The sequence below is a fragment of the Homo sapiens genome, chromosome 5 (genome assembly GCF_000001405.40).
Source record: "Homo sapiens chromosome 5, GRCh38.p14 Primary Assembly".
NCBI lineage: Eukaryota > Metazoa > Chordata > Mammalia > Primates > Hominidae > Homo > Homo sapiens.
Genome location: NC_000005.10, coordinates 148,882,160 through 148,954,248, shown reverse-complemented (window position 1 = coordinate 148,954,248; position 72,089 = coordinate 148,882,160). Strand labels below are relative to the sequence as shown.

The 72,089-nt window shown below is 41.9% G+C and overlaps 3 annotated features.

Annotated features, from left to right (window-relative positions):
* Positions 24,167 to 24,336: an enhancer, noted in NCBI's record as "experimental_82030 CRE fragment used in MPRA reporter constructs". NCBI's record gives its function as "activates a minimal promoter by MPRAs in K562 erythroleukemia cells, with activity observed for the non-introgressed 5:148309561 variant allele {active_cell/tissue: K562}" and the evidence as "EXISTENCE:reporter gene assay evidence [ECO:0000049][PMID:34662402]".
* Positions 42,912 to 44,111: an enhancer, noted in NCBI's record as "CDK7 strongly-dependent group 2 enhancer chr5:148289701-148290900 (GRCh37/hg19 assembly coordinates)". NCBI's record gives its function as "activates an origin of replication core promoter dependent on BRD2, BRD4, P300/CBP, MED14 and CDK7 cofactors, with strong dependence on CDK7, by STARR-seq in HCT116 cells {active_cell/tissue: HCT116}" and the evidence as "EXISTENCE:reporter gene assay evidence [ECO:0000049][PMID:35650434]".
* Positions 55,937 to 56,137: a silencer, noted in NCBI's record as "peak5531 fragment used in MPRA reporter construct". NCBI's record gives its function as "represses an SCP1 promoter by STARR-seq MPRAs in K562 erythroleukemia cells {active_cell/tissue: K562}" and the evidence as "EXISTENCE:reporter gene assay evidence [ECO:0000049][PMID:32103011]".

Genomic DNA, 72,089 nt, shown 5'->3' with positions numbered 1-72,089 from the left:
GTTACCGACCGTATAGTAAAGATGAAGCAGACTCCCTCTCTTGGCATGGCTCTTTCCTTGAAGCCCCACTGTGGAACTCCATTAAGAAGCCACCAAGTTGCTTTTGGCATAGGTCACCCAGAGTCACTGCCACTCCTTGGCAGGAGAAGGGGTACTGGCTTCCTGTGACAAAATGAAGAGTGTGGCCAGGGTACATTAATCTATTGATGCATTCATGAGGCATCAGAAGGAAAAGATAGGAGGGGAGAAGACTCAAAAGGAAGTTGACTGTTGCAAGAGAGCTAAGGCCTGTGCTGTGAATGTCTTATCAGGAATCTTATTCAGTTGGTCATAGGACAAGTGACAGAGCCTGTGGAGCAGACTGGGCAGCTAGCTCAGGACCTGCAGGAGTAGTGATCACAGAACCTGTTTCAGTAACCCCCTGCCATCGGGGATGAGAACATGGTTCCTGGAGTCATTTGAGTTCAAGTCCCTGCTCTGCCACTTTCTAGTTGTGTTCTTGGACAAGACACATCATCTCAATGGACTGTAACTTCCTCTTGTGTAAAGTGGGAATAATAATGACTGTGAGGACTAAATAAAATCAAGCTTAAAAAGCACTTCACACAATAGTAACCACTAACTAAGTATCAGCTGGAGTCATTATAATCATACTGAGTGCCATGAGTGGGGTGGCTTCTTTGCTTTTGCTTTTAAACATGCTCCTCTCCTCCAATTGGCAAATTCTTCTCTTGACTCCAACATTTCTGGGCCACCATTTTACATCTCTTCCGCCTTCCCCACCCAAGTGAATTCTGACATTTTTTTTGGTTTTGAGATTCCATTTACTGAAGAACAATTAACCTCATTTTTGTGGACAAAGGAACTGAGTCTTGGAGATGTGAAGTAACATTATTAAGTGGCTCACTGTGCCAGCACCGTTACTCAAACCCAGTGATGGGCAATACGCTCAGCCACTGCCTTTACCAGGGATGACAGACTTCACTAGGGTTACAGAAAAGCACAATAAATGCCTTGATAGGAACATGCAGAGGGAGCTAATCTCATGCACACTGTCAGAAAACTTCCCCAGGGGTTATCCAGGCTGCCAGGGATCTGGGATTTTCACAGTGGAATGCCAGGGCTGGAGGGCCTTCAGGGATCATCTAGGCCAAGAGTTTTCCAACGAGAGTCTGAGGGATGCTTGAAGGAGCCTGGCACGTGAGAGTTTTTTCAGTTGCAAGAACTATGTATTCATTATAATAAATTATGAACCCCAAAGGTTGTGCTTTTACATTTACGAGGTGATCATTTCCTTTTACAATAAATACCTGCAAAAAGCAATATTAGGTTAAAAATAGCAGCTGTGGTGCTTATGTATGGAAACTCATGATCCCAGAAATCTCATACCTGAAGTTTGGGAAACTCTGATTTTGTACAACTTTGTTATTTTGAGGAAGAGAAACAGATGCTCAGAGAGGCTCCATGACTTGCTCAATGTTATAGAGTCAGTTAGTGGCTGAATTTTGTCATATAAAAATGTATTTCATTTCCCCCAAATCCTAAGATAAGAGGAAAAGTGATACATTGAGTTTCAGGAGGCGTTTGATAAATGACTTGCAGTTCTGCCAGCAGCCTGATTCTCTGATTAGGATCTGGCTGATGCTTTCCTGTTCTTTCAAATTAATTTCTCCTTCCAGTCTTTATCTGTCTCCCAGTTCCCCTGCAGTGGTGAGACACTCAACTTTGGAGGGAGAGTTTGTGGCTGATGTCCTTTTGCTCTACTGGCCCCTCGGTCAAGAGGTTAAGTTCTGAACGTCAGTGCCCTTACCTTCTGCTGAGGAGGACAGATGCTGGGCTTTGAGTCTCATGGGCTCTGCTCTGCCTCCAACTTGTGGTGTAGACATGAGGATCCCCCCTTCCCTGGGCTGCCTCCCTTGGAGGGCTATTATGAAGGGAAAATGAGACTGGGTATTTCAGAACCTGAAAGCAGTGCCATCAAAGGGGTTGTGATCAGATCAATGTTCCCCTGTTTAGCAGCGCGAGGCACATGAGCCGTGGCTGTGAACCATCTGCACTGACCCCATAACACTGCCAGGGCTGACCCTGCTCCGACCCGAGCCCAGAAACAGCTTCTATTCACTCCTCAGCTTGGCCTGCTCTTTCTTTGAGGAAAACACTGCCATTCAGAAAATACTATCCCATGTGGGATTTTATTTTAATTTTTACAATAAGCCTCAGAATATTGACTATTATTGCTTGTTTAGTACATAAGAAACTAAAGTTTAGACCATGAAAGAGATCTGGCCCAGGTTACCCAGCTGGTGGGTGGCAATGCTGGGATCCTGGCTTTCAGACAGGTGCTCTTTTGCAGCTACCTGCAAGGTTGCCAGCCATCCTGCTCAGACTGAGAGTGCACCCCTCCTTCATTCCTGCATTTGTCATGCAAATGTCATGAGGTCTTCAATTTGTGCATGGGGAAATAAATGTGGAGGGAGAGGAGAAATGGTGATGCATGCCTGTAAGCCCAGCTACTTTGGAGGATGAGGCGAGAGGATCACTTGAACCCAGGAGTTTGAGGCTGCAGTGAGCTGTGTTTGCACTACTGCACTCTCGTCTGGGCAATAGCGAGACTGTCTGAGAAAAAAATATGGATCTTGTAACTATATTAGGAAAATCAGCTCTTTTCATACAAGGGGACCTGTTTGTGACAATTGTAGGCAATATCATAGGCAATATTTTTCATTAGAAGCTGGATTTCTAGAAGAATTCAGGCAGTATACATTCTTTGCATCTCATATAGACATTCCTTTTATCTGCTCATCCAATTACTGTTATTATTATGAATATATATTTGTAGTAGCGAAGCTTCTGATGATAGAACCAACAGGATGTATATCTACAGGCTACAGATATCTCTATCTCTGCCTCTATTTTTATCTGTACCTCTATACACAGAGACACAGAGAGAGATTTTAGGGAATTTGGTCACTTGGTTGTGGAGTTGGCAAACCCAAAACCTGCCAGGTTAACTGGCATGCTAGAGACCCAGGGAAGAGCTGATATTGCAGTTTGAATCTGAAGGTGGTCCACTGGCAGAATTCTCTCTTCCTTGGGAGACCTCATCCTTTTTCCTCTGAAGGCCCTTAGCTGATTAGATAAGGCCCTTCCACAAGACTGAAGGCAAATTGCTTCACTCAAAGTCTACAGATTGAAGTGTTGTTCTCATCTAAAGAATCCTTTCACTGCAACATCCAGATATGTTTGACCAAATAGCTGAGAACTGTGGCCTAGACGAGCTGGCACCTAGATTAACCATCACAATGTATAAATATATAATATGTAGAATAACACAAACTAATCTTTACTGAATATTTATTATCAGCAAGGAACCATTATTTCATTGAATAATTCCTAATTATGATTATTGTACAGTACCTGATACATAAATAGAAATAAATTCTGGTTTCAAGTTTAGAAGGTAATTCAGAGTAGAGGGAAGGAAGGGGGGTTGGCATCAGGTATATTTGAGTTCAAGTTCTAACTGCCAATGTCTAAGTTGGGCAAGTTACTTAATCCCTCTAAATCTCTTTTTCCTCATCTGTGAAACAGAGTTAAAAATAGTGCCCACTTCATCAACACAGCGTGTGCTTGATACCTATTTATTGAGCAAATGAATGCTGCGGGAATCTCTAGAGTTGTTAAAAGATTTAAAGGAGATAATTTATCTAAAGCTCCCATAAGGTGCCAGGCACAGGAGGAGAAGATAGTTAATTGAGCTGCCTTTATATTAGGGTTATTTTTCCTCCTGACATCTGCAAACAACAGAGTCATGGCTCGCCGCTGCTGGGATTCACCTAACAGGGACTCAGGGAAAGGTGTGGTTTTCCGGGAGGTCTTGCTTCTAAAGGCCAGGATTAAACAGAAATCTCCCTGGTCTGAGTCAAGGGCTGTTTTTTTCTTACTTCCTTGGCATCCCTCTCAGGGCAGCCAGTTCTCACTGCTCCAGAACTCCTTTCTTGGAGCTCTGGCTGTGACTGGGCTTGGCAGGGAGCCGTCTCTGAAGAACCAGGTAATGTGGTCTGGAGCCTGGTGAGTTTCCTACATCTCTGCCAGCACACTCTGCTCCTCTTTTGCAACTCTGCCATCAGCCCTGCTTCACAAAGCTCAATTTACTGCCTCACCATAGAAAATAGCTGCCTCCTTCTCCTAAGGGATATGACCTACCCTTAGAGACTCTATCAGTTAGGCTAATCACTCCCATTTATTCTGAAACAACTTGTACTATGTATGGGATTAATTAATTATGAGGACATCAAGAGTACTATAAAGTGCTTTGTATTCATAATTGATTCATCATTCAATAAGTATTATGGTGTACTAATGGCTGGAATCCAAGCTCTGACACTTACAGGCTGTGATCTTGATCAAATTTCTATCTTATTCATAAGTTTCTTTATCTGTAAAATAAGAATAATACTAATGCCATCTTAAAACGGTTATTAGGATGTTGGAGTGAATTAGTTTATATAAAGCACATAAAAACATATCTGCACACAGTAAGTGCTCCATAAATAGTAGCAATTCCTATTCTCCACAGACTTTATTACAGATTGGGACAAGTGTTCTATAAAAGCCAACAGGATGCTTTGACACAGACACACATAGTGGGCCAGGGAAACAACTTAGAAGTGCAGGTAAGGGAAAGGCTCACTGAGCTGGTAATATTAATTTGAACACTGAAGGATGAGAAAGAGAGGGAAAAAAGAAATAATAAGGAACAGTATGTATGAAAACTTTGAGGCCTCAAATAACTTGGCATATTCATGAGATTAAAAAAAGGCTCATGTGGCTGGAGCAAAGGGAAGGAAACAATAGCAGTAGTTAACACTTACAAAGTACTCACCATATGTCAAATGCTGTCTGGGTGGTTTATTTATGTTTACTTACGCGATCCTCAATGACAACCATAGGAGGAGGCACTATCATAGCCTAGACTGGGTCATGTCATGACCATTCACACTTCATACCTTCTTGCTGCTTATAGAATTAAGTGCAAACTCTTATCTTGGTACATCAGATGCCTCGAAATGTAGTTTCAACATAACTTTCCCATTCTATGTCTTTTTTTTTGTTTTGCTATCTACCTTGAAATTAATTTTTACTTACATAAGTAATACATAAATATACTTTTCTTGTAAAAACTTTAAACAATATAGTAAAGTTAGGGTTCTCCTACTCCACTTCTATCTTAGGTACCTGACAAAGGAAATAATGCAATTAGTTTGCCATAAATCCTTCCAGATATTTCTGTAAATGTATCAATTTATATATAAACCTAAAGATTATATAAAACTATAGAATACATATGCAATTGGTTTATTATTTTTAAAGAATAAACATTAATCAAACACTACAGGACATACTGGTCTGCAACTTTCTTTTTTCCATCAGTACATATTCCATGTTGCAGATTTATGTCAACTTAAAAAATTGCTGCAGAGTATTCTGTACTATTTCTCAAATAGTGAACATCTGAGATATTTCTTTTCTTTTTTTTTTTTTTACGAAAATAGAATCTTTATTAAAATAGCAAGGCATAACAATCACTGCTACTCAGGAAACACTGTGTTTATTCTTTTTAATCATCAAAATCAATGACTTTGGGCAAGACCTCTGAACTCTCAGAGCCTGTTTCTCCATCTGGAGAACAGGCAGGTAGGGCATTGCCAGCTCCCTGTGAGTGGGGGCCACTGGTGGGAGGAGATGGCCCTGGTCGCCCATGGGATGAGAAACTTACTCCTGCTTCTGTCCCTGGAGAAGGTCTGGGAGATGCCAGTGTGGACTTAAGGCAATGCTAACACTTGCTTATCTCCTTTTGTAACAGAGAAGGGAGAGCTCTCAGCCTTGGCCACACCAGCATGGAGCCCCCCTCCCCAGCGAATTTATTTTTCATGGTCACTTTCTTTTTTTTTTTCCTTTTTTTTTTATTATACTTTAAGTTTTAGGGTACATGTGCACATTGTGCAGGTTAGTTACATATGTATACATGTGCCATGCTGGTGCGCTGCACCCACTAACTCGTCATCTAGCATTAGGTATATCTCCCAATGCTATCCCTCCCCCCTCCCCCCACCCCACCACAGTCCCCAGAGTGTGATGTTCCCCTTCCTGTGTCCATGTGATCTCATTGTTCAATTCCCACCTATGAGTGAGAATATGCAGTGTTTGGTTTTTTGTTCTTGTGATAGTTTACTGAGGATGATGATTTCCAATTTCATCCATGTCCCTACAAAGGACATGAACTCATCATTTTTTATGGCTGCATAGTATTCCATGGTGTATATGGGCCACATTTTCTTAATCCAGTCTATCATTGTTGGACATTTGGGTTGGTTCCAAGTCTTTGCTATTGTGAATAATGCCGCAATAAACATACGTGTGCATTTGTCTTTATAGCAGCAAGATTTATAGTCCTTTGGGTATATACCCAGTAATGGGATGGCTGGGTCAAATGGTATTTCTAGTTCTAGATCCCTGAGGAATCGCCACACTGACTTCCACAATGGTTGAACTAGTTTACAGTCCCACCAACAGTGTAAAAGTGTTCCTATTTCTCCACATCCTCTCCAGCACCTGTTGTTTCCTGACTTTTTAATGATTGCCATTCTAACTGGTGTGAGATGGTATCTCACTGTGGTTTTGATTTGCATTTCTCTGATGGCCAGTGATGATGAGCATTTTTTTCATGTGTTTTTTGGCTGCATAAATGTCTTCTTTTGAGAAGTGTCTGTTCATGTCCTTCACCCACTTTTTGATGGGGTTGTTTGTTTTTTTCTTGTAAATTTGTTTGAGTTCATTGTAGATTCTGGATATTAGCCCTTTGTCAGATGAGTAGGTTGTGAAAATTTTCTCCCATTTTGTAGGTTTCCTGTTCACTCTGATGGTACTTTCTTTTGCTGTGCAGAAGCTCTTTAGTTTAATTAGATCCCATTTGTCAATTTTGGCTTTTGTTGCCATTGCTTTTGGTGTTTTGGACATGAAGTCCTTGCCCATGCCTATGTCCTGAATGGTAATGCCTAGGTTTTCTTCTAGAGTTTTTATGGTTTTAGGTCTAACGTTTAAGTCTTTAATCCATCTTGAATTGATTTTTGTATAAGGTGTAAGGAAGGGATCCAGTTTCAGCTTTCTACATATGGCTAGCCAGTTTTCCCAGCACCATTTATTAAATAGGGAATCCTTTCCCCATTGCTTGTTTTTCTCAGGTTTGTCAAAGATCAGATAGTTGTAGATATGCAGCGTTATTTCTGAGGGCTCTGTTCTGTTCCATTGATGTATATCTCTGTTTTGGTACCAGTACCATGCTGTTTTGGTTACTGTAGCCTTGTAGTATAATTTGAAGTCAGGTAGTGTGATGCCTCCAGCTTTGTTCTTTTGGCTTAGGATTGCCTTGGCGATGCGGGCTCTTTTTTGGTTCCATATGAACTTTAAAGTAGTTTTTCCCAATTCTGTGAAGAAAGTCATTGGTAGCTTGATGGGGATGGCATTGAATCTGTAAATTACCTTGGGCAGTATGGCCATTTTCACGATATTGATTCTTCCTCCCCATGAGCATGGAATGTTCTTCCATTTGTTTGTATCCTCTTTTATTTCCTTGAGCAGTGCTTTGTAGTTCTCCTTGAAGACGTCCTTCACATCCCTTGTAAGTTGGATTCCTAGGTATTTTATTCTTTTTGAAGCAATTGTGAATGGGAGTTCACTCATGATTTGGCTCTCTGTTTGTCTGTTGTTGGTGTATAAGAATGCTTGTGATTTTTGTACATTGATTTTGTATCCTGAGAGTTTGCTGAAGTTGCTTATCAGCTTAAGGAGATTTTGGGCTGAGACAATGGGGTTTTCTAGATATACAGTCATGTCATCTGCAAACAGGGACAATTTGACTTCCTCTTTTCCTAATTGAATACCCTTTATTTCCTTCTCCTGCCTAATTGCCCTGGCCAGAACTTCCAACACTATGTTGAATAGGAGTGGTGAGAGAGGGCATCCCTGTCTTGTGCCAGTTTTCAAAGGGAATGCTTCCAGTTTTTGCCCAGTCAGTATGATATTGGCTGTGGGTTTGTCACAGATAGCTCTTATTATTTTGAAATACATCCCATCAATACCTAATTTATTGAGAGTTTTTAGCATGAAGAGTTGTTGAATTTTGTCAAAGGCTTTTTCTGCATCTATTGAGATAATCATGTGGTTTTTGTCTTTGGCTCTGTTTATATGCTGGATTACATTTATTGATTTGCGTATGTTGAACCAGCCTTGCATCCCAGGGATGAAGCCCACTTGATCATGGTGGATAAGCTTTTTGATGTGCTGCTGGATTCGGTTTGCCAGTATTTTATTGAGGATTTTTGCATCAATGTTCATCAAGGATATTGGTCTAAAATTCTCTTTTTTGGTTGTGTCTCTGCCCGGCTTTGGTATCAGAATGATGCTGGCCTCATAAAATGAGTTAGGGAGGATTCCCTCTTTTTCTATTGATTGGAATAGTTTCAGAAGGAATGGTACCAGTTCCTCCTTGTACCTCTGGTAGAATTCGGCTGTGAATCCATGTGGTCCTGGACTCTTTTTGGTTGGTAAACTATTGATTATTGCCACAATTTCAGCTCCTGTTATTGGTCTATTCAGAGATTCGACTTCTTCCTGGTTTAGTCTTGGGAGAGTGTATGTGTCGAGGAATTTATCCATTTCTTCTAGATTTTCTAGTTTATTTGCATAGAGGTGTTTGTAGTATTCTCTGATGGTAGTTTGTATTTCTGTGGGATCGGTGGTGATATCCCCTTTATCATTTTTTATTGCAACTATTTGATTCTTCTCTCTTTTTTTCTTTATTAGTCTTGCTAGCAGTCTATCAATTTTGTTGATCCTTTCAAAAAACCAGCTCCTGGATTCATTAATTTTTTGAAGGGTTTTTTATGTCTCTATTTCCTTCAGTTCTGCTCTGATTTTAGTTATTTCTTGCCTTCTGCTAGCTTTTGAATGTGTTTGCTCTTGCTTTTCTAGTTCTTTTAATTGTGATGTTAGGGTGTCAATTTTGGATCTTTCCTGCTTTCTCTTGTGGGCATTTAGTGCTATAAATTTCCCTCTACACACTGCTTTGAATGTGTCCCAGAGATTCTGGTATGTTGTGTCTTTGTTCTCGTTGGTTTCAAAAAACATCTTTATTTCTGCCTTCATTTCGTTAAGTACCCAGTAGTCACTCAGGAGCAGGTTGTTCAGTTTCCATGTTGTTAAGCGGTTTTGAGTGAGATTCTTAATCCTGAGTTCTAGTTTGATTGCACTGTGGTCTGAGAGCTAGTTTGTTATAATCTCTGTTCTTTTACATTTGCTGAGGAGAGCTTTACTTCCAAGTATGTGGTCGATTTTGGAATAGGTGTGGTGTGGTGCTGAAAGAAATGTATATTCTGTTGATTTGGAGTGGAGAGTTCTGTAGATGTCTATTAGGTCCACTTGGTGCAGAGCTGAGTTGAATTCCTGGGTATCCTTGTTGACTTTCTGTCTCGTTGATCTGTCTAATGTTGACAGTGGGGTGTTAAAGTCTCCCATTATTAATGTGTGGGAGTCTAAGTCTCTTTGTAGGTCACTCAGGACTTGCTTTATCAATCTAGGTGCTCCTGTATTGGGTGCATATATATTTAGGATAGTTAGCTCTTCTTGTTGAATTGATCCCTTTACCATTATGTAATGGCCTTCTTTGTCTCTTTTGATCCTTGTTGGTTTAAAGTCTGTTTTATCAGAGACTAGGATTGCAACCCCTGCCTTTTTTTGTTTTCCATTTGCTTGGTAGATCTTCCTCCATCCTTTTATTTTGAGCCTATGTGTGTCTCTGCACGTGATATGGGTTTCCTGAATACAGCACACTGATGGGTCTTGACTCTTTATCCAATTTGCCAGTCTGTGTCTTTTAATTGGAGCATTTAGTCCATTTACATTTAAAGTTAATATTGTTATGTGTGAATTTGATCCTGTCATTATGATGTTAGCTGGTGATTTTGCTTGTTAGTTGATGCAGTTTCTTCCTAGTCTCGATGGTCTTTACATTTTGGCATGATTTTGCAGCGGCTGGTACCGGTTGTTCCTTTCCGTGTTTAGCGCTTCCTTCAGGAGCTCTTTTAGGGCAGGCCTGGTGGTGACAAAATCTCTCAGCATTTGCTTGTCTGTAAAGTATTTTATTTCTCCTTCACTTATGAAGCTTAGTTTGGCTGGATATGAAATTCTGGGTTGAAAATTCTTTTCTTTAAGAATGTTGAATATTGGCCCCCACTCTTTTCTGGCTTGTAGGGTTTCTGCCGAGAGATCCACTGTTAGTCTGATGGGCTTCCCTTTGAGGGTAACCCGACCTTTCTCTCTGGCTGCCCTTAACATTTTTTCCTTCATTTCAACTTTGGTGAATCTGACAATTATGTGTCTTGGAGTTGCTCTTCTCGAGGAGTATCTTTGTGGTATTCTCAGTATTTCCTGAATCTGAATGTTGGCCTGCCTTGCTAGATTGGGGAAGTTCTCCTGGATAATATCCTGCAGAGTGTTTTCCAACTTGGTTCCATTCTCCCCATCACTTTCAGGTACAGCAATCAGACGTAGATTTGGTCTTTTCACATAGTCCCATATTTCTTGGAGGCTTTGCTCATTTCTTTTTATTCTTTTTTCTCTAAACTTCCCTTCTCGCTTCATTTCATTCATTTCATCTTCCATCGCTGATACCCTTTCTTCCAGTTGATCTCATCGGCTCCTGAGGCTTCTGCATTCTTCACGTAGTTCTTGAGCCTTGGTTTTCAGCTCCATCAGCTCCTTTAAGCACTTCTCTGTATTGGTTATTCTAGTTATACAGTCTTCTAAATTTTTTTCAAAGTTTTCAACTTCTTTGCCTTTGGTTTGAATGTCCTCCCGTAGCTCAGAGTAATTTGATCGTCTGAAGCCTTCTTCTCTCAGCTCGTCAAAGTCATTCTCCATCCAGCTTTGTTCCGTTGCTGGTGAGGAACTGCGTTCCTTTGGAGGAAGAGAGGCGCTCTGCGTTTTAGAGTTTCCAGTTTTTCTGTTCTGTTTTTTCCCCATCTTTCTGGTTTTATCTACTTTTGGTCTTTGATGATGGTGATGTACAGATGGGTTTTTGGTGTGGATGTCCTTTCTGTTTGTTAGTTTTCCTTCTAACAGACAGGACCCTCAGCTGCAGGTCTGTTGGAATACCCTGCCATGTGAGGTGTCAGTGTGCCCCTGCTGGGGGGTGCCTCCCAGTTAGGCTGCTTGGGGGTCAGGGGTCAGGGACCCACTTGAGGAGGCAGTCTGCCCGTTTTCAGATCTCCAGCTGCGTGCTGGGAGAACCACTGCTCTCTTCAAAGCTGTCAGACAGCGACATTTAAGTCTGCAGAGGTTACTGCTGTCTTTTTGTTTGTCTGTGCCCTGCCCCCAGAGATGGAGCCTACAGAGGCAGGCAGGCCTCCTTGAGCTGTGGTGGGCTCCACCCAGTTCGAGCTTCCCAGCTGCTTTGTTTACCTAAGCAAGCCTGGGCAATGGGGGGCGCCCCTCCCCCAGCCTTGCTGCCGCCTTGCAGTTTGATCTCAGACTGCTGTGCTAGCAATCAGCGAGACTCCGTGGGCGTAGGACCCTCCGAGCCAGGTGCGGGATATAATCTCGTGGTGCGCCGTTTTTTACGCCGGTCCAAAAAGCACAATATTCGGGTGGGAGTGACCTGACTTTCCAGGTGCGTCCGTCACCCCTTTCTTTGATTCGGAAAGGGAACTCCCTGACCCCTTGTGCTTCCCAAGTGAGGCAATGCCTCGCCCTGCTTCGGCTCGCGCACGGTGCGTGCACCCACTGACCTGCGCCCACTGTCTGGCACTCCCTAGTGAGATGAACCCGGTACCTCAGATGGAAATGCAGAAATCACCGTCTTCTGCATCGCTCACGGTGGGAGCTGTAGACCGGAGCTGTTCCTATTCTGCCATCTTCCATCTGAGATATTTCTAACTTTTTGCTAATTTCAGCATTACCAATAATGCTGAAACAAACACTGTTATCAGTTAGCGTCTAGTCAGGAAAACAGAAAACCTTCTTAGGCACTTCAAACAGAGGGGATTTAATGCAGAGAATTGGTCACCAAGGGGATAAGAGACTTGAGAAGCCAAGTAGGAAGGTGAGGCTATTTAGAGACTAGGAACAACAGGAAGATGTGACCCCCCCCTACAGCTGGAGAGCACTCCTAGGAGGAAGTGGTGTTGGCAGAGCACAGAAGTCAGGGCAGGCCCTGTGTTGGGAGCTAGGACTGTGAAAGGTGCTCTGGGACAGAAGGGAAGAAACACCTTAGTTTCTCTTTTCCTCCCTCTAGCTTTTCACCAGTGCCTCCCATTGACCAAATCTGCCCAGAAGCCAGTGGGCAAGGAATCCTGGGAATATAGTTTCCAGCAATGAACAGAGCAGGGAGTGCATTTGACAGCAAAGTGGCAACAGATAGCTTTATGAATACCTCTTGGTACAATTGTTTGTGTTTTTCTAGCACAGGCAATGCCAGGAGTGGGGTTACTCAATCATAGGATCATATACCTTTTAATTTAGTACATGCTGCCAAATTGCTCTTCAAAGTGGTTGTACAAATGTACATTCCCACTAGCATTGTATGGGTGTACCCATTTTCCAACGTTTGCCAGCACTCAATATTAACAAATGTGTTCATTTTTCCTAATATGATTAGTATCTACACTTATTTCACCCTCCACACAGCCAATCGTCCAGGCAGGTCAAGGCCCTGGGGGTGCTTGCATTACTCTATTCCAGTCCTAGGAAAGAGTCAAGACAGGGCTTTAGAGCTTCTTTTCAAAAACCCAACTCTAGGGGCTCTGGAGCTTTCACCAGTTCCTTTTGTTTCAGCCTATTTTTGTCCCCAAAGGATTTATGAATTAGATCTCTGTTTATTTTCATGATGTCCCAGGGCCTTGGAGGAGGTGAGGACTAGGTGTCCTTGGCACACCTCAGGACTTAGGCAGGTTCTCTGAAGTCCTCATTGTGATGTGGCATCTCACCTCTCTGGGAGCTGGCCACAGTAGTTTTTCAGTGGCCACCAGAGAGTGGCCAGTATAAGGAGGAGAGGGTGGAGGCAGGTATAAGGAGTGGAGGAGGGTGGTCAGTGTATTGAGGAATTACTAGTCAAAAGATGTGGGCTCTGCTCTAGTTTCTGCCATTAAGTAATCCTTGAGAACCTCTTGCTTTGGGTTGCATGTGCCCTTTAGGGGCATAGAGGAGACCTCCTACTATCCAGGGAACTCCTACTGCCAAAGTTGGAAGAACCCTCTGGAATCATCTCATGCAGACCCTCTCATTTTACCAGAGGGAAACCTAGGCTCAGAGAGGGAAATGGACTTGCCTAAGAGGTCAGCTTGAGCTGGTGGTAGACCTTGAACTAGACTCTCCACGGTAGGTTGAAGAATGCACACATCCCCACCCCACCTACCAACCTAGCCATGTCCTAATCTCAGGAACCTGTAAATAATACCTTATCTGGAAAAATGGTCTTTGCTGATGTGATGAAATTCCCAAGAGTTTGAGAATTAAGAGATTATTTTAGATTATCCAGGCAGGCCTTATATGCTATCCCAGTATCCTTACAAAATAGAGGCAGTTAGAGATTACTGAAGCAGACAGTTGAGTGAAGCAGCCACAAGTCAAGGAATGCTCACAGCCACCAGAAGCTGGAAGAGGCAAAGAAGAGTTTCTCCCCTTGAGCTGGTCCACCTTTGGGCCCAGGGATAGTGATTTCAGATTTCTAAGACAGTGAGAGAATAAGCTACCAAGTTTGTGGGAATATGTTACAGCAGCCACAGGAAACGAATTCATTCTCCATCTCCTGGTTTCTCCTTCACTATACTAGCTGTTTCTTTATGTTTTCTTTAATTACCCACTTCCACAGTTCTCTGCACAAATGAGATCAGAGGGGGCTTTATATTTGCCTTTGAGTTTCCTGACCTCAGGATCCCTTCCCTGACCATTCCTTTCAGCAACCCCCTGCATGTCATGTTAGGGGCCTGGGTTTCTGCAGTAATACCATGAGCTGAATTGGGGATGTATGGCTGCTGAAAGACTGAAGGTTGTCGGGTGTTGGGAAAATAAGTGCCCATGATCAGGGCTTGTGGGAGACCTGGGTTCTTGTCTGAGTTCTGCCTCTAATTTGCTGTGTAACCATGGACAAGGACATTCACAGTTCTGGACCACAGCTTTCCACAAACACAAGACAAAGAGGTTGATCCAATCAATTTTCCGAAAGGGTAGTTCACATAATACTAGTGGTATCTGAGATGATTTCAGGCAGTAAAATGGTGAGTCATTGAATAGCACTGATTTGCAGAGTCAATATTCCCTTTCCAATTCTGAGTCAGTTCTTCCTCAAGGAAAAAGTCTTAGGTTAATGCTAACATCTCCTTAACCACATTTTAAAATGTGCTGATCTCCCTTTTTATTGAAATTTGAGTAGACTCCAGGCTGAAAGCCTTTAGCAGGTGATAACCATCAAATTTAATAGAACTATTTTTATGATGTTTGCACTTTACAGTTACCTTCTATTTTTGGCAAAGTATACTTGTTTTTCATTTCTAGTAGTGTATCAATCAGGATAAGCTAGGTTATATCCTGGTGACAAAACACTCCAGCTATCTCAATGGCTTAATACAACAAAGTTTTTTTCATGCTCATAGAAAGTCTGTTGTGGGGCCACATGACCCTATAGGCCTTAGAAAACCTAAGCCATTGCTTTCACCAGAATCCCCTGTCCAAACACAGATTGCTGCCCCCTCCCGCCCAGAGTTTCTGACTCAGTAGCTCTTAGGTTGGGCCAGAAAATCTGCATCTGTAACAAGTTCCCAGGTGATGCTGTTGCTGCTGATTTGGGAACCACACTTTGAAAAACTACAGCTCTACAACAACTACTCTCAGCTGGTGACTTAGCAATCCAGGTACAAGGTGAATCCTTGAGCATCTCCACCTGGAACATGCAGCCTCCTTGTCAGAAGCAGCAGCACTGGAAAGATTCCCAGTAGTAATTAATTGCTCTGGCTGGCTGGGAAGTGACACAAGTCTCTTCTTCCCAGCCAGAACCATCATGAGGTGCCACCTAACTCAAGGCAGAGTTCAAGGAGGAGGCGGGAGGTATAGGGAGTTATCATCCTCCCAGGAGCCTCGAGAGACAAGAGGACTGAAGAGGGTGAGCAACTGGGGAGAAATCTCATCTAAAACTAGGCATTTTAATAACAGACAATGATTAAAAATGTCCTTTAAAGAAAAGAGTTCTTAAAGCAAAATGTCACTTAAAGAAGAATTTAAGGTAAAGAATGGTAGAGAGGGTATGTGCTATGGCAAAAATAAAAAAGCGGGTATGAAAATGGGCAGTCGGAAAGGTCTGTCATCCTGTGCTCCTATTGCACTGTCATAGTCAGTGACAGAGACTGTAGAAATTACCCTGCAGAGATCTTCAGGCCACGCACTGCTGCCAGGAATCTCCACCTGAGGTTTCCAGGAGTTACAGCCTGGAGGGATGCTGACCTCATATCTCCTCCCTTTCTGTGCTCAGAACTTTCTATTCTCTCTTCCTCTTCTTATACCCCATCCTCTATTGTCTATCTCAACATGTTGGAAAAAACAAAAAACAAAAACAAAGACAAAGGATGATTGAATACTTTTGTCCCCTAGGTAACAGCCTTTTGTTAGTCACCACCAGCCTTCATACCTGGCTGACTCCTTTTCCCTCAGTCTCCCATGGCTCCTGAAAATATAAAATGAGACTATGCTTTGGACAGAAGAGGCTCAAGTGTTTTGGAATAAAGCCAGAATGTGGATCAGCTGGGGATAGAGTTGGGGGAAAGAGAGAGAAAGAGAGAGAGAGTGAGAGAGAGAGAGAGAGAGAGAGAGAGAGAACCCTGACTCTTGTTCTTGGTGCTCCATGTTTCTTTCCATTTCTCATATTTTAAAATAGGCACTTTGGACAGTGTCTGTCAAGCAGCATGAATAACGCAGCTTCACAACAGTAAATGGTGTTAGGCTCAAAGCCTGCCAGTCTGCGGCGGACTCCAGGCCTGGAGAGGGGTCTGGGGGAGATGACTGGTGCCTGGGGAGCTGAGAGTAGCAGAAGCAGTTTTGTTTGGGAGGAGGTAGGCATGTGTTGAGATTCTGGCTCTATGCCCTGTTATATTCCAGGAACAACTGCTTGTCATTTATATCTGTGCTCTTTCCCATGCTTTAGAAGGAACTGTTTATGAGTAAAGAGTAAAAAACTATTGGTAAAGATGTCATAGGTACAAAAGCCGTAGAAATCAACTTCAAGCCCAATTCCTTCATTTGACAAACAGGTGCATAGTGTATTGGCTTTCTATCACTGTTGTGACATATTACCATAAACTAATGGCTTGAAGCACACAAATTTATTATCTTGCACCTCGGTATGTCAGAAGTCCAATATGCATCGCATTGGACTAAAATCAAGATGCTAGCAGGGCTGCCTTTCTTTCTAGAGGCTGCCTGCATTCCTCGGCTCATGGCCTCTTTTTCCATTTTCAAAGTGAGCAATGCAGAGTGAGTCTGTCTCACATCACATCACTGTGACCTCCTCTTCTGCTGCCCTCTTCTGCTTTTAGGGACCCTTTTGATTCAGGTAGACCTACTTGGATAATCTAGGATACTCTGTCTTAAGGTCAGCTGCCTAACAACAGTAATCCATCTGCAACCTGAATTCTGCTTTGGCATGTGTCATACCATATTCTTAGGTTCCAGAGATTAGGGTGTGGATATCTTTGGAGGCCGTTATTATATCTTCCACACATGGGATCCTGGAGAGTGCCAATGACTCATTTGAGGCAGAGCTAGGAATACACCTAATACTCAGTATTCTTCCCACTCTACAACACTGTTTTTAATATATAAGGCATAGAGCAGAGTGGTTAAAAGTACAGGCCTTGGGGTCAGATAATCAGGGATCTGGGCTCAAGATTTAGCTCACCCTTGCTAGTTATGAGAACCTGGGATAATTACTTAAACTCTCAGCACCTCAGATTCCTCATCTGTTAAGCAGGGAAAATATCAGCTGCTTAAGGTGAAAGATCAAGTATGAAAGTCCATGAAAAATGCTTAGCAATGTTTTCAGGACACAGCACCAGTCAATGATATCACTTAGTATGATCTATAATGAAACATTATACTTGGTTCTCCTAACACCCCTTGTGAGAGCATATAAGTTATCATAGCCATTTGACAGATGTGGAAACTGAAGCTGCGATTGTTAAAATGACTGGAGAGAGGTCGTTTAGCCAGTTGGTGTTGGTGAATCAGGTCAGGAACAAGGTCTATGGCCCTTCAAACCATGACATCCTGCCACTGTTTAACTTCCGGTATGTGATCCAAGAAAGAGGCTTGTCTGATTTTTTTTCTAAACCTATACTAGAGGAAAAGACCCTTTAATCTTTTTAGAAATGTCTTATATAGTCCTCACACTCATAATATTCAGCTGCATTCCTAATGCAAAATACACCGACGTTAAGTTCATTAGCTTCTCCCTTGTATAAACATGCTCTGGATTGCTGTGAAGGCAATATTCTTTCATGCAGTTTAAAGCAGTTTTTAAGCCACTTTGTCCATGGCCTCATGCCCATAGCTCCTGCCCATTGTCCCTGGTGAGCTTGAGTGAAGCCCTCCATAGAATATATAAACCTAATCTTATTGGTGGGAGTCTATCTTTTAGATAGAACAATATGTATTTATTTGACCATTTATGTATGCAATAGCAGTTACTGATATTCTTGAGTACTGATAAATTGATACATTAAGACATTGTAAGCTTTTGGATTGTGAATGTTGGGTTATTTTAGAGGCCTTGAAAAATAACATCTCTCTTCCCTGCCCAAGTTCAGAACTGAGTGTCAGGTAGATAGTGGAGTTAGATTGGCAAAGATCAAAATGTCATCATTCTTGCTGATTCAAGCTAGATTGGGGAGTATTGCTTAGCTGTGGGGCTGAATGGGCTTGGAAATGCTCCCCACCCAGTCCTGGAAGGCATGTCCACCAACGTCTTCCTGGAGGGGACAGCATGGGCCCAACAAGCTTTCTGCATGGCTCTGAGCACAGACCAAATGGTGGTCTCATTTCCTTTGGGAGGCCATCCTGAGAGAAGAGAGGGTACCCAGAACCAGAACCTCAGATCTCTTCTCCTAAACTGATCAGTCAGATAACTCCCTTTTCCACCTATGAGGAGGGCTATTGGAAGAGATGTGACAAGTGTTTTCTAGATGAAGTTCTTCCACTTAGAGATATGGGTAATGAGGAAGACAAATTCTCACCTAAAAGTGGGAAAGGAGTAAAAGGATATTCTGTATAACTAACTGGTTACAGCCAGTTCTCTGGGAATTGTTCCCAGCCCATGGCCTAGGTAACCACTATATACTGAAGAATGTTCGAATCTGGGCAGACCACATGTGGAGTGTCTGTGTTGCAAAGGAACAATAACTGAATATTGATAGTGACAAAACGCATCCAAACCCCTGGTTTGGCATCCAAGGCTGGTGCAAGCTGGGTTCACAGAAGTGGATGTGAAGATGGGGCTTGTAGTGGAAAATGTTTATACGAATCAATACCTATGAAAGGACTGGGGAGGACACAGTACTAGGCAGATGAAGAAGTTGAAGCAGGCCCGACAAACCCTCAGACAACCCAGTAAGGAGTGAATATTGTCCTTCAGTGTCACCCACAGAGGGGCAAGATGGCCAGGCCCTCAGGGCACCACCTCCTTCAGTTGCTGGAGGGGACTCAGGCCAGGCCAGGGGCTCCCTGCAGCAGATACAGACCCTGAAGGAGAGGCAGCAGGGCAGCAGAATCCTGGCAGTTCCCTCCAGTGCCCAGCCCTGACTGTGTCTGCTTTCTAATCCTCTGCCTCTTCCTACCTTTTCCTTGACATTTTAGTCATTCCCAGTTGCCTGCAGTTCCCAGCAGATCATATGCCCTTTCATGTCTCTGGTTGTTTTCTAGGATATCTTTTATGCTAACTCATTCCCATTTTTCATGACTCAATTCAGGCATCATCTCTTCTAGGAAGGTTTCCCTAAGTCCAGGCTGGGCTGAGTATCACCCTGCTGCATACACATAGCATTCTCTCAGCACTTATCAAGTGATATTACATTTTTTTGTGAACGGACCTGTCTCCACCAGGTCTCAGTTTTTTTACAGGATTATATCTTGTTCACCTTTGTACCTAGATGCCTAATAAGGTCCTAGTACATGGCAGGTGTTCAACAGATGCTTGTCTTCTCATCTCTCCTTTTAGGGCCATGTCCTCATTCGACAAACATATATTGATCACTTTTGTGCAGGTGCTACAAGAACTCACAGATCAGTGGGCCTAGTATTTTTGTAGCCATTGCAGGGCCCAGAACAGAATCTCATACATTATCATTTCTCAGGAAATACTCTTTTTAAAATCAGAGCCAATCTTCTCCTGCCAAAATTGCGTCAACACAGGATCTAGAGGCAGTAGGGGACTTGAGTAGGTATTGCCAGGCACAGGGACAAGCAAGGTCTTGGAAAGTATTTGAAATAATTTTTTAGGAAAGGAAACTGCTAAGGCCAATGCCCTTCTGATTTGCTTTTGTCTCTCCCATGGAGGAATCTCTCAGGGCTCTATAAAGATAAATGAACCCTGGACTGTTAGATCTGTAAGGACTTTAAGGGTGATGAGGTGGGGAGAGATAGAAAGAAGGAATAACAAAGGGGCTGGAGGAAGCTGGACTTGGTCTCTCTGCTTAAACTCAGTTCTGTGGGGATAGGAACTATCCTAGTTCCACTGAGTGCCCAGAAAGAACCAGAGAGGCAACAAAGTGTCAACCTGGTCACCCTAGATCAGCAGGGAAATATGGAAATAAATGCCCTTTGGTCTACTGGCTGGGCCACAAAGGCTGAACAGAGGTGAAATCTGTTATGCAAAAGAGAATCAGGAGTTTCACATCAGCCAAATGGGAAGAGGAAAGGCCCCTGCAATTGTTCAGAGGAGAAGAGGAAGACCAATGGCAATATAATCTTTCATCAGCCACTCCCTGTCGGGGGAATAAGCTTTCATGCAACCTTCTCCCTTCTCTTAGCAGGGCAGCACAGAGACTGGAATTGCCTGGGGTCAAATCAAAGTCACAGTCATTTACTTGGCATTGGTTGCCTTCTCTGTCCATCCAGTCTGTGTGGGGACTTATTAGATTTCACTGCAGAGGTTTACCAGGTTTGTAAGGTGTCTTGGCTTCTGTGCTGTGAGCTGGGGGTATAAATCTGGTGTCTTAGTTGATTTGTGTTGCTATAAAAGAATACCTGAGGTTGAATAATTCATAAATAAAAGAGGTCTATTTGGCATACAATTCTATAGACTGTACAAGAAGCATGGCATCAGCATCTGCTCCTGGTGAGGCCTCAGGAAGCTTCCAATCACAGAAGAAGGTGAAGGGGAGGCAGCATGTCACATGGTAAGAGGTGAAAGAAGAGAGAGGGAGGGGAGAGGTGCCATGCCCTTTTAAACAACCAGCTCTCACCTGAACTGCAGAGTGAGAACTCATTCATTACCTCAGGAAGGCACAAAGTCATTCATGAGGAATCTGCTCCCATGACCCAGATACCTCTCACCCTCTCATGAGGCCCCGCCTCCAACTCTGGGGGTCAACATTCAAACTGAAGTTTGGAGGGGTCAAATATCCAAACTATAGCATGTGATTATGGGCCAGTTCCTGTCCCCAAGGGGCTAGTGGCCAGTTGGAGAGACATATGTGATGATAATAGTGTCGGCAATAATCACCATATTATTGAGAACTTACTATGGACTGGTTGCTATCTCATTTATTCCTCTAACGACATTACAAGATGATGTTGATAATATCCCCATTTCACCTGTGAGGAAACTGAGGCTTAGAGAGCTTAGTTTCCTATTCAAAGTCACCATGGCAAGTAAATAAATGAGGGGAGACTCAAACCCAAATCTGTGCAACAGCAAAGCCCATACTCTATGCCAGAGCTTCCCAACTGGAGATGATTGGCCCTCTCATGCTTTCCCAGGGACATTAACAATGTCTTGGAGACATTTTGGGTTGTGACAGTGTGGCTGGGGATGGCTACTGGCATTTGGTGGGCAGAGGTCAAGGATGCTGCTAAATGTCATTCAATGCACAAGACAGTCCCTCCATACTCCAACAAATAAGTATTAGGCCAAAATATGGATAGCACTGGGGCTATCTCTAAGCCAGTGCAGCTCTAAGCCATCTCTGTGCACCGTATTGAAATAGGTATCTCTACTTTCTCCCACCTTGTTATTGCTTAGCCTAGCTCCGGAATGTTTTATTCATAGTACTCATCACAACTTATTATTTTTGTTCATTTGCTTGTGATTTCAGTTGTTAGATATCTCCTCCACTCTCAGCTGCTTGTGGGCAAAGGCTATGCCTGCCGTGTTCACCACTTCATCTCTAATAACTAGCACAGCATCTGGAATGTTGTAGAGGCTCAATGAATATTTGTTGAGTGAGCAAATAGGCAAATGGACATAGTGCAATTAAATAATCTGTGCAAGGTCATAAGAACAAAGTGCCAAAGGCAGTATTTAAACCTAGGTCCTTTTGAATCCAAATTCTCTGAGTTAAGGCATCTCAGGGTAATTAAAGCATTGTAAACATGTCCCTGTTCATGTCCCTGAGAGTTCAGAGTTCAGCAGAGGAGCGAGAAAAGTCTGTGAGTGTCAGGGCGTGATGCCAGATTCAGGCTGGGAAAGAAACAAGGGACAGAAGAAGGATGAGAAGAACTTCAGGACTCAGCTGAGTCCTCATGCTAGTAGATTGGAGAGGACTTAGTGGAGAGTTGCCCAGATATTAAAAGAACTGTTTAAAATGACCAGAATCAATCTTGCTCACTTTTAAGCAAAGATGGGCAATACAACATTTATCTTCTCTCAGTCCTCAGGGACTTTGGGCCTCTTAGAATTCCCAAAAATAATGGCTAGTGGCTCCACAAATGTAATTTAAGTCCTAGAAATACCCTAAAGTCAAGTACTGGTTTGGCTGATAGATCCCAGCCCTGGGAGCAGCTAAGCCTGACTCTGTTCCTGCAGGAGAGCCACTGTGGGAGCCAACTCCATATGGGCTCAGGCCTGGGGAGGCTGTCAGGGTAAGGGGAGGTAGGGACTGAGGTACATGAAGGCAAGGGCAAGGGAGTGAGGGGAGACAGAAAGAAGAGAGAGTGAAAGGCAAGGAGGAAGTAAGGGTTAGTGGCAGAATAGGGAGGAAGGAAGCAAGGGAGGAAATGAGGGGAGGAGAAAGAGAGAGAGGAAAGGAAAGAAGGAAGGAAAAAGAGAAAGGAAGAGCAGCTGGGAAGGAGGGAGGGAGAAAGAGGAAAGGAGGGAGAGAGAAGGGAAAGAGGAGAGAGGGGGAAGGAAAGCAAGGGGGAAGGAAGGAGAAAGGGAGAGAAAGAGAGAGGGAGGGAGGGAAAGAGAATGAGAGGGAGGGAGGGAAGAAAGAAGAGAAAGAGAAGAGGAAGGAAATAGGTGGGAAAGAGGGAAGGAGGAAGAGAAGGAGGGAGGGAGGAAGGAAAAAAGAAGGGGAAGAGAGAAGAAGGGAAGAAGGAAAGAAGGAAGGGAGGAGGAAAGAAGGAAAAATTGGTAATAGGAAATACTTCCTGAATATTTATAATTGCCTCAAATTGTGTGAAGTCCTTAAAATGAATAACAACCTTTACTGCTGAAAACAATCCTATGGGGGTAACTTCTTTCATCATGTCCTTTTTATGGATTAAAATAATGCCAAGTACATATAGCAAGATAGAAGAAATAACTTCGAATGTTCAATAGCAGAGTAGGGTGACTATAGTTAGCAAACAATGTATTGCATATTTCAAAATAGCTAGAAGAGAGGATTTAAAATTTTCCTAACACATAGAAATGATAAATACTCAAAGTTATGGATATTCTAAATACCTTGACTTGATCATTCCCGTTCTATGCATGTATTAAAATATTATGTGTACCCCAAAATATTATAGGTACTGCAAATATTTTGTATCTATAGAAATTTTAAAAAACAAAGCACAGAGACCTTAACCAACATGACTGAGGACACACTGAGGCAATAAGTGGTGAATTCAGATGTGAAAAATGTGCGGTCTGGGGAAGAGCTGCTGTGGTGGGGATGGGAGAGAGGACAATGGGAAGGGCAGAACCAGGCTCTATCATGGGGTCTGTGGGAATAAACTGAAAGCTCCTAGGTGTCTAGGGGCAGATAGTAGGGGTCTGGAGGCTGGACTCTAGCTCAGAATGGCTGTCTTTGACAAGAGAGAGCCCAGCCTGCTCTTTTTGGATCTTAGGGCAGCCCAAAGAGGCTCTTTGTTTGAATGGGCTTTGCTGATAGATTGTATTGGACATTCCTTGGTGACACTATTGAGCCCCAAAAGAATTGTAATGCCATTGTTAGATATTTATCCTTTGTTCTTGAAAGGAAAGAAACAGGAGCGATGAAAATGATCCAGTTATTATCATTTCATTATGCATGGGGACAAGAAAAACAAAGGAACAGAGAAAGGAAGTTATTAAAATAAATACAAATGGCTTATGTATGCTGTAACATCTACAGGTTGTGTTCCCACCTGTTTTTTCATAGGATATTCCCGTTTTGTGGTGGGTGTTAGATCTGCCCTCCCCAGTTTTACCAAAGAAGAAACTGGTTCAGAGAGAGGAAGTTTCCAATTAGTAAGAAGCTGGCATGCAAACTCAGGTCTTCTTATTCAAATCGTTAGCTCTTTCCTGTGTACCATATTCAAGTCATGCTCAGTTTCCTTTAAATGAAATTGACTTTTTTTTTTTTTTTTCAAATTAACTTCCCAGAATGAAAGTTGTGTGAAACAAGATTCTGGTCTATTAATCATAGAGAAGATTAATTCTAGAATGAGTTTAAGATTTGCTTATGACAAATGTCCCTTCAATAATTGTTTATGTAAGAGGTTATTTTTTAAAAAGTTGGTGCCCAAAAAAGTAGAATATGTCCTCTTCGGAGCAAATTAATGGAAGCAAACAATAGTGTTCTTGGAAATCTCTTGGATAAATAACTTGTACATGCTGTTCTCTGTAGTCCCACCTCACCTGAGGTTACATCCTTATTCCTCTCTTGAATCCAGCTCTGCTGAAGTCTTGACTTTTCATCCCTATTCCACCTTCCTAATCCTTGGCACCTGTGGATCTTCCCTTCCCTGTCATTTCTAGGGCCCTTTCTACCTCTACCCCATAGAAAGCAAGCTCCGCAGGGCTGGGGCTTGGTGTCTCTTTTTTTTTGAGGAGGAGTCTTGCTCAGTCGCCAAGGCTGGAGTGCAGTGGAGCCATTTCGGCTCACTGCAAGCTCCCCCTCCCGGGTTCACGCCATTCTCCTGCCTCAGTCTCCCGAGTAGCTGGGACTACAGGCGTCTGCCACCACGCCCAGCTAATTTTTTGTATTTTTAGTAGAGACGGGATTTCACCGTGTTAGCCAGGATGGTCTCGATCTCCTGACCTCGTGATCCACCCGCCTTGGCCTCCCAAAGTGGTGTTTCTTGACTGTGGCTGCATCCTTAGCATACTGTGTGGCTCACAGTTAAGCACAATATTTGCAGGTTGAATGACTGCATGGGTCACCAGCCACAAAACATAGACTGGTATCATTATTGTGAGTTCTCTAGACTCAACTTATATTCCTAGCCTCAACCTTGGCACACAGAATGAGAGCTCTGTAAATGTTTGCCAAATAAATCAAGGAGTGACCAAAATATTGTTTTATAAAACACATGCTTTCAGTAGAAACAGAATTTGCCCGTCTTGTGAAATAACATGATATTTCGAACTGTGTCCATGAAGACAATGGAGTGGGGTGGTGAGTGGTGGGGGCAATTAACAATCTCCGTACATTTGCGTGTTTTCATGGTGCCTCTAAAGGTCACAGGTGCCTAATGCTTCTGGCTGGCAGACACCTTAATCAAGTGGCAGCAGTAATAACAGTGACACCCAACAGTTACTGAGCACTTATATTAGGCCAGGCACTGTGCCAAGGGCTTTATCTATATTAACTCATTTTATTTTTCTTTGAATTAGAATTAGTTATTATCCTCTTTCAACAGGTAAGGAATAAGGCACAAAGAGGTCACATAAATGGAACTCTATGAAGCCTTATGGATATGCATGGGAGCTTCCAGGCTGCCCTGGGGATGAGGGGAAGGGGCAAGACCAGGAGAAGATGAGAAAAGGCATCAGGCACGAGTCTGTCCTCCCCTCCTACAGTTGTAGCAGATTGTATTTGGTTAAATATTTTATATATTGGGCTTCTGCAAAAGATTTATTAGAGGGAAAGAGTTTCGTCTAGCTAGAATAAAAGGTTTATACATTTTTAAAATTGATGTTTTAGTTCTACAGCTAGGAAGCCTAAAGGCTGGAGAATGTTAAATATCTTGGCAATTGTCATAGTGGCACAGCCAGATCTAAAAAATTTCAGCCTCCAATGGTCCGGGCATCTATTTCTTCAGCATCTATTGCTTAGATGCCCAGGTGTCTCTGTAATGGCACTTGAATTTAGTATACTTGTTGACCAAGAAACTTCCTTTTCCAGAACTTTTGCTTGCAGAGGTATGTCCTGAGCAATATTAAGTAAAATAAGGTAAATGTGGAAGTATCTGTCTTGTAGAATTGTTGGAGAGAGGAAAACAAGATGAGCAAGGCCAGGGTTAGACAAGGCAGGAAGTGGAAAGAATACTCAGGGAATTTGGACAAGGCTAGGGTGGGTGGGGGGTATGGCTTCTGGCTCTGGAATACAAAGGGCAATAACAATAACATGACTTTTTGAATGACTAACCAGTTGCATGCATACTAAGCTACATGCTTCACATGCATTGGCACTTTCCATAATGAGAGCAGTGAATTCTATTTCTTTGAAGAGAAAACAGAAACTCACACAGCTGGCAAGTGGCAGAGAGAAACTCAACCAAGGCCTGTCTGGCATCAAAGTACATTCTCTGAACCCCTCAGCTACACTGCTACTTTAAACCTTTTCAGGCCACAGGGCCTAAAAGACTTTCTTGAACCTGGTAGCAAATTTTGGGACTAAAGCTGGTTTAAAGTTATGGTTCCTGACCCAAACTCAGGCACATACTGAAGCCTTGAATTAGATCTGCCTTTAGGGCCAGTCCAGGGCAATTCAACCACCTGCTACCCAGATGCCTGAGACTTTTTGACCTGAGGACCAAACTTTTCGTTCTCCAATTAGAGATAAAATAGAAACTCCAGGTGGCCTCTTGAGTACCTTTTAGTTAGTGAACAAGTCAGAAATAATGGCCAAAAGCAATCCATGCATTTGTATGGCCCTTTAAGGTTTAAAAAATATTTCCCCCATGTGTTTTTTCAATGTCATTAGAGGCCAGCTATAACCCCTATGCAACAGAGCTGAGACTATGGATCACAAGGAAGGAATTATTTATGGAGAGTTACACACATCTCAGCAGTGGCTGACCTAGAACTCAGTCCCTGGTCTTCTCAGGACATTTTCTCTTTGTAAGGCACTAGAAAACAGAAAGGCACTAGAAGAGAATCGAAGTTCAAAGGGTAGGAGAGAAGGGCGCATTGAGGGGCCCTGTACAGAAAGAAAATTCTGACCACTGATTTTTCAGAAGGCACAGTGCTGGCTGGCCCTGTTTCTCTTAAGCTGGGTGGGGGCCCAGAGGAACAGAGCCCAGAGGTATTTTTGTCTTGTTGCTTCAACCCAGGGAGCTCCACTTGGAATGATTTATGATGATTTCTTGGGTTTATTATGTAAACACGGCCTACACCAAGGAGGGGACTTACATTCCCAGGGTCTTCCTTCCTGAGTGGCATTGCTCTAAAATTATTTTGCTTTAGGCTGAAGCTATAGCATAAGGGTCCTCAAGTTGTCAAACCTGGAACATTAGAATCATGAGAGAACTCAGAGGTTACTCAGCCCAGCTGTCTTATTTTGCAGTTGGGGAAACTGAGGCCGAGAGGTCAGAAGGGAGTTGCTTGAGGCACATAACTGACTAGAGTAAGTGGCTGGGCTAGAACACCCACATAACCCTCAACTATATCCTCCATGATTACTACAGCTCTTGGGAGAGAATGGTAAGCACATCAGATATACCTGTGTGGAGCTTAGATTCTATCAGGGAAGATAAACTTTAAACAAATAATTGGAAGTGGGTAGTGAAGGAATAGAGGTGCTTTATGGTACTATAACCAGGGACCACAACCTGGCCTGGGGCTAAGGGATAGCTTCACTGAGGTAATGAGGTTTAGATAGAGACTCAAAGGAGGGGCAAGAGTTTGTCCCCATGGAGCATAGGAAAGAATACATTCTGGATAGAGGGACTAGCATGCACCTGAGGCAGGGAGGAGGGAGGCAATGAAAATTGGCCAGTGCAGGAATTGAGGGGGCATGAAATGAGGCTGGGAAGGTGGTGGTCGGGGGAGGTCTGGTGGACCTCACAGGAGTTTAGATTATATTTTATATGCAAGGGAGAGCCATGAGAGTTTCAAGCAGAACAGAAAGTGGTGAGATTTGATTTGCTTTTTAAGTAAGATCTCTCTGGCTGCTTTGAAAATAATGGCTGGTGAGCACAGGTCTGATGTAAACATTGGCTCATTACCCAGTCCACCATGGCCTCTGTGGCTCAGTGTCCCCGTTAGCGTACACACACCTGGGATATTGGAATCCGGCTGTGATTTCTTTTAGTGTAGGTGTTACTCATGAAGCTGGGCACAGGACATGTGCCCTGTAAAGCCCTTGTGGCCTGCCTTGGGATAAAACCAGACAGCGGTGTTCTTGCTAGTGTTCAAAGGGCACAGTGGAAGTGGGAAGGGCCTAGAAGAAATGCCAGGGATGGAGGAAGCGAATGCCAAGAAGCCAGGGTGCCCAATGGGACTGGTCTAGAGGGTCCTCCTTCCACACAGACAGGCCTCAATGCTTCCTGTAACAGAAAATTTCACAGTTCACAAAACTACCTTATAATACATGCATTTTCTTTTTCCAGTCACTTTGTCTTTCCATCTGCATCCTGTCTGTTTTTCCTTGTTTCCTTCAGGAGATATTGTGATGCTTTTAAAAGCATGGGCTTTAGAGAAAGGCAAGTCTGGGTTTGAATCATGGCTTTTCCACTTACTAACTGAGTCACTTTGGGCAAGTTTCTTAACCTCTCAGATTCTCAGTTACCTCATCTGTAAAATGGGTATGTTCATATTTTAATTATGAAGTTGTAAGGTTTGAATAAGGTAGTATGTACCTTAAGTACTTAATATGTACCATAAGCAGAACATACTTAAGTACTTGGAACTTAGTAGGTGCACCGTAAGTTTCTCTTGCTCATTCATTTGTTCAGTGTTTATTGGGTAGCTATTGTAGGCCAGGCCCTGGCTAGGTACTGATGTCATAATGGTGATCCCCAAAACTCCTCTTTCAAGTCTGGGGCAGCGATCAATGTTCCCCAACTTCAGCATGTGGGGAAAATATCTCTTGCCATGGAGGATCTGGAAAAGGGGCCCAGATCAAGAGATAGAACTAGATGCTGTCTAAGCAATGCTGTCAAGGGCCCAGGTTACCATTTTTCCCATATTTTCCTCTTGCAGTTTCTTAGTTCAGTTCAAATAATCACACTGTGTCTGTAACTGTGTGGCAGGCCCCTGGCTAGGTCCCATAAACGACACCATGGTCAGTGAGTTGTAGGCCTTGGCCAATATGATAATGCCAACAGGATGGTGACTGAGATGGTGAAGGGACAAAACTTGTCACAAGGAAGTTTAAGTTGGTCATAAAAGACTCAATTAGTCTTCTAATTTCTGATTCCTGTCATAGGAAAGGGGGTCAAATGGCATTTTCAGGTTTTTTGGAGGCAGATCGAGGACCTTTGGTAAAAATCACCATAAGGCATATTTTGTCTCATTAAAAGAAACATAGCTTTCTAATATCTTTAGGTGTCCAGCAATAAAACAGGCTGTCTAATATGTAGAGCAAACTGTATCTCTGGGAATCCATAGGACAAGGCTGGATAAACGCCCACAGGGTGTTATAAAGGGAGTGCCTTGTTTGGGTGAAAGGTTTGATGGAATGACCTCTAGGTTTCCTAGTAGTTCAGAGACACAGGATTCTAAGTTTCCATTGTCGGGCTCACACCACCTTCCCTTGGATGCCTGCCAGTTTCCTCCCTCTGGGACTCACCCTGAAGCTTACCTCACTGCTTCCTGAACCCAACTCGGGAAACTTGCTGTGCCAACTTAGCAACCCTGGGATCCACATGTCAGGCTCCGGGGGCACACATGAAATAGATTCCCGTCTGTGTTCTGGCTGAACAATTTGATTTTGCTATTATAACCTGACCCTTTAGAAATCTTGCCCCTTTAGGTGTTTATATTTCCTTTCTTAGATTTGTATTTCACACACATTTCATATCATAAAAAGATATGCACACCAGCATCTGTTATAAAATTTTTAAGCTTAGTATTTTGGAAAATCAACAGTGTAGTGGCTCTAGAGTCAGACAGCTGGATTAAAATCCCAGCTCCATTACTTACTAACAGTGTTGTGTTGGCTAAGCCACTTAATCTTTCTAAACCTCAGCGTCCTTATCTATAAAACAAGGTAATAATAACACCTAGCTTATAGGAATGCTGTAAGACTAAATAGATAATAAATACAAAGTGCTTGGAAAAATGTCTGGTACATTGTAACATTTCCAATAAATGTTAATGGTAAATAAATAATTATTAAATATTGATTTTGTTAATAATCCTTCACTTTCTCTTTTACGTATTAGTTTTAAAATTATTTCTTGCCTCTTTTAGAAGTCAGAATAATATTGGCATTGAAAGGATTCTAAAGGGTACTGAATCTAACCCATTTTTTACTGCTAAGGAAATTGAGCCTCAGGGCTCATTGAACAGTAGAGCCAGTAATAGGATCCATCGGCCTTTGCTTTTGTCTGATGCCCTTTTATTTATCATAATTTTCCTAATGAGTATTAATTAAGAGTTATCTTATTTTTCTGATAGATGGCTTCAAAAAAATAACAAATGCCTTGGCAATGATTTCTTGGACATGATACCAGAAGCACAGGCAACAAAAGCAAAAACAGATGAGTAACACTACATCAAACTAAAAACTTCTGCACAGCAAAGGAAACAACCAACAAAATGAGAAGGCAACTTACAGAATGGAAGAAAATATTTGAGAACCATATATCTGGTAAAGGGTGAATATCCAAAATATACAAGAAATCTCTAGAACTCAATAGCAAAAAAGTAAATAATGTGATTAAAAAATGGTCAAAGGAACTTGCTATAGTTTGAATATTTGTCCCCTCTAAAACTCATGTTGAGCTGATGTAACTTAATGTCTAATATAACAGTATTGAGAGGATGGATTAATGGAGTATTACAAGAGTGGGTTTGTTATAAAAGCCATTTTGGCTCTCAGTGTGCCTCTCTCACCCAGTGATGCCTTTTGCTATGTTATCACACAGCAAAAGACTCCCACCGGAAGCCAACCAGATGTGGCTGCCTAATCTTGGACTTCCCAGTCTCCAGAACTGTAAGAAATAAATTTCTTTTCTTTATAAACTACCCAGTCTGAGAGATGCTGTTACAGCAATGCAGAACGGACTAAGATAGAAAATTGGTACTGAGAGGTGACGTTGTTGCTAGTAACAAATACCTGAAAATGTGGAAGAAACTTTGGAACTGGTAGGGGTAGAGACTGAAACAGTTTTGAAGTTAATCCTGGAAAAAGTCTATATTGATATGAATGGAATGTTAAAGGTGATTCTGGTGAGGGCTCAGAAGAAGAGAAGACTAGAGAAAGATATGCACATTGTACATATCACTGGTTTCAAGTATGCTGCCCCAACTTCCAGGATTTATGTACTGTGAGCAAAAAAATCTGAGAGCTATTGTCCTAAGTGTGACATGGAACAAGTGTTCCCTAGGGACATAATTTTGTGCAATACTGGGTTGAACAAAGTTCAACTGGTTTTCTCACTGCAGGATTTCTCAGTGCCTTTAGTGTGCTAATGCACATGGCGAGTCCCCTAAAGGAAGTTTAGAATGTAGCATTCATCCATCTTTCTTGGCCACAGAGCCATGTTTTTCTTTCCAAGAACATATGTGGGCACTAGTGTTCTGAGAAAACATTTTGGCAAATACTGTTGCAGAAGGAGTTCACCTTCTCTGTTTTCATCTGAGGAAAGCCAGAGACTGTTATACAAAGGGTTAACCTAAAGATTCATCCTTTTTAGTTCCTGATACACAACTCAGCCTCTCACCTCGGCACTGGCACCAAGCCTTACTCAAGGTACTTTCTGAACACATCTGAGAAGACTCAAAGGGCTCATTACTCCCTTTAGAGAGGAGATGGGGGCTTTTCTTCATGCAAAACTGAAAAATGGTGATTCATACACTCTACCATGGGGTTAGAGTCAGAAACTGGTAAATTTTTTCTGCTTACAACATTCAGCAAAAGCTTACATTCCAAAACCTAGCTCCCAAGTTGCCTCTACACAGGACATGCTGTGTTGGAACTGATTTCTCTCCATCTCCCTGGACACTGTGGAAAACCTTCATGTTTTCACCTGAACACAACAGGCTGAGCTAAGCCTTTGGTCAGTGTATTGTTAGCCTGAGGAAGTTAGTAGCTTGGAATGTCTCTTTAGGTTTTCGGACTATTTTTTACTCATCAGTAAAATGAGAGGGTAAGATAGGAGGTAACAAACACAGACATCCACTAAACCTGTTCTGTGCTAGATGCCATGCTTTGACAATGCAGCAGTGGAGAAAATATGGTTTTTTGATAGAGGCATGGCAATAAATTACAATACATCATGCTATCTGCAAAAAGTGCTACAGAGACAGAGGAGGAAAGGATGAATTGTGTTTCGATGATCTTTAAGATTCCTTTCGCCGGGCGCTGTGGCTTACATCTATATTCCCAGCACTTTGGGAGGCTAAGGCAAGAGGATCGCTTGAGGTCAGGAGTATGAGACCAGCCTGTCCAACATGGTGAAACTCCGTCTGTACTAAAAATACAAAAATTAGCTGGGTGTGGTGGCAGGAACCTGTAATCCCAGCTAATTGGGAGGCCAAGGCAGGAGAATTGCTTGAATTAGGGAGGCGGAGGTTGCAGTGAGCTGAGATCGCGCCACTGGACTCCAGACTGGGTGACAGAGTGAGGAAGTCTCCATCTCAAAAAAAATAAATTCCTTTCAGCTCTGGTATTCTTAGATACCAAGCCTTCTTTTCTTAGTATCTTAGATCTTTTCTTCTTGTTGCAGCTGGCCCAGAGCCTTCTGAATCTCAACACAGCAGTAGAGAAGGTTTAACCTTGCCATCACCAGGTACTGGTCTGCTTCTGACTGAATTTCATCTGGTGTAGATGTCATTTTAGTCTAGTTCAGCAGAGTTATCCTGACTCACGTTTTTAAATTCGGATGGATGCTCCTCCTAAACATAAGTCTACCTTAGAAGCCTGGGCTAGGGCAGAGGAGGAACTGGGTGCAGGTCAGTCATTCTCCTGAGCCAGCCTCCAAGTATGACAGGAAGAAGATGGGTCCTTAGTAGCAAAAATCATAGGCTCCTACCACTTCTTATTGCTTAAAGTAAATAACTAAAGTGCTTCACCCTGTACTCTAAACCCTCTGGCTCCAGGGCACACATTCAGTTTTATCATCTCTCCCTCTTTACTTCCTTCTGAGATTTGTGCTCGCAGTACTGGATACTGCTAATCTCTGTCTCCCCCATTTTTTGATACTTCTCACCTCCTCCTTTTTTCTTCTCATTTCTTACCCATCCTCCTTTTCCTCCTTCTCTCCTTCCACATTCCAAATGCCATTTCCTGAGGACAATTTCAGCAGTAATAAAATCATCATACTAGTGAGTTACTGGTTAGTTTCAGACAGAAAACCCAGATGCATGGTCTGATAATCTCCAGCTGACCCAGGGTGTGAGGAAAGATGGGCTCTGAGGACTTTCAGGCACTTCTAGCACACTCTACTGAGCCTCACCCAGTCTCCCTCCCTTAACAAAAAGTCCCATTCCACTAGGGACAAAATACTCGGAAGCAGCATTGTTAGCAGTAGCAGCCACAGGCCACCCACCCTCTTGCCCCTCCTTACCTTCACATCCCCAGGGATGCTATAGAAAACAAAGAGCCGTGGCTGGAGGGTGCCAAAGGTGGCTGGCACAACAAGGTCTGGAAACCTGGACTGTGGAGTCCAGGAATGGGAGGATCACCCAGTTCTGCTAGTGGGAAGAGCCTTGGCTGGGGGCTAATGAGGAGGAGAAACTCCCTCCCACACTTTCTGAGCACAGTCAGAAGTCAAACACTCTAATCTCCTCCAGCCTCCAGCCCAAGCCCACCACTACCCCACTCTACATCACCTAATCTCAGGAAATAACCTCCTCACCACTTTACTGATAAGTCTGAGGCCACCTATGAATCTCTCAGAACTCTCAAGACTGTCATCCACCATCTCCCTGCCTTCCTTCCTTCACTACTAAATGTGCCCTTCCACTGGATTGATTTTATCTTTCCCTTCCTCCTCCCTGGACCTCCCTTCAAGGGCTTTTGCAGTACCCCTCAATCTCTTCTCTTCCCTGGCTCCCTCTCTTCCATCTGACATACAAGCACAGAGGAGCCACCATTTGCTAACTCCACTGTCTCCTCCCTCCTGTGTTCCTCTTCTCCGAGCTGCCACTTTGCCACTGACCCTGCTTTTTGATAAGTAGCCAAAGACCTCCCAATCGCCTCCTTTTTAAAATATCCCATTCCACATCTGTGGGGCATTAACATTTAATAAAAATTTTATTATAAACATAATATAAAAATAACTCTTGTTATACATAATTCAAACGTTGGAGATGTGATGTATCTCAAAATAATAAGAGCTATTTATGACAAACCCACAGCCAATATCATACTGAAGGGGCAAAAACTGGAAGCATTCCCTTTGAAAACTGGCACAAGACAGGGATGCCTTCTCTCACCACTCCTATTCAACATAGGGTTGGAAGTTCTGGCCAGGGCAATCAGGCAGGAGAAAGAAATAAAGGGTATTCAATTAGGAAAAGAGGAAGTCAAATTGCCCCTGTTTGCAGATGACACGATTGTATATTTAGAAAACCCCGTCGTCTCAGCCCAAAATCTCCTTAAGCTGATAAGCAACTTCAGCAAAGTCTCAGGATACAAAATCAATGTGCAAAAATCACAAGCATTCTTATACACCAATAACAGACAAACAGAGAGCCAAATCATGAGTGAACTCCCATTCACAATTGCTTCAAAGAGAATAAAATACCTAGGAATCCAACTTACAAGGGATGTGAAGGACCTCTTCAAGGAGAACTACAAACCACTGCTCAATGAAATAAAAGAGGACACAAACAAATGGAAGAACATTCCATGCTCATGGATAGGAGGAATTGATATCGTGAAAATGGCCATACTGCCCAAGGGAATTTACAGATTCAATGCCATCCCCATCAAGCTACCAATGACTTTCTTCACAGAGTTGGAAAAAACTACTTTAAAGTTCATGTGGAACCAAAAAAGAGCCTGCATTGCCAAGACAATCATAAGCCAAAAGAACAAAGCTGGAGGCATCACGCTACCTGACTTCAAACTATACTACAAGGCTACAGTAACCACAACAGCATGATACTGGTACCAAAACAGAGATATAGACCAATGGAACAGAACAGAGCCTCAGAAATAATACCACACATCTACAACCATCTGATCTTTGACAAACCTGACAAAAAGAAGAAATGGGGAAAGGATTCCCTATTTAATAAATGGTGCTGGGAAAACTGGCTAGCCATATGTAGAAAGCTGAAACTGGATCCCTTCCTTACACCTTATACAAAAATTAATTCAAGATGGAGTAAAGACTTAAATGTTAGACATAAAACCATAAAACCCCTAGAAGAAAACCTAGGCAATACCATTCAGGACATAGGCATGGGCAAGGACTTCATGACTAACACACCAAAAGCAATGGAAACAAAAGCCAAAATTGACAAATGGGATCTAACTAAACTAAAGAGCTTCTGCACAGCAAAAGAAAGTACCATCAGAGTGAACAGGCAACCTACAGAATGGGAGAAAATTTTTACAATCTACCCATCTGACAAAGAGCTAATATCCAGAATCTACAAGGAACTTAAACAAATTTACAAGAAAAAAGTCAAACAACCCCATCGAAAAGTGGGCGAAGGATATGAACAGAAACTTCACAAAAGAAGACATTTATGCAGCCAACAAACACATGAAAAAATGCTCATCATCACTGGCCATCAGAGAAATGCAAATCAAAATGACAATGAGACACTATCTCACACCAGTTAGAATGGCGATCATTAAAAAGTCAGGAAACAACAGGTGCTGCAGAGGATGTGGAGAAATAGGAACGTTTTACACTGTTGGTGGGACTGTAAACTAGTTCAACCATTGTGGAAGACAGTGTGGCGATTCCTCAAGGATCTAGAACTAGAAATACCATTTGACCCAGCCATCCTATTACTGGGTATATACCCAAAGGATTATAAATCATGCTGCTATAAAGACACATGCACACTTATGTTTATTGTGGCACTATTCACAATAGCAAAGACTTGGAACCAACCCAAATGTCCATCAATGATAGACTGGATTAAGAAAATGTGGCCCATATACACCATGGAATACCATGCAGCCGTAAAAAAGGATGAGGTCACATCCTTTGTAGGGACACGGATGAAGCTGGAAGCCATCATTCTCAGCAAACTATCACAAGGACAGAAAACCAAACACCACGTGTTCTCACTCATAGGTGGGAATTGAACAATGAGAACACTTGGTCACAGGGTGGGGAATATCACACACCGGGGCCTGTCATGGGGTGGGAGGACTGGGGAGGGATAGCATTAGAAGATATACCTAATGTAGATGACGAGTTAATGGGTGCAGCACACCAACATGGCATATGTATACATATGTAACAAACCTGCACTTTGTGCACATGTACCCTGGAACTTAAAGTATAATTAAAAAAAAAAAAAGAAAGTGAAATATCACCAATACCCTTTTGCCTCAATGCCAATCCCTAGAGGTAACCACTATAAAGAGTTTGGTAAAAATTTTTCTACACCATTGCTTATGTATTTAAAAATTTGAGGTCATTTTAATATGCCCTTTTGCAACTGGCGTTTTTACTTAACACTATGCTGCACATGTCTTTCCATGTAAGTCTATACAGACATATCTCATTTTTCAAATATCCAAATAGTTTTATTCCATGATGATGTGGCTATATCATAATTTATTTAGCCAATCTCCTTTAGATGTTGAGGTTGTTTCTACTTATGTATTCAATCATGTATTCATTCATTTCTGTTACAAACAACACTGCAATCAATTCCCTGCACATATATCTTTGCATACCTGTGCTCGGAGTACTGGATACCACTAATCTCTCTCTCCTCCATTTCTTTTCTTTTGCAACATTTCTTGCATCTCCAGCTTCTGTCTTGGCTCTTTTCTGAAATAGCAAACCACTTTCTTCCCTGAGCACACAGATACAGATGCACATTCACCCCTTCTTGCTTCTGTCCAAAGTTTTTCCTCCTGAAACGATCACTTCCTACTTACGTTTCTGCCTAAGTTTTGTGTAGACCCATCTCTGGTTTCCCAGACTAGTCTTCCTTGATGGCTTCTTATAACAGCAGGGCGAGGTATAGACCATATTGCTGTCAGCGTTTAAAAAGTGATAAAAACTGAAGCTTAGAAGATTAAGGAACTTGTTCGGCTTGCCTAGCTAGTTAAATGACGGAGCCGGGATTTGCTCTCAGGCCTGATTTTCTGTAGAATCTATGAACTTAAATAACCACCATGTTACATTGTTCCTTTGGCCCTGGTCCTCAAAGGACCTTGCACACAAACCTACAACCACAGCTACCCAATGGAATGGTGGTAACTGATTAACAAGTCAGTTCCCTCTACTAGACTGGGAAATCCCTGAGGGTAGCCCCTTTGTCTTTTCTTTCCACATACCCTATATTTAGTACAAATCCTATTCTGGGTGCTGATATGGATTTGAATGAATGAACCTATGTTTGTGGAATGAAGAATGCCAGCACTCCCCGAACCAGATTCAGAGACAAATTTCATCACTCAGCAACACACGATGAGCTTAAAGTGTAGTCCCTGCTAGTTTGTGAAAATAAAAAAAACCCTCTCTTCCAGTGCCCTAATTCACTCAATTATAAGAGACTTTTAAAATTGGCAGGGAGTAGAACATAATGGTTTAAAAAACACAGGCTGTGAAGTTGGAAGGCATAGGTTCTGATCCCAGAGTAGCAGCTCTGCTACTTACTAGGCAAGTTATTCAAGTTCCATAATCCTTAATTCCCTCTCCAGTAATTTGGAGCTAATAACAATTACCTGCTCACAGAGTTATCCTGAGGATTTAATAAGGTAGCCAAGATGAAGCACTTAGCCCAGTGCCTGGCATACAGGAGGCACTCAATAAATGTTAGTTGCGTTATGGTGCTTAGGATCAGTAACAGCCACTTTCAGTCTTGGTTGAAAGTCAATTTAGATCAGACATTCATTTCTCCTACACCTCTCCAAGCTTTGAACAGGATGACTTTTTAGTTTAAATTGCATAAAAAGCTCACTTTCTTGACCTTATTTGTAACACAAACATTTACTGAGTGATTTCTGTGTATCTAACTCTTTCCTGGTAGTACCTCGTTGGTCCTTTACCATCGCGGAGAGTCTACAGTAGGAAGAATAAGCATGCTCAGGTTAGAGTTTGGGGAGGACAAAATTTTCCTGCTGTTTGTAGTTTAGAACATTGCATAATCTTCTGAAAAGCACACCTTTCTTTTTCTTTTTAAACTTCAAGGATTTGTTTTAAAACATTTTCTCACAAAAGTCTGAAGTTTTCGTACCTTGATTCATGAAGGGGGACGGGTAGTAGCTTCTGGAGCCTGATTCATGGAGGTGCCTGTGCTATTCTTTGTCTTTGAGACAAAAAGTTTTCCTATACCAGCAGCTCCTGAAGGTGACTTTAGGAAACAGCACGTGTTTTGTTATTCTGTGCTCAGTTTTGACCCACATCCAAGTATTAATTTTTTGGATGGGAGGGGTGGTGGCTGTTGTTTGTGTCTAAGTGGGTCTTTCCAAGGACTATATATTAGGGTAAGACTCCACTCCTGGCAACCAAAACAAAAAACTTCTCTGACTCCAATTCAAATCTCAACAGAAGCAAATGACTCAGTTCAAGCAAACTTTATAGATTATTCAATTCTGGAACTATATGTTCTCGGATAACCATACCCAACATTGAAATTAAACTACTCTCTAAAGAAGGAAATTCCTTAGTAACGTCACTCAGCTCCAAAACTTGGGACTGTCTTTCCTTGCATCTAACTTACATGTCTCCAATCACAAATTAAGCTGTTCATTCTCCAGCTGACATATCTGGGCAGGAGATCCAGCTTCAGATGCTGGGAGGCGTGAAGAGGAGAAAAGGTCACTTCTGGTTTTGGTGTGTGTGTGTTTGATGTAGGTGTGGTTTCGTGTTATGTAAGCATCTGGCTCTAGGCACTAGGATACCTGCACTGTCAGGGGACAGGGACTTCTGGGTGCCAGGTGCTCCTAGAAGCTCAGTCACTAAGGGGCTGCTTGGTGCCTCTTCTCTCTCCTCACTGTCCTGGAGCTCTGGCTTCTTTGTCACATGTTCTGTTATCTGAACTTCTCAGGCTACCACTTTAGGATCAAAGGAGATTGTGGGCCAAAGGAACAAAACTCTCACTTTTCGAGCCCACAGTGTGACCTCGGACAAGTCCCTTCCTCTTCCTGGGCCTTAGTTCCTGCAGCTGAGAGGTATGGAGTTTCGTCAAAACATGTCTGAGCCTCTGCCCAGCACTGACAATCTGGGGCTCCAGAATCTGTCGTCCAGCCAGGCCAGTGACCTAGGTGGGAAGGGCAGTGAGAACGTAGCCACTGTTTGGAATTCACAGGCTTGTTTGGTGGGACAACTCCTAATAGATTTGATTGGGGATCAGAGCAACCTATTTCTCCGAACCTCTGGTGAGAACTGATTCAGGCCTGCCACTCCTCGGTCAGGGCTGCAGAGGCATGTAAAATGCACTTGTCAGAGAGCATTGGCTCAGAAGCCTGACACTTCCACCATCTGAATACCAAACAAGACAAAAATTGCACAAGAGATGGGGCCCAGATGATCCGCTGATCAAATCAGTATTTCAACTCTGGTGTCCTCAGGATTTCTTATGTGAGGGAACACCCTCCTCTGCCATTTCAAAAGACTTAATACATTTTTATCCCTGAGTGATTTTGTCCTCAAGAGGACCTATGGGAGGGACCATGTGGATTTTGAAAGCTTAGTGCTGAACTAATTCTGTGCCCTAATGATTATGAAAGCCTGTGTAAATAGGGAGGCAGTGGCAGGGAGCCTGGGGCTGGAAGTCAGGAGGCTTGAATTCCAGTTCTGGCTTTGCCACTCTCTGGCTGTGCAGCTTTAAGAAAATTGCTTCACCTCTCTGGGCCTCAGTGTTCTCATACAGCAGCATCTCTCTACGGTCTCTAAGACAGAAACCTCTCATCTTGGTGGTAGAATGGGGCCAGATATACCTCTGTGTGTGTGTGTGTGTGTGTGTGTGTGTGTGTGTGTGTGTGTGTTAGCCCAATTCTCCCCTTGTGTGGAGACATAGCTCTTATGGAGGTTACATTCCTTCCCCAAGTTCCTCTTCTTTGAAGGCCTTTGGGACGCATCCAAGAGAGTAGGTGAACTCATGGATGCTTAAGGATTGGAAGGGGCTTTGAGGATAATTACCCAGCTATTGCAAGAATGCCTCTCACCCCAATTATCTGGTGGGAGGTGCTTGGCATGTTTGAGAACCAGCATTCCATGAAAGTTAAGAGCCCCAGCTCTGGAGTTATTCAGTCTTTGTTTTATATCCCAGCCTTGCCAGTCATTTCAGTTCGTCATTCAGCAAGTATTTATCAAGTGCCTATTTCCTGCCAAGCACTTAGATAAGCTATTTTGCATATATTATCACACTTAGTCCTCACAACCCTATGAAACAGGTAGAGGTTTTATCTCCATGTCACAGATGAGGAAACTGAAACTCAGAGAGGTGATGTGACTTATTGCTAGCAAGAGGCAAACCTGAGGTTTGAATCCAGGTCTATTGACACCAGCGCTATAGCTCTCAGCCACTATGCTGTACTGTCTCCAAGACCTTATCTTCTTAATGTAAACATCTATGATGTAGACATTATTGTATCTATTTTAAAACTAGATACTGACGGTCAGAATTTAAGTAGCATCATTTGGTCAAAGTCAATGAAAGCAGGGCCAGGACTCAGCTGGGGGCTACTCAACCCCCACGTCGGTGTCTCTGACTGCTGTGTGCAATGCCTCTACCTCAGCCTTTTGGAAAAACCTCCGTGCATTTGCCAGTCTACGTTACAGACTAAGCAGCATGCCTGCTTCTGAAGGAAGGACATGGACCATGCAATGGGAAGAGCCCTGAAGTCTGCATGATGCCAACATCTCAGCTGCTGGTCCTGTCTGCTCCTTACCAGGCACAAGGCCTGAGGCATTTCCAGCCTCTGCGCTTTACCAGCCTTGCTTTCCTCACAAGGATATTTATTGTACCAGTCAATTGAGGGCCTAGCTATGAAAGGACTTTATAAATTAGAAGGTGATGAAAGTGAAATTATTATTGTTGTAGTCCCACTTCTCTGTTTTTCTCCATCAAACTGGACAATAAATTGCATGTTGCCTTCGGGAATCTTGAAATGCATCATCTAGTAGCCTGAGCCCCATGATCCCAGGATGAAGCAGCATGAGGCAGGCTATCCTCTCTCACAGCCGGCACTCCTGCCTGACTCATTCAGGGATGCCACATTCCGGGATGTGAGGCATTACAATGGCTGCCACTGTGACGTGTAGTCATCCCAGAAAGGCTGGGATGTAACATTCCTGAACAGATTCAGGCATGAGAAGAGAGAGGAGAGAAAATTTGTAAACAGGCAGCCTGGGGCTTAGGAGAGGCAGGAGAAGTTGCTCATTTTCTGTGCTCTTGTTTTGAAAGTCTTTGGAGGTGTAGCTGTCCGTCCATCAGGCTGATCTTATCATCCTTCGGGAAGCATGCATCTCCAGATGCGTGGGACTCCTCACACCAGGGCCTTGCACTCTCGGACCACCGGTTCCAGGAGGGCTGGGTCAGAAATCATTTGCTCACTTCACTACTCACTCCTCTAAGGAGTGAGAGGATAGGAAAACCAGAGGTGCCATCTGCAGGTGGATGGAGGAGCTCCAGGTGATTTGTCCCTGAGTTTTTCCAGTTAAGCATTTGCTCTCTCCCCTCTCACCCTGTTGTGCTAAGGGTGGCACAGAAAAAGAATTTTATTTATTTTGGGTCTTTGTTTGTACCTGTTTGCAGCCCAAGGAAAAGAGAGAGGCAAACTCTCTGGTTCAGGCTTCGGTGAGAGCCTTCTTTTACTCAAAGAGACTGTGGAGGCTGCCAGAGAGCAAGTCAAGGAGTTGGGAGGTGCAGCCTGCCTTGAGCAGGGCAGCAGGGACTTGTGGGATGAGCTATGGCTCCGTTAGGACCCTCCTCACCTGGAAACAGGACTGTGGGAGACATTGCCATCCCTCCTATCTAACAATTCGATGTTAGAAAACTCCCTGCTTTGGGTAGTACCAAGAAATTAGTTGTAATTATGGAAATGAAGAAGGTGGCACTGAAAGAAAGCACCACCAGGGGAAAGGGCCCTGCAGGTGGAGGTGGAGACCTGGGCTCCAGGTGTAGCCTTGCCACAGGCTCTGTGTGAATGTGAGCCCTCTCTGGGGCTGTATTTATGAAAAAGGGGGTTGGGCAATGATCTCTAAGGTCCCTTCCAACTAGGCCAGTTTATGCAAGACTTTCCTTGATTTCAGTACTGAAAGTTTTGTGTCCAGAAATCCTTGCTTCCAATAGAAAGCTTCCCTTTCTGGTTGTTCTAGTAACTTCCCTCTGGGATCTCAATCCCTTTTCTCTCTGTATTGCAGAAGCCTTTTCTCTGGATTAGGAAATCATTGTGATAACTCCTGCTAAATGGTGGTGGGTAGGGGTGATACTCAAAACATGAACATCCTCTACGGTAAGGGCACAAACCCATCAGAATGAACCAGGCCATAAACCCCAGACCATTCTTGGAGTGCTGTCCACTCCCCGTCCCCGGGGTGGGCAACCCCACATTGAAACTGGGCTTCTATCTCCAGGTCTATGACAATTCCACCTGTTTCTATTCCACCTCTTCAGTCAGTGATGTGAAGTCATGTCAATCACTTCAGCGCCAGTGGAACTGAAGGATTTTCCAGCTTCTCTTTTACTGCTTGCTCTCAGATTAAAGGTGGTGACTTCCCCTTCACTGGTCAGTTCCAGCCTCAGTCCAGTTTCCTAAGGTTTTTTAGGGTGAGACTGCTCTGAGTGATGCTGTCCAAATCCAGACAATAGTGTCTTTGCGGATGGGCTTCACGTCTCTGGGATTCAAGTCTGTTTGTGCCCCACCATCCTTGGTGTGCTGCCAGATGAGTCTTTCCAAAACAGTGTTTTGTCAGCCTCCTGTACCTGTTCTGAAATCTTTCTAAGCACATTTCCTCAGCCCTCTCACCCACTGTGGACAAACAGGACCACATATTCATAATCATGACCCACTTGTCTTTGGCTTCTGCCTCTGTTTGCTTACATGGGATCTTGGTCTCTTCCAATTGTGTTTTTATTCAGAGAGCAGCTGCTAAACTGTCTGGAATGACAGAAGTTCAGTTTCAAATAATAGTTAACATACGTGTATCACAGGGTGGAGAAAAGCAGAGTCCGTGTGACCTCTGGCTCCCATTCACCTCCACACCAGCTGAGCCCATTTCACATGACCTTTCTGCCTGTGTTTGTCTGTCCTTCAATGTGCTCCATCCTCACTTGTTTATGTTGCTTCCTGAGCACAGTGACTTGCATCAGGCACTGTGCTAAAGGTTGGTGAAATGCAAGCTGGATCCAACCCCTATGGTGAACCTGCATTGTGGGAGGGCAGATGGACATATAAGCAGCTGCTTCGTGATGGGACATGTGTGCTGTAATACATTTGAGTGTCATGGCCACATACAGCGGGGCCTGGCTCCTTCTGCAGTGATATCAAGGCTGGGCCTGGGTGAGGAGGAGTCATAGTTAGAGAATGGGTGGGAGGAAGCTCGCATGCCAGGCACGGGGAAATGGCATGCACAAAGGCACCCCTCTGTTTGTCTCCCTTTGTCTTCCACTGTGGGTGGTGCTGTGGGCGGCAGTGGGTCAGGGATTGCTGGGCAGGAGGCCAAGGCAGGCAGAGTCAGCCCTCAGGAACCACCAGGTCAGGGAGCACTGGCACGCCCAAGAACCCACTTCCTATTTCCCAGAGCAGATGGAGGCCATAGACTCAAGTTTTTCTCCCCATTTTCCCCCTCATTCCTCAGAATACCTGCTCCTTCCTGTGTCACAGGCCAGCTCTGACTTGGTCTCCATCCCCCAGGCCCCTGACAAGTCACCAGTCATTGTTGACCCTTCCTTTCCTCATCTTCTGCCTTCCATTTCCTCCTTTCCACAGCTTCTACTATGGTTCAAATCCCGGTCACCCATCTCCCACCTGGTTGGTTGCATCAACCTCCTCATCAGTCTCCAGGATTCAAGTCTGTTTGTGCCCCACCAGCCTTGGTGTGTGCTGCCAGATGAGTCTTTCCAAAACAGCGTTTTGTCAGCCTCCTGTACCTGTTCTGAAATATTTGTAAGCACATTTCCTCAGCCCTCACCACGCACTGTGGACAAACAGGACCGCATATTCATAATCATGACCCACTTGTCTCTGACTTCTGCCTCTGTTTGCTTACATGGGACCTTGGTCTCTTCCAGAGTGCACCCCAAGTAGTTCCAGGAACCCCCAGGGCAGTGTTGCTGAAAGTGGCTCTGTGCACCAGCGCCAATCTGTGCACGTTGCTATGATCTGCGATGACATTAGCACATACATGGAGAATAAGTTGAACTTTCATTTCTGTGACCTCTAGCAGATGGGATTTTTTTTTTTTTTTTTTTTAGTTTTACAAAACAAATAAACAAACAAGCAACAGAAACAAAAGACACCTGGCCCTTCACAGATCATTTGAGCCCTGCCCTAGGGTGTGTCATACCCAATCAAGTCTGGCTCCTCCATGCACTCCTGCCTCACCTCCCTGCTATCCACTGGCAGCTCCTGGAGCTGTTTTTTCAGGAAATCAGTCCCTACTGCCTCTCTTCCTGGAGCACAGCTATCCAGAGTGTTCATGTGAGAAACAGTTTGCTTTAAAAATACTGCTGCAATTCAGAATATCCACTTTTGACATTAAATTAGGACTCATATTTAAAATCACTATTTACCTTCTTTCTTTAAAGCATTTTTTTCTTGGTTTAGTTTGGTAATTTTTCAAAATAACTTTAAAAGTCAACTTTATTAAAATGTAAATTACATACAAGAAAATGCACTTATTTTCACCGTACAGTGAAGAGTTTTGACCAAGGTATACATTTGTTAGATCACCACCCCAATTAAGATATAGAACAATTCTATCATTCTAGAAAGTTCCCTTGTGCCCCTCTGCAGTCAGTCCCACTCCTCCTGCAGCCACAGGCAACCACTGACCTGCTTTCTGTTTCTACAGATGGGTTTGGCTGTTTCTAGGATCTATAAATGGGATCATCCAGGATGTACTCTGACATCCATAAAATTTTTGAGATTCATCTACAATGCTATATGTATTAGTAGTTCAATCCTTTTAATTGCTGAGAAGCATTCCATTGCGTGTACCATATGACAATTTGTTTATGCATTCTCTTGCTGATAGACATCTGGGTTGTTTCCAGTTTTTGGCTACTTGAATAAAGTTCTCTGAACATTCATGTACAACTCTTTGTTTGGACAAATGTTTTCATTTCCTTTGGGCAAATACCTAGTAGTAGAATTGCTGGGTCATGTGGTGGAGATTATGTTTAACTTTGTAAGATGCCAAAGTTAGTCCACAGGCTACGTCGCTTTTGATGAGAATCGCATGATTTACTTATTCATTTATTTTTAGAGACAGGGTCTCGCTCTGTCGCCCAGGCTGGAGTGCAGTGACACGATCATAGCTTACTGCAGCCTTGACCTCCTGGGCTCAAGGGATCAGCCTCCGGAATAGCTAGGATTATAGTAGCACACCACTATGCCTGGCTAATTTTAAAAGTTTTTGTAGAGGTCTCGCTATGTTGCCCAGGTCTGTCTTGAGCTCCTGATCTCAAGTGATCCTCCTGCCTATGCCTCCCAAAGTGCTGGCGTTACAGGTATGAGCCACTGTGCCCGGCTAAGGAATCACGTGATTTCTAATTGGAGCCCAGTTCCAGCTGCTCTGGAGAGGCAGCTGTCCTCAGCTTCATGGAGTTACCAATTTGTGTTATACACAGCATTGTCTACCTTAGTGTCATGACACAAATGATGCTATGATTTTTTGTCAGTTGTGTTGTAAGTGAATGTGAAAATATTTGAAAGTACAGATATTTGTGAAAATTTTACCTTAAAAATGTATATGTAAAATGGGTTCAAGGCTATCTTTTTAATACATACCTTCTAATTCATTTACATTATAATAGGCTTATTTTATTTATTGCTACAACTTGTAAGAAGTGACTATATTAGTTAGCATCCAGCTTTAGATGCGTTTAACAAAGACCTAGAAGAACAGTGGCTTAAACAGAGAGAAGTCTACCTCTCTGCCATGTGAAACTCTTCATGTAGACAGTTCACGGCTGGTATGGAGCCTCCACAGGCATCCAGGATCCAGGTTTCTTCCAATTCTCTATCATCCTCAGGTGTGTCCCCTCATGTCACCATCCTGAGTGGAAACCCAACCATCAGATCCATAATCCAGATAGCAGGGAGAAGATGGAGGGGAATAAAGGATACGCCCCCTCCCTTAAGGACACAATCCAGAACCTGACTTTTCTACTTCTGCTTACAACATCCCATTGGGCAGAACTTAGTCACATGGCTGAGCCTAGCTACAGGGAATCCTGGGAAATGTAGCCGTGTTTCAACTTGAAATTTGGCAGCCATATTACAGGGGAAGAATGAAAGAGTAGATATTGGGGGACAGGAAGCAATTTCTGCCATATTTGCCATTTTTAAAGTGTTATAAATAGTTATTCATAAACTATTGCGGTTTCTTACACCCCCTACCCCACAGCATTTTGGTGGGTAATAATAAAAAGTGTAATTGTAATAATAAAAGTAGTAAAACTTGTGGATAAGCCAGTAGGAGTGTGCTGTGCCTGGGAACAATGTCTTGTACGTGACATTAGAAAACATGTAGAGAACTTGTCTCATCTCTTTACCCTGACATTCAAGTTTTCTACAATGGGGCCACAGCCTACTTTTCCAAATATTTAATTCTTCACTTCTGTGCTTGAGAGCTCTATTTTAGCAAAGGATAGTTAAAGAAAACGTAACTTTCTTCCCTCCCTGTCATTTGTCATGTTGTTCCTGTCACTTAGAAGCTTTCCTTGGATTCCTAGAACATGAACTTATGCTCCACCTCAGGTCTTGCCTCTTCCTTTCTCTGGGATGTGTTTTTCCCAGACAGCTTTTTATATAGCCCTCTCCTTTTTGTCATTCAGATCTCAGTTCAAGTACCAAATGGAGAGAGAGGCCATCTCTGATAAACTTTTTAAGTACTGTCTCTTCCCCGCACCCCCACCCCACTCTCTATCACATTACTCTGCTTCATTTTCTTCATAGCATTGTTCAATATCTGAAGTTACCTTGTTTTGTTACATGCTTATGCTGCTTCTGCATCTTTTCCCATAGAACGTTCTAGAAAAGCCAAGGCCTGTCAGTTTGCTCACTGTTGCACATTTGGCTTGATGGCTCATGTTAGAGACTCGATAGCACATTGCTTAAATCAAGAAATGACTGCATACCCGTTTCTCCCTCTCTAACCTACTTAGGCTCTGAGCCAAGCCCACAGCCTCAACTTGCTCTATGAAGTATGTTTTGATCCTTTTGCCCCATTTGCATCATGCCTGGCTTCTTTTCATCTTTCAAACTGAAACTTAAATGTCACTTCCTTGGAAAGCCCATCACTGTTGACCCCAGAGCAGGCAGGTGTCCCCCTTACTTCATCAGAGAACCCTGCTCCTCATTTCCTTCAGGGTTCTTTTCACAACATGTAATTCTATATTTACTTACATCTACACTTACTTTTTTTTTCTCTCTCTCTCCCCACTAGAGGTTAAGCCATAGAGGTGGAGAGGTCAGTCTTCCTTGCCCTCACGGTGAATCCCAGGGCACAGTATGGTGTCTGTATGTAGTAGGTGGTCCAGAAACTTGTGAATAAACCAATGAAAGCACAACATGTGCTGCCTATACCGCTTACCTGGATAATAACGATCCCCTCTCTATCTTTAACTTTAATACCCGTAAGATTCTTCATCTAGGCAATTCTCATCTCTCTTTTGTAAGCTCCTTACAGACAGGGACCAGTTTCCTCTTTATACCTCTTCACTCCAGCATACTGGGTTTCCTTAGATCAGTTTTTCTGACACTGTATTCCAGGATTGTTGATAAGCATTGCAAGAAAACTGGATTCCATGATCAAAAAGTTTGCTTGTACTAGGTTAAGCTTAAATGGTTGTTTGTTTTGTTTTGTTTTGTTTTTTTAAATCACAGAACTTTACAAGGATTTTGATGTGCTATTACAGGATATAAATTTCCAAGAGGTGAGATAAAGTAGTCAGTATTGTCCAAACTTTTTGGAAACTTTATTTTCTTTTTTCGGAGACTAATTTGAGGTATTCTAAGTGTTTCATGGTACATACTCTCATTCCCTCTAGCTTTTTTTGAATTTCTCTTCTACCTTCTTATTTGTTTCCCTACTTTTTCTCCAATGAGCCTCTCCTCTTTTTAAAACTCCCTTGTAAATGATCTTAACACTGACTGTCATTTGTAGGGTGCAGAGCACAGGTGCAACTACTCAACCTCACTCGAGAAGAGCCTGCATCCAAGGTCTGTAAACCTCAGAATCTGGTGTGCCCAATCTCACAGAAGCCCTCATGCCCCTGAGTCTTAATTTTTCCACTGGTATGATTTAGGAAGTAATGAGCTAAATAATAACTTTGCTGGTAAGTACTTGGGGGGACACCAACTAGATTTCAAACTACTGTGGGTTTCATTTCCAATCTGGAAGATGGGATTGGCCATTGATCAGGAGATGTACACAGGATGTTGAATCTACTACACTCCAACCTCATGGTAGAGCAACTGACTCAGACCACTCTGTGAGCCTTCCCCAGCATCGGTCTCCTGATCTAATAAACTTGAGCACCAGATCCACCTAATGGGATGTGCTGACCTGACAGGGAGAAATGTTTCCTGGCTTACTGTCTGCTTGTAGTGTTGACTTCACTGGCAGTAGCAGGGTAAGCAAACAATAAAACAAAACAGAACAAAACTTCCCTCAAATCTACCAGGAAAAGCCCCACACAGCTTGGGAAGACTTATTCTACATAAGATAATTCCAGAATAGCAGAGCCAAGAAGAACTTATAGATACCATTGTAAAAAGGGCAAAACTGAGGTCAAGTTGAGGAGGTGCCTGCCCAGGGCCACATGATTGAGGCTGGGCCTGAGCAGAGAACAGCATCTGGCTTCCTGATCTTTAAGCTGGTGCTCTTTTAATTTCACCAATCTGTCTCAGTAAAGGATATTTTTAGTACATTGTACTTATTAAATAGTTTTATGGTCTATGATTCTGTCTTAAAAGCTTGCAAGCCAAATGTTTAATATTCCTCTAAGAAACAGAAATTAAATGGTTTATTCTGTGTCTCCTAATTTGTCTCACAGATCTGTTTGGGAGCCCAACTCAGACAGTGGTGAAAGAGCAATATAAAATAACTATAATGAAAGGTGAAGACAGAGGCATTCCCATTGTCATGATTCCTTTGGGTGTCAGGGACAAACTTCATAGTTGTCAAAGAATCTGAGTATTGCGGCCCAGGGGCTATGGGAGAACACTCCCATTTCACAGGTGTGGAAACTGAGACACAGAAAGGGGCAGGGCCATTTTTAGAGTCACATTAGGAGTGAGTTATTTGCCAAGGCAGGTAGGACTTGGGCCTTGGTCCTCCCAGAGTGAAGCATTTCCGTCTATCACACCATTCGGCCTTTTTAAAGTTCCAGACCTGGAGGCAGATAGCTTGTTCTAAACCTGTTTAAGCCATTATGGGTTAAGCACAGATAAAATAGAGTCCCACAGGGGTTAGGAAATGCTGTGCCTGGAGCCAGTGGCTGTGTATTTAAGACATTAGGCCTCTCCTTGAGAAGAACAGGCTCCATGGGCCCAGAGAACTGAAGCTGTATTTATCTGGGACTTGGCTTCAGGCATATATCCCCAGGCAACACCCCAGGCCTCCTTTCACACAGGCTCCCTATTGCTGATGAGTGAAGTTTGCATTTCCTCAGAATGTTCCTGTAAGTTCCCAGCAGGTCTCCCAGCCAAGCTGGCAGTGGACTCAAAGTGAGAGGCTGGCAGCCAGAAGTTGGATCTGTCAGTGCTGCCAACACAGTGCTGTGGCTCAGGGCTCTGGGTCTCTCTCTGCCTTGCCATATAGGGCCTAGCCGATATAGGGCTCCCTAGTGCATAAGGACAGAAAGGAAATCTGGAAAGGCCTTTTGGGAGCTGACCCAGTGCTTTTCCTTTACAGATGGAGAACCTGGACCAAGAAAGAGAGAGGTGACTTTATTACCAGTAATCCTAGAATTAATGACAGACCTAGGAGCTGTCCTAAGCCTCTGGACCGTAATCAATAAATAATGAATGAATGCGAGGTATGCGGCAGGTGCTGTGCTAAGTGCTTTACCACCCATTCATTTATTTCTTCCTAATAAGCCCTTGGAATACACGAGGCAGTCTGTAGGCTATATGCCTACAATGAAAAACACAGGCAATGGTCCTTGCCTACACATAGCTATAGACAGACAAGTGATTGGGCAGTTACAATCCAAGGTGGTACTTGCTGTAATGGGGGAGCTATAGGGTGCTATGGAAAACTTGGGAGGAACATTTAATCTAGATTGGATTGGGGGAAAAATTACTAGCAGCTTCCTCCAAAGTATAACATCAATGCTAGGACCAAAGGTGAAGTAGGAATTTTGTGAGCCAAAGGTGGATGGGTAAAAGCATTCTGGAAGGGCAGACTGCATATGCAAGGCCTTGGAAACAGGAGCCTGGTACGGTGAGGATTTGGAAGACATGTAGTGTGGCTGGAATGTGGAGCATAAGGTGTGGGAAGAAATGAGGCTGGAGAGAGAGGCAGGACTAGACCGCAAAGGACCATGTAAATAGTACAAGAGGTTTAGACACTTGAGGACAAGATCCTGGGGAGGTGTTATTAGATGGTATCCAGAAGGAAAAAAAATGGGCTAACTCATAAACTGCTGGGCTGCCCTGCCCCAACAGGTCTCCAGACAAGGCTAGATGACCACTCACTGAGAAGGTATAAAGGGGCTTTGGATATTGAATATAAGGGGCAGCTGATGTCAGCCAGGTAGGAGGAAGCAAGTCTTTGAGCCCCTTGTCTCCCTCACTGGCTCCTGATTCATGTCTATGACATCCTAAGATTTATTTATTGTTTTCAAAAATTCATTTTAGAACCACTGCTCAAGCCAACTTGGCGGTCTCGTGACCAGGGCCCCAGTCCAATACTTGGAGGGCAGAGGAAAAAGCCAGTTGTTTGGAGCCCCTTGCAAATATGAGCCAATATTTCTTTTCTTTCTTTCTCCTGCCCCCAACCCCTGCCACCTGGAGTGGATTCCTCCACCAAGCATAGACATTGAGGAAATGTGGTCACAGAACAGAGAGGACTTTCTGTTATTGGATCTTTCAATTCTAAAATATGCTTTTGATTTCATTTTATAGATTTCAATTCTGTAGTGAAATTCTCTGCGTGTCATCTACTTTTTTGAACATATTTATCACAGTTATTTGAAAGTCTGTGTTTGATAACTCGTATTTGGAATACCTCAGGATTGCTTTCTGTTGTCTGTTTTTCTTTTTGGTACTGTTTCTTGATATATAAGTTGTATTTGGTATATGCAAGATGACAGATTTTCTTTTCTGGCAGGCAGTTAGAGTAATTCAATCCAATTAGGACTCAGCTGAGTAAAGATTGATTTTGGCCTTTGTTAAGACTGCCTTATCTCTGCCTAATTTCTGTGGTGAGCCTATAGCCCTCCAGGGGTTCTAAGTGAGATCTTTAGGTGTTTATCAGGACCGTTTCTTACTTGGTTGCTCCTGGATTCCAATTTTTGTTTCCAGAGCACTGTGAGCCTGCTAAAACTTCTCCTGAGCTCTTCCAACACTTTCTGCTTGGCCTTTTAGCCTCTTGCTCTGACAGCTTAAGACTCAGCAAATGTCCCAAGGGGGAAAACAGAAGTGGGGCTCATATCCTCTTTATAATCTTGTCTCTTAAGTCCTAGTTGCTCTTTGATGGCTTCAAACAGATTTTTAAAATTTTGTATTTCATCCAGGTTTCTCACTGGTTCTTGTGGAAGTTACAAGCTACTCTATCATAGATAGAAGCAGAGGAATGGAACATTACATCTTGAAGGCCGGGGACAACTATTCTAACTGGGAAGTTGCAATGGTTCTCAGGAGGCGTTCAGAATCGCTTACCAACTGGGCTTTACCAGCTGTTGGTCTTGATCCCAGGGCAGAACTTTGCTGTATCACATTTCCCCAGAACCCCTGATCCCTTTCTCAGTTTAAAAATCCCTTTACTTGGCCCTGAGACTTGGTGCCCAGTGCTGGGGACAAGCAAGAAAGAGGGAACAGGTAGAAAATTGTTAGTTGGTACTCAGTGGAGCAGTATTGTACCCCACATGAAGTAGTTGGAAGTATGTAGGGATTTTTTTCTTTGTTGCCACATGGCTTGGGGAAGAGGATGATTGCTAAAGCCAAGTACACTTGGAAAAGTCCTGTACAATGTGATTTTTTTTTTTTTTTTGGTAAAAATATTACTTTTCCATTACGAAAAATGAAGCCCCTTCCACTATCACTCTGGATTCCATCTACTCTTATATTCTCAATGGCTTTTTTCCCTCTCAAGGGCAAAAAAATCCCTCCTATATCTCATTTTTTCTTCTCTATTGGATTAATCCCATAAACATTAAAAACAGGCACAAATGTCTCCAATTAAAAGCAATATCAAACAGAAAGAAGAACTTCCTTGATTTTACATCTTCCTCTAGACTACCATCTAATTTCTCGGCTTTCTTCCACAGAAAACCTTCTTGAAAGTAATCCAGGGTAGGCAAGCTCCAAAACTGGAGCTTAGCCCATGGAGGTTCTTGCTTCACCCAGTAAAGAATTCAAGGGTAAGCCAGTGGTGTTAGACAGCAACTTTTATTGAAGTGGCAGTGTATAGTAACAGCAGAGTTACTGCTCCTTGTGGAGCAGAGCTACCCCATAGGCCATGTGCCTAGAGTGGCAGCTCAGAGGCAATTCTGAGCGCCTTCTGCATAGTCTTCTCTTTAATTTGCATATAATTAAAAGTAAGTAGTCATATGTTTAATATATGCAAATTTATATTTCATATATGCAAATTTGCATATATTAAAGTGTGAATACTCACTTTTAATTATATGCAAATTAAAGAGAAGAGTATGCAGACATTTCTAGAATAGGAAGTAACTTCTGGGTTGTCAGGTTGTTGCCATTGGAAAGGGGCAGCAACTTCTGGGTGTTGCCATGGCAGTGGTAAACTGATATAGCACTGGTGGATGTGTCTCATGGAGAGGTGTTTTTGCCTCTTCCCTGTTTCAGCTAGTCCTCGATCTGGCCTGGTGTCTGAGCCTCACCTCTGGAGTTGAGTCTCACCTTCTACTTCAAAAGGGTCATCATAATCTTTCTCTACTTCCTTATCTCACATTTGCTCCTCCACCCACTGCGGTCAGTCCCCCCATTCCGCTGAGTATGCTTGGAGTGCTAAATCCAAATCACTTTTCTCTTCTCATCTTACTTGATGCCTTAGTAGTATTTATCATGGATCATCATTCCCTTTTCTGGAAACATTTTTCTGGCTGCTGTGAAATCATGCTCTCCTTCGTTCCTTCTTCTCTGGCCATGCCTTCTCTGAGACCTCTGTTGGCTCCTGCCTCATTCTCTCTCTTGATGTTTGAATGCCTCAGATCACTGCTCAGCTTCTCTATCTCCTCTTCATCCAGGTAACCTCATCTGGCTCCATGGTTTTACTTATCATACATATGTGAGAATTCCTAAAATTAAACCCAATCTTAACCTCTCCTTTGGACACCATTTGTATCCCATTGGATGTTCAGCTTCTTCTCATGTATGTCTGATGGGCATCATAAATTTGGCTTGCTGAAATGGGAATTCTTGGTTTATCTTCCCAACATATGTGCTTTTTCCTAGTGTTCCACAATCCCTAAGTTGTTCAAATCAAGTCTTGGAATTTTCATGAAGTTCTCTTTCCCTTTTTCCTCTATATCTGATCCATAAACAAATCCCTCCAAATTATATCCCTAGTATTCCCAGTCTTCTCTAGTTCATGCCACTGTTATCTCTGGTCTGGATTTAGGCACTCATTTTCTAACAGATCTTCCTGCTTCCATGCTTGCTTTGCTATGATCCATTCTCTTCAAAGCAGGCAGAGTGACTTTCTCAAAACATAATCATGTCATGTCATTCTCACCTGCCTAAAAATTCTCTAGTGGCTTTCCTATTCAACTTACAGAAAATTCAAACTTCTTCCCAGTTTAGCAATCCCTCTATGTTCTGGCTGCCTCCTACCACTCTGACTTTAATTTGTACCACTCTTTCTCTGGCTCACTCTGCTCCACCATACTGACCAAGTGCTGTTTCACAACCAGAACAAGTTCCTTCACGCCTTAGGGCCTCGGCACTTTGTTCCTTCTGCCTGGAACACGTTCCTTGTCATGTGGCTGGCCACTTCTTGTCCCTCAGGTCTTAGCTTGAAAGTCACCTCTTTCTGATCATCTAATCTGAGCTAGCCAGATAGTCACTTGTAATCTCTTACCTATTTTAATTCTCTACATTTTACTTATTACTATCTGGTATTTTCTTAATTGATTTATTCATGTATTCATTGATTTTCTTACAGCCAATATCGCCCGACTAGAATACAGACAACATGAGAATATGAGCTTATCTTTTTTATTTACTATTGAGTGCTCAGGGTCTAGAAGAGCACCTAGCACCTAGCAAGCAGAAAGATTTCAGTAAATATTTGCAAGAAATTGGGTATTTGTAAAAATACTGTAGGAGATGGAAACTTTGAATTCAACTTTGACCCTAAATCAAATATTAAGTCATTTCCTTTATTAGACTTTTATTTTCTTACTTTTTAAAATAAGAGATGCTCTCAAAGCTAGTCAGTCATCCTCGTGTCCTCTGTCACCATAGATTGGGTTTACCAGTTTTTGAAATTTCTTATAATGAAAACGAACATTAGATACTCTTTTATATGTAGCTTTTTGACTCGATGTTCTGTGAAATTCATTTATTTGTTTCATGTAGGAATAGTGCATCTTTTCCATTGCTATGTACTTTTGGCGTTTGAATATATCAAAATATATGTAGTCATTCAAAAAAAAAAAGGAGGGTGATGGTGATGACAGACAAGACCAGCGGTTTAAAAACTGTGTTCTACAGAAGCTCCTCTTCCTCTCCAGGACTGGCATAGTTGGAGGGCCAAGCAAGTGAGGCTTCAGCATCCTCTCCTCTTCCCTTTTTCCCCTCCAACCAGAATGGTAGTTGGGCCATTCTGGTTTTGTTTATTTTATAGATGAACCTTGGGTCATCCGGGTGTTAGGTCAGATTGCATTTATAAAAAAAAATTATAAAAATGTTTCTGCTGTCTAAAAGAATATCCTTTAACTCAGCTATTAATGTCAGACATTGGATTTTGAGCTCTTCTACCTTTGAGCTGTATGACTTAAGTGAATTAATCACTCTGTGCCTGTATTTCCACAAATGTACACATGTGGTATCAATAATAATGTTAGGTTAGGTTACATGAGCTAACGCATGTAAAATGCAATAAATTCTAGCTGCTATTATTATTATTATTATTTTGTCATTGTCATCATCTACTTCACCATCCTTGCCTGGGGCACTTTCCCCTCTGCTGATCTATGTTAATTTGAGGCTTTGTTGTAGTCACTCAGCCTGGGCTCCCATTCAGTGGAAAACTGGATGCCTCCTACTTCTATTCCTAGCAGCAGGATGGGGTATCCTAGTTGGGTCTCCTGGCTTATCCCACCCAGTGCACCAGAAATAAACCAACTCAAACTTGAATGCCTGGGAAAAAGCTGCTCTGCTCCTTGCCAGACCACATTTCTCAAAGAGAAGAGGGAAGGAAAAAAGAAGACACAGTCTCAGTTAAGCTCCTCAAGTACAGTGTGAACCCGACACTCCTAAGGTGTCCAAGTCAGGTTCCAAAAACTAATGGGTTATCCACAGATGTCAGTACAGATACCAAGCTTGAGTTTCATTTTTCATTTCATCACAGGATGACCTTGGCCAAGTCATTATGTCATCATCACAGGTTCTCTGGATTCATTGACATCCTATTTCCCCACTAAGCATTACCTGGGTAGATTGAAGTGTTGTGCATTTGCCAACAGGCAGTTGGGAGATGGGATAACTGCGTAGCAATGTGCAAAACGCAGATGTTAGGTAGAAGACTGAGCCTTGTATGATGTATTCCTGAGGGTCCGGGATCCACAGGGAAATCTCAGGGCATAAAGGAAGTACACCAGATCATAAAAAGCCATGCCCCAGGATGTGTTCCCAGGCCGCTAGAGAAGTAGGTAGTTAGAGTCATTCTCAGTTGCTCTGGTATCTGTTTCACTGCCTGCCTTGGAAAATCCATCACCCCTTTCTCCCTTCTTTCTGGTGCTGGCTTCAAATAAGCAATTCGGTGAGGTCTTGCCATCAGAAATCAAGGCATACTGGCTTGCTGCACTTTTATTTGAGACTCACGTCAAACACTGACGTACTTACTGCCTAATGACTTTGGGCATTTTGCCATGATGGGAGTGGTGGTGGGGGTAGTGGTGGTTAAAAATTATGCTGTTTACAAGAGTAGTTTCCCACTGGTACTGTGAGGCGTGCACATCTTTCCGAAACGCCGAATTCCATATGCATCATGTTTCGTTTGTGTCTGGCTAGGAGGGCCATTACAGGGTTAGACTAGACATTAAAACAACGGGTCAGTTGTCTCTAAGTAAAGACAATACTGTTGTATAGCTTTCCTAATAAATGACAAAACCTGTGTTTGAATCCAGAACTATTCTTCAATTTCACCTTTTTTATTCAAGAGGTAGGACTGAATCTCTGCTCCACCACATAGCTCTGGGACCTTGGGCAAGTTTTTTCACTTTAGTTTCCTAATTTGTAAACCAGGGATAATAAAACCTACCTCATGCAATTATTATGAGTATTTTATTATCATTATTTTATTTCAATGCGTTTTTGGGCAACAAGTGGTGTTTGGTTACATGGATAAGTTATTTAGGGGCGATTTCTGAGATTGTGGTGCACCTCTCAGTTGAGCAGTGTACTCTCTACCCAATGTGTAGTCTTTTATTACCCCCTGACCTCCCACCCTTTCCCTCAAGTCCCCAAAGTCCATTGTATTGTTCTTATGCCTTTGCGTCCTCCTCACAGCTTAGCTCTCACTTATGAGTGAGAACATATGATGTTTGGTTTTCCATTCCTGAGTTACTTCACTTAGAATAATGGTCTCCAATTCCATCCAGGTTGCTGCAAATACCATGATTTTGTTCTTTTATATGGCAGAGTAGTATTCGATGGTATATGTGTGTGTGTATGAATATATATTTATATATATATATACTATATACTATATGTGTATATACTGTATACTATATATATAAAATATCACATTTTCTTTATCCACTTGATTGATATCTTTTTGTATAATGACTTCTTTGCCTTTGGGTAGATACCCAGCAGTGGGATTGCTGAGTCAAATGGTAGATCTACTTTTAGTTCTTTAAGGAATCTCCACACTGTTTTCCGTAGTGGTTGTATTAGTTTATATTCCCACTAGCAGTGTAAAAGTGTCCCCTTTTCACCACATCCACGCCAACATCTATTATTTTTTGATTTTGTAATTATGGCCATTCTTGCAGGAGTAAAGTGGTATTGCATTGTGGTTTTGATTTGCATTTCCTTGATAACTAGTAATGTTGAGCATTTTTTCATATGTTTATTGGCCATTTGTATATCTTCTTTTGAGAATTGTCTATTCATGTCCTTAGCCCACTTTTTGATGGGATTTTTTTTTCTTGCTAATTTGTTTGAATTCTTTGTAGATTCTGGATATTAGTCCTTTGTCAGATGCAAAGTTTGCAAACTCTATAGGTTGTCTGTTTACCCTGCTGATTATTTCTTTTGCTGTGCAGAGCTTTTTAGTTTAATTAAGTCCCATCAATTTATCTTTGTTTTTGTTGCATTTGCTTTTGGGTTCTTGGTCATGAACTCTTTGCCTAAGCCAATGTCTAGAAGGGTTTTTCTGATGTTATCTTCTAGAATTTTCGTGGTTTCAGGTCTTAGGTTTAAGTCTTTGATCCATCTTGAGTTGATTTTTATATACGGTGAGAGATGAGGATCCAGTTTTATTCTTCTACATGTAGCTTGCCAATTATCCCAGCACCATGTGTTGAATAGGTTGTCCTTTCCCTACTTTATGTTTTTGTTTGCTTTGTTGAAGATCAGTTGGCTGTAAGTGTTTGGCTTTATTTTTGGGTTCTCTATTCTGTTCCATTGGTCTATGTGCCTGTTTTATACCAGTACCATGATGTTTTGATGACTATGGCCTATGGTATAGTTTGAAGTCAAGCAATGTGTCTCCAGATTTGTTCTTTTTGCTTAGCTTGCTTTGACTATTTGGGCTCCTTTTTTGGTTCCAGTATTTAGCCATGGTTCCTAAAATTCCATGACTTTGGGGATTGTTTTTTTCTAGTTCTGTGAAGAATTATGATGGTAGTTTGTTGGGCATTGCATTGAATTTGTAGGTTGCTTTTGGTAGTATGGTCATTTTCACAATATTGATTCTACCCATCCATGAGCATGGGATGTGTTTCTATTTATTTGTGCTGCCTGTGATTTCTTTCAGCAGTGTTTTGTAGTTTTTCTTGTAGGAGTGTTTCACCTCCTTGGTTAGGTATATTCCCAAGAATTTTATTTTATTTTATTTTATTTTTTGCAGCTATTGTAAAAGGGGTTGAGTTATTGATTTGATTCTCAACTTGATTGCTGTTGGTGTAGGGCAGAGCTACTGATTTGTATACATTGATTTTACATCTTGAAACTTTACTGAATTCATTCATCAGATCTAGGAGCTTTTTGGATGAGGCTTTAGGGTTTTCTAGGTATACAATCATATCTTCTGTGCACAGTGACAGTTTCACTTCCTCTTTACCAATTTGGATGCCCTTTATTTCTTTCTCTTGTCTGATCGCTCTGGCTAGGACTTCCAGTACTATGTTGAATAGAAGTGGTGAAAGTGGGCATCCTTTTCTTGTTCCAGTTCTTATAGAGAATGCTTACAACTTTTCCCATTCAATATAATGTTGGCTGTGGGTTTGTCATAGATGGCTTTTATTACCTTAAGATATGTCCCTTTTATGCTGATTTTGCCAAAGGTTTTAATCATAAAGGGATGCTGGGTTTTGTCAAATGCTTTTTCTGAATCTATTTAGATGATCATGTGATTTTTGTTTTTCATTCTGTTTATGTGGTGTATCACATTTATTGACTTACATATGTTAAACTATTCTGGCATCCTTGGTATGAAACCCACTTGATCATGGTGGATTATCTTTTCGATATATTGTTGGATTTGGTTCACTAATATTTTGCTGAGGATTTTTGCATCTATTTTCATTAGGGATATTGGTCTATAGTTTTCTTTTTTTTGTTGTTATGTCCTTCCCTGGTTTTGATATTAGGGTGACGATACTGGCTTTGTAGAATGATTAGGGGAGGATTCCCTCTTTCTATATCTTGTGGAATAGTGTCAGTAGGATTGATACCAATTCTTCTTTGAATGTCTGATAGAATTCAGCTGTGAATTATCTTGTCTTGGATTTTTTTTGTTGTTGTTAGCAATTTAAAAATTACCATTTCAATCTCATTGCTTGTTTTTGGTCTGCTCAGAGATTCTATGTTTTCCTGGTTTAATCTAGGAGGGTAATATATTGTCAGGAATTTGTCCATCTCCTGTAGGTTTTCTAGTTTGTGTGCCTAAATGTGTTCATAGTAGCTTTGAATGATCTTTTGTATTTCTGTGGTATCAGTTGATATCTCCTATTTTGTTTCTAATTGAGCTAATTTTGATCTTCTGTCTTCTTTTCTTGGCTAATCTCAGTAACGGTCTATCAATTTTGTTTATCTTTTCAAAGAGCCAGCTTTTCATTTTATTTATATTTTGTATTTTTTGTTGTTGTTTCAATTTCATTTAGTTCTGTTCTGATCCTTGTTATTTCTTTTCTTCTGCTGGATTTGGGTTCGGTTTGTTCTTTTTTCTGTAGTTAGTTGAGATGTGACCTCAGATTGCCTATTAGCACTCTTTCAGACTTTTTGGTGTAGGCATTTAGTACTATGAATTTTCCTCTTGGCACCACTTTTGCTGTATCCCAGAGGTTTTGATAGGTTGTATCACTATTATTGTTCAGTTTGAATAATTTTTTAATTTTCATCTTGATTTTATTGTCGACCCAACGATCATTCAGGAGCAGGTTATTAACTTTCCATGAATTTGTACAGTTTTGACAGTTTCTTTTGGAGTTGATTTCTGATTTTATTCCCTTGTGGTCTGAAAGAGTACTTGATATAATTTCTATTTTCTTAAATTTATTCAGACTTGTTTTGTGGCCTACCCTATGGTCTATCTTGGAGAATGTTCCCTGTGCTGATGAATATGTATATTCTGCAGTTGTTGGATAGAATGTTCTGTAAATATCTGCCAAGTCCGTTTGTTCTGGGGTATAGTTCAGGTCCATTGTTTCTTTGTTAGCTGCCTTGATAACCTGTCTAGTGCTGTCAGTGGAGTATTGAAGTGCCTCATTATCATTTTCTTGCCATCTGTCTCATTTCTTATTACACCATGGGGTGTAATAGTAATAGTTTTATAAATTTGGGAGCTCCAGTGTTAGGTGCATATGTATTTAGGATTGTGATATTTTCCTGTTAGACCATTCCTTTTATCATTATATAATGTCCCTCTGTCTTACTAAACCATTGTTTTTGCTTTAAAGTCTGTTTTGGCTGATATAAGAATGGCTACTTCTGCTAACTTTGGGCATCCATTTGAATGGAATATACTTTTCCACCCCTTTACCTTAAGTTTATGTGAGTCATGTGTTAGGTGAGTCTTCCTGAAGACAGCATATGCTTGGTTGGTGAATTCTTATCCATTCTGCCATTTTGTATCTTTTAAGTGGAGCATTTAGGCCATTTACATTCAATGTTAGTATTGATATGTGAAGTACTATTCTACCCATCATGCTGTTGCCTGAATATCTTTTATTTTTCATGTTGTTATTGTTTTATAGGTCCTGTGAGATTTATGCTTTAAGGAGGTTCTATTTTGGTATATTTCAAGGATTTCTTTCCAGATTTTGAGCTCCTTTTTGCAGTTCTTGTAGTGTTGGCTTGATAGTGGCAACATCTTTCAGCATTTGTTTGTCTGAAAAAGACTGTATCATTCCTTCATTCCTGAAGCTTAGTTTTGCCAGATACAAAGTTCTTGGCTGATAATTATTTTGTTTCAGGAGGCTAACGATAGGACCCCAATCCCCTCTACTTTGTAGGGTTTCTGCTGAGAAATCTGCTGTTAATGTGATAGGTTTTCCTTTATAGGTTACCTGATGCTTTTGCCTCACAGCTCTTAAGACTCTTTCCTTCATCTTGACTTTAGGTAACCTGATAACTGTGTGCCTAGGCGATGATCCTTTTGTGATGAATTTGCGGAGTGTTCTTTGAGCTTCTTGTATTTGGATGGCTAGGTCTCTAGCAAGGTCAGGGAAGTTTTCCTTGATTATTCTCTCAAATATGCTTTCCAAACTTTTAGATTTATCTTCTTCCTTGTGAACACCAATTATTCTTAGGTTGGTTGTTTAACATAATCCAAAACTTCTTGGGGGCTTGGTTCATTTTCTTAAAATTATTTTTTCTTTGTCTTTGTTGGATTGGGTTAATTTGAAAGCCCACTTCAGGCTCTGAAATTCTTTCTTCTACTTGTTCGATTCTATTCCTGAGACTCTTCAGTGTATTTTGCATTTCTCCAAACATATCCTTTGTTTCTGGAAGTTGTGATTGTTTTTTATATATGGTATCTATTTTTCTGGAGATTTATCCATCCATATCCTGTATTATTTTTAAAATTTATTTAAGTTGGTATTCACCTTTCTCTGGCCTCCTTGAGTGGTTTAATAATTGACCTTCTGAATTCTTTTTCTGGCAATTAAGAGATTTCTTCTTGGTTTAGATCCATTGCTGGTGAGCTAGGGTGATCTTTTGAGGATGTTAAAGAATGTTGTTTTGTCATATTACTGGAATTGTTTTTCTGTTTCCTTCTCATTTAGGTAGACTGTGTCAGAGGGAAGATCTGGGACTCAAGGGATGCTGTTCAGATTCTTTTTTCCCACGGTGTGTTCCCTTGATGTGGCACTGTCCCACTTCCCCTAGGGATGAGGTTTCCTGAGAGCTGAAATGCAGTGATTATTATTTCTCTTCTGGGTCTAGCCACCCAGTGGAGCTACCAGGCTCTGGGCTGGCACTGGGGAGTGTAAGCAAAGAGTCCTGTGATCTGTGTTCAGGTCTCTGAGTCATGGATACCAGCACCTGCTCTGGTGGAGGTAGCAGGGGAGTGAAGTGGACTCTGTTAGGGTCCTTGATTGTAGTTTTGTTTAGCACCCTAGTTTTGTGTCGGTTGGCCTCCAGTCCGGAGGTGGTGTTTTGAAAAAAGTATCAGCTGCAGTAGTATAGGGAAGATGCAAGCTTGCCTTAAGGTCTTCTGGATAAGTATCTGGGTTTCTCAGGTGGTGGGTGGGACCATGGAGCTCCCAAGAGATTATGTCCTTTATCTTTGGAATTCAGTAGTTCTTGGAGCACAAGTTCATGATGTGAGTTCCACATGGTGCTCTATCCATCCGATGAGAGCTGCAAGCTAGTTCTGCCTCCTATCTGCCATTTTTTTCTCTCTGTTCTATTATAAGTATTAAATGAGATAATATATGGAAATATTTAGCATAGCACCTGACACAGAGTGAGTACTCAATATATGTTAAATGCTACTGCTATCACTGCTAGTAATTGAGAAACAGGAATAAGAAAAATAGGAAGATGAGAATTGAGCTCAGGCACATAACCTAGGCAGAGAAATGTCACCAAACTATAAAATATATACCCTGCAATCCAGCTGGCAGACTACATAAGTCTCCTTGCTCAAGTACTGAAACACAGAGGCCCATGTGCTGTCTAACACAGTGTCACCAAACCTTTTTGATCATGCACTCTATCAGTGAACCAATTTTAAGCTCTCCCCCACCATATATGTTTATTCATTTATAAGTTGCAAACATGCACTAATGTACTATTGTGTATATTATAAAATATCTAAAATATAAATTTTTAAAAGCTGAGAGACCAATAAATATCAAGGGGTCCTCCAATAGTTCCTCCTTTTTTTTTTTTTTGAGACTTCTTTGCTGGTCTGTCTGTGGGACTGGGTTTGAAAGAGGCCATTCTGAACCAAAAGACCATATAGACAAGGTAATCCTAAGCAAAACAGAACAAAGTTGGAGGCATCATGCTACCTGACTTCAAACTATACTATAAAGCTACAGTAACCAAAACAGCACGGTACTGGTACCAAAACAGATATATAGACCAATGGAACAGAACAGAGCCTCAGAAATAATACCACACATCTACAACCATCTGATTTTTTGACAAACCTGACAAAAACAAGAAATGGGGAAAGGATTCCATATTTAATAAATGGTGTTGGGAAAACTGGCTAACCATATGCAGAAAACTGAAACTGGACCCCTTCCTTACACCTTATGCAAAAATTAACTCAAGATGGATTAAAGACTTAAACATAAGATGTAAAACCATAAAAACCCTAGAAGAAAACCTAGGCAATACCATTCAGGACATAGACATGGGCAAAGACTTCATGACTAAAACACCAAAAGCAATGGCAACAGAAGTCAAAATTGACAAATGGGATCTAATTAAACTAAAGAGCTTCCACACAGCAAAAGAAACTATCATCGAGGTGAACAGGTAACCTACAGAATAGGAGAACATTTTGCAATCTATCCATCTGACAAAGGGCTAATATCCAGAATCTACAAGGAACTTAAATTTACAAGAAAAAAAACAACCTCTTCAAAAAGTGGGCAAAGGATATGAACAGACACTTCTCAAAAGAAGGCATTTATGCAGCCAAGAAACATATGAAAAAAAGCTCATCATCACTGGTCATTAGAGAAATGCAAATCAAAACCACAATGAGATACTATCTCATGCCAGTTAGAATGGTGATCATTAAAAAGTCAGGAAACAACAGATGCTGGAAAGGAGGTGGAGAAATAGGAACACTTTTACACCATTGGTGGGAGTGTAAATTAGTTCAACCATTGTGGAAGACAGTGTGGCGATTCCTCAAGGATCTAGAACCAGAAATACTATTTGACCCAGCAATCCCATTACTGGGTGTATGCACAAAGGATTATAAATCATTCTACTATCAAGACACATGCACACGTATGTTTATTGCTGCACTGTTCACAACAGCAAAGACTTGGAACCAACCCAAATGCCCAACAATGATAGATTGGATAACGAAAAATGTGGCACATATACACCAGGGAATACTATGCAGCCATAAAAAAGGATGAGTTCATGTCCTTTCCAGGGACATGGATGAAGCTGGAAACCATCATTCTCAGCAAACTAACTCAGAAACAGAAAACCAAACACCGCATGTTCTCACTCGTAAGTGGGAGTTGAACAGTGAGAACACATGGACACAGGGAGGGAAACATAACTTACTGGGGACTGTCACGAGATTGGGGGCTAGGGGAGAGATAGCATTAGGAGAAATATCTAATGTAGATGATAGGATTATGGGTGCAGCAAACCACCATGGCACGTATATACCTATGTAACAAACTGGCATGTTTTGCATATATATCCCAGAACTTGAAGTATAATAAAAATTTAAAAAATAAAATAAATAAATAAATAAATAAATAAAAAATCCATCTCAACAAAAGAAAAGAAAGAGGCCATTCTACCAGGCTCTCTGTTGCGAGGATCAAATGAAATAACACCCTTCATAAAGCAGTTATAAAGTTTTAGTTATGCTTATCATCATAGTTAGTTAAACCATGTATGCACACAACAATAAGAATGATAAAAAAAGTCACTTGAAAGTTACAGTTCAATGATAACACATAGAGTTATGCTTTGAAGAGTGCGTTTATCAAAACCTTCTTGAGAATCTATCACATGCCAAATGCCATTGTAAGAATCAGGGATTGAGATAAACAAGACAAAATCCTGGCCACTTGAGTATCTGGAGTTTTAATAGGAAAGCTACACCATTGTGAATAAATACAGAACCCTGTAACATGTACAGTGAAAGAAAACAGAAAATCAGAATGAAAGGAAGGAGTAGAGGCTCTCAGGGAAGGCTTCCCAAAATAAAGAATGCCTAGGTGTGGTTTTTCAAAGCTAAATAAGTATTCAACAGGAAAACAAAGAAGAAAGGGTGTTTGGGCTAAAAGCACAGAAGTGTAAAACGACCTCCACATTCAGCATTCTACCTGCTCTCTGGGATGTTGGGCATGGCTGACGTGTTGGATTGTGAGGGAACAAGGAGGCCAGAGATGATGTTAGAAAACATGGTCAAGGGCTAGGTCAGCAGGCCTTGTGCTTCTTGATGAAGTTTGGGCTGAAACTCAAGATGGAGGATGCATTAAAGTTTGTAGGAAGGAGAGTGGCATGATCAATCAGATTTGCATGTTAGAAGAATTCTTCTGACTATTCTGTGGAAGGAGGTTGTCAGCCACGAAGCAGGGAGGCTAGAGACTCCTTGAACTCCAGGAGAAGGGAGGTGAGCCTGAACTGACTCTGTAGGAAGGACAGTTAATGGCCCTGGAAAAGATGTGAAGAAATTGGAATTTAGGAGTTCATGGAATATACATAGCCCTCTCTGCCTCTTTCATCTATTCTGCAGGAAATTAAGTGAAATTCCGTCTTCTTTAGAGGCAATGAGACTTGGTTGGAGAATTTTCAAGTCTGAGGTCTGAAGAAACCAATGCCTCTGTCTGTTTTCCCCATAAGACTCTCCAAAGTTCACTGAAACTGTTCCCAAAAGGCAGTGTCCAACCTTCTCAGGGATCCTAGCCTATCAGATCAACAAGTCTGCATCTCCCACAGCTCCCAACTGTAGGACAAGGGCTGGATTCTTAGAGAGGACGGCAGGCAGCTCCATTTGATTGGTCTTGCTTTGCCCTATCAGGGAAGGGTCAACATGGGGCTCCCCAACATCAAGGATTGGCATCTCTTAAGGGAAGGTCACCCATTTCTATGTTCATTTAGTCTCTCCCGTTTCCTGGATTCCAAAATTTGAAGATGCTAGTCATGAAACCCACTTTCAGCTCTCCAGCCTCCTTTCCAACTTTACTCCACTGGTTAATGGCTCCTCATACCCACATTTTTATTTTTTGAAGTTTTAGTGGGGTATAGAAAATATTCAGAAAAATGTACAAATTGTAGGTAAAATTTTACAAAGAGATCACACTTGTGCAACCAGAACTCATATTAAGAAATAAGAAATTACCAGCATCCCAGTCTCCCTGCCATTGCTCCTTCCAGAGACCACATTCCCAAAGGCTAATGAATATTCTGACTTACAGCACCATAAATTTTTTCTGCCTGCTTTTGAGCTTTGTGGTTCATTAATTTTCATTGTTGTATAGTATTTTGTTGAGAAAATACACCACAATTTTTTCTATGGTTAAGTAGAATTTGATTAGTGTACAGTTTGAAGCTATTACAAGTAGACCTGCAATGAACATTTTTGTACATCTTATGGTGCTTACATGCATGTATTTCTGTTTGTTATACATCTAGTATCACAGGGTATGCATACATTCAGCTTGAGTAGTAAACTGATACTGCCAATCAGTTTTCCAATGTGGTTGCATAGACTTACAATACCACTGGCAGTGTGTAAGAATTCTAACTAATTCACATCCTTGCCAATACTTGAAACTGTCTTTTTTTTTTTTTTGGTTCTAGTCATTCTGGTAGATGTGTGATGGTGTCACATTATGATATTATTTGCATTTTTCTGATGACTAATAAAGTGTGAGATGACCACAATTCTTTGACTGGTTTAGGCATTTCATTTCTATTTCTCCCACTTCCAATTGTGCCTCAATTCACTCCAATTTATGCTGAACCCTAACTTCTCTCTATAGTCACCAATATCTCAGTCAGCTGTAACACAATACCTGTTCTCTTCCAGTTTTCCCTTGCATCACTAATGTATCAGTGTAGGCTGTTTCAAGTGCAAGTGTTCATCAACCCAAGTCAAACTGGTGTATGTGAAAAAAAAAAGCAAAAGAAAAAAAGAAACCCTTTAGCTCATATAACTAAAAGGTCTGCTGGTATATCTCAAGTGGTATAGCTTGACACAGAGCTCAAACAATGCCATCACCTTCTAGTTGTTCTCTTTTCACACAGTGTTGGCTCTATGGTCAGATGTAAGATGACTGCAATAGTTCTAGTTTTATATATTAATAGTTACAGGCTTAAGTTCCAAAGTAAAGATAAAGAGACTCCTTTTCCAAACTCAAACAAATAAAATGCCCTAAAATTGAGTCTTGTTGGCTCCGAATGGCCTGTTTGGGTCATGTGCCAATCCTGGAACCACTTGCCTGGGAGATTGGCTAAGGCTTGGGTAGTATGTCTAACCTGAAGGAGGAAGTGGAGTGGATCCACTCTGCTCAAACCAAATGGATTAAGAGTGGAGGCAGGTTGATTTCTCAGCAGTATAGTGGGGAAAAATTACCTGCAGGGTGAAAAGATGTTGGAAAGCAAATTCAGCAGTTATCTGCTACACTTGTTGGCCCAGTTCCAAGGCCAGAATCCTTCAGTTATTCTTGAGTTTTTATTCTCCCTCAGCTTCCACATCCATTAATTATGACTGCCCATCATTTCTACATCCTAAATAACTCCCTAATCCATCCATTTTATCACTACTTTTGCCATTCTAGTACAAGTAACCAATAACTTATCCTTTGACTCCTGGAATAATTTTCTATCATCCTTTCCTCTAAACTCTAAAATTAACAATAATAAGTAACACTTCTTGAAGGCTTATTCAACACCCAACACTGTGCAAGCACTTTACTTTTACTATATTATTCAGTCCTCAGAGCAACTCTATGAATTAAAAAGCTGTGATATACTCCGTTATATGAAGAGAAAACTATAATGAGAAACAAACTTCTTAAAACTCAACATTCTTCAATGGCTTCTCATTTACCTATATTTTTGATATCTATTACTATTTAACAAAGTACTCCCAACTTTATTGTCTTGAAAATAATAGCAATCATTTATCTACATTAAGAATCTACAGTTTAGGTGGGGTTCAGCAGGGAAGGCTCATCTCTGCTTCTTACAGCATCAGCTGAAGTGGCTTGACTAGGGAATGGAGAATCCACATCCAAGATGGCTCACTCATATGGCTGATAAGTTAATGCTGCTATTGTCTGCAAGTTCAGAGTCAGAGACCTTAGTTCCCGTCCACATGCTGCCTGGGCTTCCTAGAAACATGATGGCTAAGTTCCAAAAGTGTCCCCAAAGCCAGGAAGTAGAAGGTGCCATTTCTTAAGACTTGCCTGAGGCCAGAATCTGGCACAGCACCACAAGGCCCAAATTCAAGGAGAGGGAAGGAAAGCTCTTCTTAATAGGAGGAGTATCAGAGAATATTTGGACCAAGTTTTAAAACTGCCATTTCCTAATTATAAAAATTCATAAAATAAACTAAAAGGCTTTCCACAATTTGAACCTGCTAACCAATCCATTATCCCATGTCATCGTAATATTTCCCTATGCATAGTGGCCTTCATTCAGTTCCTCCAAAGTATTATGTTCTCTCTCACCTCAGGGCCATTCCATTACAGCTGCTATTTGTACCTGCCTGGAATGTTTTCTCTGTTTTTACCCAATCTCCTAGCTTCAGATCTCAGAGAAAACTCCTCTCCTTGGGAGAGGAGTTGATATGGTTAGGTTTTGTGTCCCCACCCAAATCTCATCTTGAATTGTAATCTCCATAATCCCAAAATGTCAAGGGAGAGACCAGGTAGAGGTAATTGGATCATAGGGATGGTTTCCTCCATGCTGTTCTCATGATCTAATGAGTGAGTTCTCACAGATCTAATGGTTTTATAAGGGGCTCTTCCCCCTTCGCTCGGCACTTCTCCTTCCTGCCATTTTGTGAAGATGGTGACTTGCTTCCCCTTCCCCTTCCTCCATGATTGTAAGTTTCTTGAGGCCTCCCAAACCATGCTGAACTGTGAGTTGATTAAACCTCTTTCCTTTATAAATTACCCAGTCTTGGGCAGTTCATTATAGCAGTATAAAAATGGACTAATACAGGAGTTTTCTCTGAGATGCTAGCCTAGGTTAAGCCGTTCTGTTTTAAGTTCTCATACAAAGTGTGGCTCATAGTAGGTGCATCATACATATGTTTTGACAAAAGAAATAATTGAATGAGTGAAAAAAATTCATTGTCTTTTTAGTCTGAAACCCTCTTGCCACCTCTCTGCTTTCTTGTGCTATACCCCAGCCCCATTCAACTTCCAATCTCCAGGTAGATGGGCTCCAGCTCTTATAGCATTTCAGCTCTTCTTGAATTTCTCACTCCTCCAGGAAGGTGACAATTCCCTAGGATCCACTTAGGTTAAACATTCAACTTCCAGAACTCACCAGCTCCAGTGCTTGTATAAATAGAAAGTCTTGAGAGCTTGTTTTCATGGAACCTTTGTCTAATGGTCACAGCATTCCTATCAGTAAAGTCTCTATTTGCTTTGAAGCTCCTGGAAGATAGTTATGATGTGTCTCTGACTCAAAATCTCTCATATTCTTAGAAAACAGAAAACAGACGTCCTCAGGACCAGCAGAGTAAAGTTGAATTTTAATAGGCAAAGTGTACAGCATGAGCAAAGACTGAGTGGGCTGGGTGTGTTCCCTGTTGTCTAATGGGCAAGCCTTGGCTCTCATCTAGGATAAATTTTTGGTGAGAAAAGAAGACAGATTTTATAATGAAAACACACTGGACACCAAGCCATAGTCCTGGTTTACCATAATCATGTGCTGCCACTTAGCCTTCCTGGGAATTGTTATTCATATCCATTGAGTGAGGGCTCTGAGACAAGACGGTAACTTGAGACCAGTCCAGCTCCAGCAACAGGTGATTTTAACTAGGAGTGGTGTAGCATAGTGGCTAGTTGCGCCAACCTGGAGGCAAACAAACCAGGGTTCAATTTCCCAGTTTTCTCCCTTTTGAAATGTGTGGCCTAGAGTAAGTTACTTTATTTCTTTGAGTCTCACTTTTATTATCTGTAATCTGGGAATAATAATAGCTTCTCTCATAAAGCTGTTGTGTGAATGCTAATGAGATAAGCTATACAAAGTATATAGGTTATATTAGTCACCTAGTTAATTAAATAATTCAACAAATGGTTATTGAAAACTTCTTGCAGGAAGATATGGTAGAGTGGAATGGTTATAGTCTTGACTTTGGATAATACATGAATTTAAATACTGGTTTCATCACCTACTAGTTATGTGATTTTGGCCAAGTGACTTAGGGCAAGTGACTTATCTTTTCTGAACTTTGGTTTTCTCATCTTTAAAATAAGGGTAAGAGATGAAAGCCTCACAAGATTATTGTAATAATTCAGTAAGATAAAATAGATAAAATATATACTACAATGACTAACATATAGTGTATGCTCAATAAATAAAAGTTGTTTTTTTGAATTATTATTGCAAATAATTACTCTTCTTCAGGGAACAATTTATTGATAAGTTTGGTTAAAGTATAGAGGATACTTATGGAAGAATCCTGGGAGACGTTTAGAAAAGGTACGCTGGGGCTGGGTGCGGTGGCTCATGCCTGAAATCCCAGTACTTTGGGAGGCCGAAGCGGGTGGATCATGAGGTCAGGAGTTCGAGACCAGCCTGGCCAACATGGTGAAACTCCATCTCTACTAAAAATACAAAAATTAGCTGGGTGTGGTGGTGGGTGCCTGTAATCCCAGCTACTCAGGAGGCTGAGGCAGGAGAATCTCTTGCACCCAACAGGCAGAGGTTGCAGTGAACCGAGACCATGCCACTGCACTCCAGCCTGGGCAGCAGAGAAAGGCTCCATCTAAAAAAAAAAAAAAAAAGAAATGGTAGGCTGAGACTATATGTGGTAGTTCTTGAATGCACAGATGAAAAGTCTGCATTTTATCCACTGGCAATGACAAGCCACTGAAGAAGTCCAGGCTTTCAAAAAGACAATTTCAGTGTAGAATGTAGAAGATATTAGAGAGAATACACACTGGAAATGGAGAGACTTTTTCACTCATCCATCCATTCATTCATTCTGTCAATCACTTGACAATTATTGAACCCCTATGTGTCAGGCCCTAGTTGGTGGGAATGGAGAGGAACACAGACAATTAAATAAGACCTAAAATGTAATAAGTACTAGAATAGAGAAGCAAATCAGTGTGGTATCTAACTCAGATTTTTTGAGAGATCCAAAATGCTTCCAAAATACAGTGATCTTTAAACTAAGACCTCAAGTATAAAGGAGGGAAGAGCATTCCAGGCAGAAGAAAGATCAAGCACAAAAGATGAAGAGGCCAGAGAGAGCAGGGTGAGTGGAGGACTCGAAAGACACTCAGTCTTCAAGATGAGAGGTGAGGAGAATCTGAACAGGGTTAATGACCATGGGGAGAAGAGGGGATACATGCGCATGCCATTGTGGAGATAATGGTACAGTGTTAGAAAATGTGCTGACACACTGGGCATGCAGGAGGTGTAAGAAAAGGCAAGGTGACTCTAAGTTGACATCCCATCTCATGTTAGTCAGACATCCCTGCTCATGTTAGTCAACCCTTACTTTAGTTTGTCTTTTACTTCTCATTGGTAAAGGAGATTTACCAATTGGATAAATTGGATTTTACTGTGTCAGCTTGGTTTAATCAGAAACTAGGTATGGTTTCCTTTATCGTCTCAAGCCAGAGTTGTACAAAGAGAGAGACTTGCATAAGATTTGGAAGGCAGAGGTGAAGCAGCAGCCGTTATCACTCTGAAGGTCATGTGATCAGATGGAGTGACAGGCATAGCAGTACCTGGTAGCTTCCAGCACTTCCAGTTCTTCCTCTTTACAAACAGCAGCTCCAGGCCCATCATCTCATCTGCAACACCCAGAGCAGTTGCCTCTGAGAGGCAATGATTTCCCACAGACATCTCCTGCACTTCCCCTTTATGAGCCCACTTGTGTTGCTGTATGTGCTTGACTTTTGACTTTTCAGATTTACTATGAATCCTTTCCTGATCCTTTAAATACCACTTTCAGAATTTCACTTTCCTAGTTTCTGCCATAATTGCATAGCGTTTAATTCATATTACAACTCTCTTATTTCATAACAATCATAACAAATCTACCCTGACTGAATCTGACCAATACAAGGTTCATAAACCTGGGTGTCGCTTATCCTTGAGTATTTCTGATGCGTCCAGGCAGCTGGTGAAGGGTTAATATTGGTGTTTCTTCCT